General features: G+C 37.7%; 4 protein-coding genes and 1 long non-coding RNA gene across 6 annotated transcripts; 4 read left to right on the top strand and 1 right to left on the bottom strand.

The window, feature by feature from the left end:
• Positions 1-228: 228 nt before the first annotated feature.
• On the top strand, positions 229-5,336 carry LOC126614758 (1-acyl-sn-glycerol-3-phosphate acyltransferase 3-like). The gene is made up of 11 exons (XM_050282413.1): positions 229-523; positions 1,473-1,595; positions 2,126-2,165; positions 2,323-2,396; positions 2,775-2,834; positions 3,171-3,248; positions 3,331-3,489; positions 3,639-3,764; positions 4,305-4,397; positions 4,608-4,694; positions 4,852-5,336. Exons 1-11 carry the CDS (start codon positions 341-343, stop codon positions 5,071-5,073), a joined length of 1,245 nt encoding a protein of 414 aa, XP_050138370.1. The 5' UTR covers positions 229-340; the 3' UTR covers positions 5,074-5,336.
• A 6,562-nt stretch (positions 5,337-11,898) lies between these two features.
• LOC126614759 (1-acyl-sn-glycerol-3-phosphate acyltransferase PLS1-like) lies at positions 11,899-18,711 on the top strand. Its single transcript, XM_050282414.1, has 11 exons — positions 11,899-12,186; positions 12,283-12,405; positions 12,594-12,633; positions 13,136-13,209; positions 13,356-13,415; positions 13,654-13,731; positions 15,686-15,844; positions 15,957-16,082; positions 16,941-17,033; positions 17,930-18,016; positions 18,121-18,711. The coding sequence occupies exons 1-11, from the start codon at positions 12,106-12,108 to the stop codon at positions 18,334-18,336; spliced, it is 1,137 nt and encodes a 378-aa protein (XP_050138371.1). The 5' UTR covers positions 11,899-12,105; the 3' UTR covers positions 18,337-18,711.
• An 11,785-nt stretch (positions 18,712-30,496) lies between these two features.
• On the top strand, positions 30,497-36,319 carry LOC126614765 (uncharacterized). The gene is made up of 2 exons (XR_007620516.1): positions 30,497-30,557; positions 36,256-36,319. It is a non-coding gene; the product is annotated as an uncharacterized LOC126614765 (long non-coding RNA).
• A 6,073-nt stretch (positions 36,320-42,392) lies between these two features.
• Positions 42,393-42,845, bottom strand: LOC126617080 (uncharacterized). The gene has a single exon (XM_050285148.1). It carries the CDS (start codon positions 42,843-42,845, stop codon positions 42,393-42,395), a length of 453 nt encoding a protein of 150 aa, XP_050141105.1.
• A 9,663-nt stretch (positions 42,846-52,508) lies between these two features.
• LOC126614755 (xanthine dehydrogenase 1-like) lies at positions 52,509-66,099 on the top strand. Of its 2 annotated transcripts, none has more exons than XM_050282411.1 (14): positions 52,509-52,814; positions 56,030-56,129; positions 56,224-56,278; positions 57,427-58,929; positions 59,189-59,431; positions 59,577-59,891; positions 61,321-61,560; positions 61,758-62,042; positions 62,152-62,373; positions 62,562-62,723; positions 63,391-63,525; positions 64,028-64,264; positions 65,171-65,344; positions 65,624-66,099. In XM_050282411.1, exons 1-14 carry the CDS (start codon positions 52,676-52,678, stop codon positions 65,864-65,866), a joined length of 4,053 nt encoding a protein of 1,350 aa, XP_050138368.1. In that variant the 5' UTR covers positions 52,509-52,675; the 3' UTR covers positions 65,867-66,099. The 2 variants fall into 2 exon arrangements, with proteins under 2 accessions (XP_050138368.1, XP_050138367.1); XM_050282410.1 differs by having other exon boundaries at positions 52,510-52,814; positions 56,224-56,332.
• The last annotated feature ends 4,806 nt before the right edge of the window (positions 66,100-70,905 follow it).

Below are 70,905 nucleotides of genomic sequence, written 5' to 3' on the forward strand. Positions count from 1 at the left end.
ACTTTTAACCCAATTTTTCAATCACTTTTCTTGATTAAATGTCTCCTCCTTTTAATTATCCAGCCCTTAAAATAGCACGAATTTTATCCTACATGACAGATGTATTGTTTTATTGAATCAGGACATCATGCAGTGGTGAATGTTTCATGTAAGTCATTCTCCCTTTAGAAACGTGATTAGATTTGTATTTTATTTTTGCTGGAAAAAGAAAAGTGACTAGATTAGAAAATGCCAAAATGCATGCGCTTCATATAATAATGGTTCCTTTGTAATTGTGTAACGACATGGAGCGTTTGAAGCGGCTTCCAGTTCTCGTCTCACGCCGTGTTCTTGTTTCGTTATGACCCCAAAAAGGTCTCCTCTCTGTCTCCCGTTGAATCTGTGTCTCTTTGTCTCCAAATTCAAAGCCAAAACCGCCGCTGCCGGCGCCGCCTCACATTCCATGGCCATCCCAGCTGTAGTTGCCATCTTACCTGTCGGCGTTCTCTTCATTCTCTCTGGCCTCATTGTTAATCTCATGCAGGTACATACGCAGACCCGTCTGATGACATTAACTACATAAAACTTGCTTCACTTTTAAGGAAAACAAAAGTTGTCCTCCATTTTGATCGTTGCATGGAAATTGAATGATCCAATTGCATGTTATGGAGAATGTTGAGATTTTTGAAACCTAATTTATGCCAGAACGCATGATGTGAATGATGAGAATTTGTGGTAATTCAATGACTCTATTTCATGCAAAGGAATTCGAGGTTCCAACCCATCACGTAATTTTGATAGATCGGATAATCGTAAAATATTGATATCAAGGAGTGTTTGCTAACTAAGAATCGGAGTAAGCATGAATTAAAGCCAGGGTCTCAAGAATCAACTTTAATTTGCATTCATTATACAGCCGTGGGGTTTCTATAATGTCTCCGTTACTTCGAGTAATTTGATCGTAATTGTAAGTATGAAACACAATGGTACAAGTTTGGAACACAATGGTACAAAATTATGAGTTGCTGAATGTGTTTTAACGTGAAAAAATTGCAAAGATGAATTATCAGGACACTAATTTATATCTCAATGAGAATTAATTGAACAGAAGTAACTATCATAAGGCTTAAACCTTCTACCTATTTATCACCATCAGAAAATAATGCCTTCAATAGGTGCTTACTTCCAATATGTTTTGGCTCAACGTATGGCATCCTTGCTGCATATAAGGCCCTGCACTTCCATGCCACATGCACACGCACACATAGGCACATACAAGAATGTTCAAATATCTCGCGTTAAATAATTGTTAAAGAAGCGCACCCTGTTCTAAGTTGTTGGATGAAAATCCGACCAACATATCGTTTACTTACATGCTCTATGCTTTTACGTCCTATAGATCGTTCCATTTCATCCAGTGGCTTCGAACATGGGTTTACCTCACTAAACTAATTAATGGTATTTTCCTTTGATTATTCAATATGTTCTTGCAGATGGTGTGCTTCCTCCTTGTTCGTCCTGTATCAAAGAGTATGTATAGAAAGATCAACAAACTAGTAGCAGAATTGCTGTGGTTGGAGCTCATATGGCTCATTGATTGGTGGGCAGGAATCAAGGCATGCTTCTTTCTTAAAGTTGTTCATGTTTATGCCTTTACGTCTCATTTGCTCAACAATATTATCGCAGACCTATCTTTTAGCAGTCGTAGCTTTTTCGAGATAAATGCACCGTGGTAGGATCTATATGATTGATCAACCAATACATACACATCTTGGAACAAATTGATAATCTCAAATTTTTAGTATGCTCATTGCTTACAATATGTAGGGGTTGTTGAGTTATTGGAAGAGTGTGATTGTATGAACAGACAAATTAAATGATTGTATGAAAATCCAAATCTTTGTGGTTCTGCAAAAGCTAAATATTTATTGAAGCTTCAAAATGAGCAGCGAAGGAGGAAACTAACGAACACCATGATGCAAAATCTACTTTGAAAACCATGTTTTTAGAATGGTTTTTCTTTTTACATACTCCAAGTTGCCTTGGATTGGCATATATGCAGAAGAAACATACTCGTTGCTACATTTCTCCGTGCTGACCTTGCAATCTTAAATCATGGTCTAACTAGTTGGAACTTCTTCTGCAGGTTGAGTTGTATGTAGATTCAAAAACTTTTCAATTAATGGGTGAGGTGACAATTATTAATTGGTTGTATGCCAGAATTCTTTCAGTCGAAGAGAGGGAATTAAGATTTTGATGGCAAAAGAAAGAAAAGTTGAACTTTGTTTACATTTACAAATCTCTCAAGTCGACTGACTGTTTCCTTGTTTGAGGAATTTTCAGGTAAAGAACATGCACTTGTCATTTCCAATCACAAAAGTGACATTGATTGGCTTGTCGGATGGCTTGTAGCTCAGGTGCTTATCTTTCCAAATATATCTCTAGCAGTCATTTGTATGATGTTAAACAAGCATATTAACTGTTGACGGTATTTTAAAAGCATATAATTTTCTGACTTCATGAAAAACAAGTTACCATCATGGGGTCCGCGACCTTCCCTCCCCCACTTTGTTGTTTTTCAACTGTTAACCTCAACAAAAAATTTCAGAAAACAATATCTCACGTTGTATCTTGTGTCTTTGTGTTTCCTTTATTCAGAACACCTCAGACCGCACCCTTATAGTGAAAATGAGATTTGAAGTAAAGTTGGCAGAGTTAGAAATTTATTAACCTCCTATATCTTTTCGATTGTGTTATTTCTAGTTCACTGATCGGTATCAATGTGTTGCTAACAGCGCTCAGGTTGCCTTGGTAGCGCACTAGCCATCATAAAGAAAGAAATAATGTTCCTCCCAGTGAGTTTTCACTCAACATGTATCTTTCTGTTCCTATTGAAGTTAGTGATGGATTTATGTTGTATGTATTTAGTTACGCTTTCCGTAATTAGCAGGATTAAGAAAACCAGAATCTCTGCTGAAGTACTAATTATGCCAGCTTAAGTTATTTGCTTCACCAACTAAGATTTATCAACTTTCTTAATTTTTTTATTCGATTATTTAGTTGAATTCTTGTCACTCTCCTCATTCCAACTGTTACCAACTCATTCAGATTGCCCTTTTTCTACTCAATCATCTAATTTGTATTGTGATAAATCTTTCGGTAAGGGTTGATAACATGGCAAATGCACACAGGTCATCGGTTGGTCAATGTGGTTTTCTGAATATGTCTTCTTGCAAAGAAGATGGACAAAAGATGAAAGCACATTGAAGGTATCCTTAAATTTGTTTACATGTATATGTTGACACAGTCTTCTTCTTTGTCATGGTATAACTCATGGGTTCTCCACTACAGTCAGGTTTTCGAAGACTAGAGGACTTCCCCATGCCTTTTTGGTTGGCTCTCTTTGTAGAAGGAACACGATTTACGCAGGCAAAGTTAATGGCAGCTCAAGAGTTTGCAGCTTCTAGAGGGTTGCCTATTCCTAGGAACGTCTTGCTTCCACGGACGAAGGTAAATATACTGTATTTAGAAGTGAAGTCTGACCGGATCCTTAATATGCGACCTACTTAAATTAAAAGAAAGAGCAATGCATCCTTGCCACATTATACGTTTTTAGCTGCACTATTTTTTTCTTTTCTGAAATTTTTCTGTACTTGCAGGGGTTTGTTTCATCGGTAATCCATATGCGCTCTTTCATTCCAGCAATTTATGACTGTACACTGGCCGTCCCCAACAATCAGCCACCACCTACATTGTTGAGAATATTCAGAGGGCAATCTTCTGTGGTAGGACCACATAACTCTTTCTTCATATGCTAATAAAGTTATATTAACCTTATTTTGTTCCTAACTGCATCATTAGTCTCTCATAGGGAACATCACACTTTCTGTAATCCTTCTTACCTGCAGACGTCATTTAGGACGTACGTGAGAGTTGTAAACATGACATGTAATTGGATGTATGAACCGTATGCATAACACGTGAAATGAATTTTTAGCATATAACCACAATAAACATTAAGGATGCTACCAGAACTGGGGAACAAAAAAGGAAGATACAAAGTACTCATGAGTGTGCAGAAACAGGACAGACATTCTGTAGAAGGCGGCATTTCGTGCTGGCCTGGTGTGCCGTTGCATCCTTATGCATGATCTTGTTTACGGGACTTATGCTTCTGTTAAAATTCTAGGCCATAACTTCTGGAAAAATGAAATGGGGCTGATATATTATCAACTGTACTGTTTCCATGTAGAGCTGAGGCCAACAGTTGTGGGAATAGGTTAGGAAATAATGTTACTAACTATAAGGAATTCCGATTGTTGCAGTTAAAATTACAAATCAGGAGACACTCAATGCAGGAGTTGCCAGAAACGGCTGATGGAATTGGACAATGGTGTAAAGATGTGTTTGTTACCAAGGTATAGTAATCGATGCAACCTTTCTTTTCTTTTTCTCTTCTTATCTGGAATCTTCCCGTGCGTGAAACTTTTCATACAAGCAATATTTGGTGCGAGCGGAACCGAACATAGGACCTAGAGCCCAGGGGTGAATGATTGAGCTACAATGCCCTTCGTCGTGACTATATATTTGATGTTATGTTCTTCTTTTTTAAAATCTCCAACTACCAGGATGCCTTATTGGAGAAGTACTTTGCCAAAGGTTCATTCAGTGACCAACAACTTCAAAACATTGGCAGACCTACCAAGTCCTTAATTGTAAGATCTTTTAACTGACCAAATTACCATTTCCCTCTTTCTATCTTTTAATCTATGGAGGAAGAGGCTTCGAACTCAGTTGCAATTAAGGAGCCGAATGGGATACATTCTCTTGACCAACTGACTTAACTCACATTTTCTTGTTACTATTATATAGGTTGTCATACTTTGGTCGATCCTCCTTGCCTATGGAATTTACAAATTTGTGCAATGCTCTGCCCTCCTAGCCTCATGGGAAGGCATTGCATTTTCAGCAACATTCTTGGTCCTTATTGTAATTGTCATGCAAATTCTCATCCAGTCATCTGAGTCAGAGCGTTCTACTGCTCTCACGGTACCCCAAAAAGACCCATCACAGCAGCGACTCATTCAGAAATGATCTTCATGTGTATATATATTTAGGACTAACAACAGCCAACCCACATGTATGATCATGTATTTTCTTTCTTTTTTGGAAATATATAAATATAAAATATACAGATTGTTGTAAAACTAACTTTGAGAGGTGGTGAGAGAGAGAGGTGATCGGGTATGTGAGAATTGTATATTCATCACTGGCCTTGTACTTTTTGTTTATACTAATCATGATGGACTTTTTTACCTTACAAGTAATACAAAGCCAATAAGGATTTGATCTTCAAATTCTATTTCCACAATCACATTTCTAATTGATAATAGTATTTACAACACTCCCTCTTTGAGTGTGAACAACTTAAGAAGTAGTCGCATCAAGTCTTCTTGATTCGGAGATGGCGGTTGTTGTCGTCAGTTCTTAGTGTTAAGCAATATGCAGAAGGAGAATAGAGAGGTCGCAGAGGAAGAAGAAGAAGAAAACAGAGAAGGTTGAGAGAGAGAGAGAGAGAGAGAGAGAGAGAAAGTGTGTGAATTGCATTTATATTTTCTTGATTGATTCAATGGTTACAATGATACAGTTATATAGAAGATTACTTGAATCTAACACTTAGCAACAATCCTAACTGCCATATCTATTTGGCTATATACTCTAACATCCCCCCGCAAGCTCATGTTGGTTCAAGCATGAGATTGTTGCAATTGGAGAGTAGAGTATCTCTTCACTGCTGATAGTTGTGGCTGATCCCATTGTCTCACAAGCGGCCAAATGCCTGACTAGTGCCGTATCTATTTGGCTATATACTCAATGACAAAAGCAAGACTGAATGTCACAGCCAAAAGCAAACCTCCTGGAACAGCAATAACGACAATTGTAATAGCTATAGCAAAATATTCCAAGTTTTCCCATGTGTCATCTCCAGACCTGATCAAGTGGGATCCTTCTTGAAGCTTGTGGCTGAACAATCCTTGTATTTTACCATTGTACCGTGTATACCATAGTAACCAAATCAGTGTAAACTTGGTGCCCCCACCCTTATCAGAAATTCTCATATGGTAGCCTAATTGAATATCAAATATTCTTCCACCTTTGCATAACCGAAGTACATAAAATCCGCAGAACTCATGTACAACAGTTTGAGTATGAATTTCAACATTAAAATGGCTCTGTAAAGGAGTTTCATGATGTTTGTGTCGTTTATGGGGCGCATGAGGTGTTCTGACAGTGAGTTTCTTCGTGGTAGCCAGCTCATTAGCTAAGTCAAACGAATTGAGGTCTTCGAGGACACGATCAAACTCTAGCTCGTCTTCACCGTCATCATCTACAGAGTGTTCATTCTCAGATAAGTCTGATTTATGCTGCTCAGATACGCTGTTTCCCACATTTGGATATCCAACAAATCCCATAACTACATTACTAGAAGCTGAGAGACAATCAGCATCAACATGATCTTTCTGTGAACAAATTTGATGTGTGGTAATTTCAGATGGCAGAGAACTAGGATATAGAGATGGAGGTGAGCCAAGAACTCCAGGTGAAAATTGAGGAAAATACTTATATGTATTAAACCTTGGACCATTATTGTAATGGAACTGACCTTTACCACATCGCACAACCTTAGACAATTGAGATGGCATAGAAGATGGCATAGCATATGATTGGTTTTGTCCAGTGAAACTGGTATGCATAGTAGTCATTGGAGGTGTAGATGAATAAGTCATATTTCTGTACAAGCAAGTGACAGCACTATGGTTCCTTCTATTACAGATTTGACATGGCTCAGGTGAAGCAGTTATTCTGTAAATACAATTAGCTGCACTATGACCTTGTTGAGCACACAATTGGCAAGTGATTGTAGAATAAGAAGCTCCGTTGTTAAACTGTGAAGTGAAATCATGTACAACATGTTTAGGATTAGAATACCTTTGGCCTTGATTATACTGAAACTTGCATGTGTCCTTTGATTTTGAGTAAAAGAATTGATTGTGTCCAGTGCCTCCATTGCCTCCAGAACTGGCATATAAACTAGAATGATCATTGCTTTGAAAACCCAGATTTTGCGTAGAGCCAATTGACGCAGATGATCCATGACCATAATTGGCAATTATTGAGACTTTGGAACCCTGTCCTTGATCCTGTGCCACCATAGCAGAGAGGAATGGTATTGAGGAATTGTTTTGAACAAAAACTTCCTCTACAAGCAATTGGAATCGAAAATCTTTGAGAGAAATAACATTTTCTCTACCACGAATCACACATCTAAAGGTGTTGTACTCAGATGGCAAGCCATTAAGAGCAAGAATAACAATGTCCTCATCTGCAAATGTGACTCCAGCAGCAGCAAGAAAATCTCTTGCTTCCTTGATTCGTTGCAGGTACTGAGTCATAGAATCAGTGCCTTTCTTGATGGTATAAAGATTTGATTTCATTTGAAAGATTGCAGTCCTACTGACGACAGAGAATTGGTCTTGAAGCCTAACCCATAAATCTCTTGCACTTGTGCTACCAATAGCACAAGAAATTGCAGAAGAGGATAGGGTTGCAGTAATGAGATGCATAAGTGCCCTATCATGCATCTTCCATACTTTGTAATCATCAGACTCAACTCTTGAATGAGATCCAGTAAATGAAATGTCAGAATCACTAGAAGAGGTAGACGAGAATTGAAGAGGACAGGAACTCGAACCATCCACAAAATTCATGATCCCATAACCTTCGAGTAGCAATTGCATCTGAAAATGCCATTGAAGATAATTGGAATCATCCAACTTAACTGACACAGAGGATGAGACAGAAGAAATCAACCCAGTAATCGGAGACTGCAAGATTTGCAGTTGAGAAGCAGTAACCATTGTGAAGAATTTTCACTGAGGAATAAAACCAAACACTTGGTGTGCAAGAACCGGCCAACCGAAGTGAAGGACTGAGGAAGGAAGAGAAACGCCCAGAAAATCACAGAGAGATGAGAGATGAAGCGGAAGCATAGAAAACCAGAATTGAAGAAGCTGTCGAAGCTATTCGGGCTCTGATACCATGTTAAGCAATATGCAGAAGGAGAATAGAGAGGTCGCAGAGGAAGAAGAAGAAGAAAACAGAGAAGGTTGAGAGAGAGAGAGAGAGAGAGAGAGAGAGAGAGAGAGAGAGAGAAAGTGTGTGAATTGCATTTATATTTTCTTGATTGATTCAATGGTTACAATGATACAGTTATATAGAAGATTACTTGAATCTAACACTTAGCAACAATCCTAACTGCCATATCTATTTGGCTATATATTCTAACACTTAGCAGGTACAATAATTGTTAACTCAAGTGTCATGCGATGGATCAACTTAAGAAGTTGTCACATCAAGTCTTCAAGAACACTATCATAATCTAGAATAATCTCGTGTGGTAGATCAAATGAGATAGCGATCGGATCCGAACTAGTTTGACTAGACTGTAGGTTGTTTTTTTTTTCTTTTTCCTCTTCCTAGGATACGTGTCACATCTCGATTCTGAGATACGTTAAGGATCGATACACGATGTCAAGACGTAATTATACGCCAAAGTAAGAATCAAGTTAGACTCGGTACTTCAGTAACATATATACGCAAGGCACCTACTCAAAAAGGCCAGTAGTCTCACTATGTGAAGTACCAAAAACAAATCATTAGTTCAAAGTAGCGTCCCTTCGTTTGTTTCATCTCATGGCTGCATCTAATCCTTAGATTAGATTGTCTACGTACCCTAAGACGAGATCAAGTCATTCATGATTCACCATGTTGTTAAGCTCAAAAATTTATCATGGCATTAATTGGCTAGAAATATAGAGTTCCAGACTACTCTAAATGTGAGTGATGTGCCAATATATCATTACATCTTAAATAGCATTTCAATAAAAGAGTTCCGGAGAGATATGATATGACTTAATGTTAATTATTCAATTTAGTATAGGGACAAGTTTAGCTTTATGTAATGTCCATAAAGAATTGGAACATCAAATTATGAAAATTATTTATTATGCGTTGTAGAAATTGTGGCTTGCTTGCTTTGAGACCACAGTTCATGAAATCTAGTTGCGAGTTTTATCTTAGGACTTGGTACTTATGTTTATTACCAAGCTGCCGGGAACTATGGTAATGTCGTGGTTACCACTTTCTCCAATATTGACAAGTATTGTAAGGATGCTAAACATAACAGAAAGGAAAATACCTTCTCATTATAAAGGAGATTCAGAAACAATGAGTGTCTATAATGACAAAACCTGTGTTTGCAAGGACACAAATGACATATGCTTCAAGAATTGTGGTCATAATCATGACAGTACTAGTGATAGGGGAGAAATTTTTTATTGTGATCGGAACACGAGTGATACACCACGTGTTTTTATATAAATAGTGAAATTTTTTATTTTTTTTAAGTTATTAACTTTTTAACACCCATATCCCACTATTTGTATAGTGACACATGGTGTATCATCCCGTGTTCCCGTCACACTGAAAAATCTCTCAGTGATTGGGTGTGTTGCATGGTGTTAATTCTTTAAGGGCGTGTTTGTTTGCACTCACTAAGCCTCACTGGACAAGACTGGCTTGGCTAAGAATATTAATCCGTATTTGGTGCAAGCCAGGACTGAGTTTAATGGGACTAACTCGGACTTGTTCCGACTAAACTCTTCGCTAGTTAGGTTTGGCGAGGCCGGGCAAAAAGGATGGGATTGCTAAGACCAGTGCTTCGCATCATCATTGTGTTGAGGCTTCGACTTCCTCAGTCATCTTCCAATAGATCTCCAACCCACCACCATTAAGCTTTTCTTCTTTGACTGTTGCATCCTTCTCGAGACCGTTAAGCATTCCGCCAGGAAGATGCGTCTGCAAGTTTGTCATCGATTTGTAGAGATCAATAGAAATCGATTTGCAAATCCGACAATCCGAGACTCTGCAAATTGAAAAAAAAACATTTAACTAATTAATTTTTTAGCATGGCCGCCCTCGCCGTTTTAGTTAGGTTATATTGCTCATTTCATTTTAGTTGTCATACAACTTAAACTCTATGTGCCTTGTGGACCAAAACCCGAAACTAACTTAAAAAGCCAATACAAACCTTTCGTATGATTAATTAACTAATTAATTAATCTTGACCAATCTCAATTAAACTATTCAATTCCTTATCCATCTCATTGATATTTCTTCACATTCATCGTTACTCGATGTACGATCCATTAGGTTCCAATTAGCGAATGAGTGGGGAGGGCTACCCCATCCTGGGTTAGGGCATACAACAAGCCTCTTTAAGGACTTAAAGATGGGATCTTAGTACCTTTCTGGATTTTTTACAAATCACCCATCAAGAGAGATTGCCGGCAGCAAGACTCAAATCTAAACTTTGGTATGATGAAGAGAATGATCTTTACCAACTCAATCAACCCTTGTTAACGGCAGATAACCATTGTCACTCTTATAATAATTACTAGGTTACTCTTTGATAAATTTGATAATTGAATCCGGGATGATTTATTGAGCGTGATTATATATAAAAGGATAGGAATATGTATTTACACACCAAGGGAAAATGGTCACCAAGTTACGAATTGACCGAAATTTACCGACCACAATACTTTAATTTTGACCAATTACCTAATGCACAGTAACTCCAGCACGCAAAATTACCAGAAAAATTAAATCTTTTGGTGCTGTTTAATACGATACAGCAGTGGGTATCATCATGGTATGCTATAACCTAGTTACCAAATTGCCTAACAATATTTTATGTCAAAGTCGGTGCAACTCATCAAAGTTCTAAAAGACGTTAGACACTAGTAGGATGGTGAACTGGGACTTAGCTCCTAGACAGTTAGGTGAGATCTAGGCAAATTTAAGTAAATTTATTATATATTGTAAAATAAGTGCCCATTTATATTTAAAAGACACATAATTGTATACATAAATTGTAAAATAAAATAACATATATATTATAAAGTATTAAAACATATTGAAAATATGGGGAATAAGTATATAATGAGTGTTCATCCAAGTATTCAACAAGTCTCTTACATTTTATTGAAAAATAGAATTCCAAAATAAAAGTTATCGATTTTTTGTTCAAGTGAGAATCCCGATCTATACAGGTGCCTAGGTGGATTTAGATGGACGCTTATGCAGGTTTAGGCAGGCTAGGTGGACACGTCAACGGGTTTAAGCATACTTTCTTAATTTTTAAATGTCTAAGAACTAATCAGAGCGGTGACCAACTTATAGCGCCGCCTATATTTTTAGAACAGTGCTCCTTGATGTAGGGATCGCAAACCCTAGTGCAAGCTAGATTTTTTGGTACGTCCAGCCCGATCGCACGACATTTTTATAGTTATAGGTACGTCCCAAAAAGTTTACAATTATATTGAGTTAATTACTGTACCTAAATTCATAAAAGAAATTGAACTGTACCAAGCCAATAGACTAGGTTACGTGAGGTCCTTGCCAACCCACCTTACAAAATAAGGAAAACTAATGAAAAATGTCCGAAAACTTTGAGTTTTAACGATAAGTACAAAATAAAAGGTAAAGTAAATAGTACTAGGATTGACTTTTTAGTGTAAAAATGTGATTTTAAATAGTTACTTTTGAATCAATAGCCACTTAGTACTATGGTTTAGTGATATTTTTTCCTTTACTTGTAAGTGAGGTTTTATGTTCAATTCTCGTTAAAGACGAATTTGAACAATTATTGCTAACTCATTAAAAGGTTTAGTCCACTCCCCGGCCTCTTTAGTATAAAACTCGCCCACTCCCTTAGTATAGAATATATTTTGTTCAAAAATAAATAAATAAATAATAGTTTTACAGGTGAAACCACTTTTTTTTTTTTTTTTTTTTTTTTTTTTTAAGAAAGAATAAGTAAAAAAAGATGAGTATATAAATTCTGAATGTGTCATATTTGCCGATAAACAAAAATAACAGCTTACATATTCATACCTACAAGTATCCTTTCTTTTCCTTTTATAGGACCCTCGATCTCTTCATTCCGCCTTCGCTCTCTGTCTCTTATCTGCCTGCAATTGTAGGAATTGTGCGTGTGTGGCCATGGAGGTTAGAGCTGTATTGTTCTCAATTCCTTTTGGACTGACCTTTCTTCTCTTTGGTCTAGCTATTAATCTTATCCAGGTCCTTATTCTACCCTAAAATAGTCGTTTAAATCCTTTCTACACTATAATAGTTGTGATGCGTAAGGTGGCATAACTAATCATACTTTACATTTAGGCGGTTTGCTTCCTCACCATTCGGCCTTTGTCGAAGAGTGCGTTTAGACAGATCAATGGAGCAGTTGCATCATTCTTATGGTTGGATCTCATTTGGCTCATGGAGTGGTGGGGAGGCCTTAAGGTATACGCAAATTTGCATCACTTGTTGTAGACCTATATATAACAAAGGTTAATTCTACATATGGTCAGTTTTTTTTCCTTCGTGCATTACAAGCACTTACAACCTCGCGTATCTAATACTTTGGAGCTACCATACGTTAGTACTACTACTCATTCTTTTGACTAATAAATACGGACTTTTGATTTCAGGTTAAGTTGTACACAGATTTGGAAACTTATCGACTAATGGGTAACGAGAATGTATTACTTTATGGATAATGCTTGCATTCCCCCCTTTGGGGGATGAGCCTATTTCTCCACTTGCAAATAACATATCATCACCGTAGAAACTTCATTATTGAAACTGTTCAATTTCTTAAGATTCATTTGAACATCATCCCTACGAAAATCATTCGAATAAGAGTTCGTTTAGTCATTCAAATGTATCCAATAAATCAACAGTGTAAGGACCAAGTAACATATTCATGATGAAACCTCCATTTATTTGGTGCATTTGAATAACTAAACGAATTCCGATTAGAATAATTTTGTAGGGATGATCTTCAAATGAACCTTAAGAAATTGAACGATTCCGATTATAAAATTTCTATGGTGAAAATACGTTATTTGCACGTAAGAAAATGAATCATCCCCCAAGAGGGAACACAAGTACTATCCATATTTCATTTCTGAGATATTCTTTGTTAATATATTTCAATTTCGAAAAATTATTAAGTTAGAGAAATTTACAGGTAAGGAGCATGCGTTGCTCATGCCAAACCACATCTGTGATGCTGATATACTGATGGGGTTGCTTTTAGCTAATGTACGATATTGTAGCTTTTTGCTTGTTAACTGGAAATAGCTAAAAATGTCAGCTAGCAACTTTCTTATAGTGTGTTACCTTATCAGTTGCAACCTGCTAAATTTTCTTATAGAACCCTAATTTAATGTGGATATTGCTTCCTACAGCGCTCGGGTTGCCTTCGTAGTGCGCTTATGGTTGTCAAGAAATCTTCAAAATACCTTCCTGTGAGTTTCTGAGGCAGACACTATATAATCATCTTAACTAGCTAGTGTGCTTGCTTTTTCTAGGGTTTAGTGTAGATGTACGTAATTAACATTTTGTTTATATATTTCAATATCACTTCCAAAATGGAGCAAAGTTTTCAATCCCTTCAACAAGTATAAAGCAGCATCAAATAGGAAAGGAAAATTCATCAAGGTTTTAAGAATTTAAATATATATTAATTGCAACTAGTTTGTGCAGGTTTTTGGGTGGACTTCTTGGTTCCTAGAGTTCGTTTTCCTCGATAGAAGCTGGGAAAAAGATGAAAGCAACCTAAAGGTACAATTTTTCGAAATGAAATTATTTATACCGCAATTTCTCGCAGCCTCATAGATGGGATCCTGTTCGTGGCGGGAATTTCCGTGGGAAATGCTTCCAGGCCGACGAGCACACAGCTCCCTGAGAGGTTGGCGCCAGTTGATGCTTTCTGTCGGGCTTCTGCTTTACTGGCGGGCTTGTCGGGCAAAGCCTGTAGGGCAAGGCTTGTCGAGTAAGGCTGAAAGAGAAGGATAGAGTTAACTTTGAAAGGTGCCTTTGTGGGGCCTTGAATGTAGGCCTTGAGGCTCACGATCAAGATTAACTTTGAATTGCTCAGGCGTGCCACTACCATCTTCAGCATGGTAGATGTAGAACGGATATTTGAGTTTTAATTATATATATTCGAGAGACTATGTTAGTTATTGACAGGTGCCTTTGTGGGGCCTTAGGTGTAGGCCTTGAGGCTTCCCATAAATAACTAACTTAGTACTCAAACACATAAGGTTCCTTTTGTGTGTTATATGGGTCTTATAACCATCATACTTCTGATTACTTGAGCTCAAAGAGCAGAATGAATCCAAATAGGTGCCTTTGTGGGGCCTTGAATAGGCATTGAGGCTTCCCATCAGAACCCCTTCTATACTCAATGTTCTTGCCCGAGAAATAGGATGAATCCAAATAGGTGCCTTTGTGGGGCCTTGAATAGGCCTTGAGGCTTACCATCATAATTTATCCCGTACTCGAACGTTCTTGCCCGAGAAATAGGATGAATCCAAATAGGTGCCTTTGTGGGGTCTTGAATAGGCCTTGAGGCTTCCCATCAGAATTCATCCTGTACTCGAACGTTATATGGTCATCATAATATAACAGAAATAAAACCAAGTGGCAGGTCGATTACTTGCGCCCCAAGTAACTTCGGACTTCTTGTTATCAAAGCTTGTAGTGGATGGGTTAAGTCCATATCAGGTTCTTTTTTATGCCTTGAGGCCAAGGACTTTTAGGGTGATCAAATCTTATATGCCCGAAGGCTTAGAACTTAGATCTGGCTTGAACTGTGAAGACATATTCGAATCGGATTCAAGTGCTGAGAGAGTCTTTTAATAGCCATATTACTAGAAATAACTTGGATACAACTTGAAGTATACAACATATTGCTAGGCTAATGAATGAAAAAGAAAAAACCAAAGCAGGTCGGGCAAGGTTTAACCTTGTCGGGCAAGGCTGATCGTCTTGCAACTTCCTATCTTTGTGGGTTAACAGAAGGTTTGAAGGCTTAGAAAAGGGGTTGGGAAATGAGTTTGCAGAAAGAAAATTGATACTACAGTAGGCTTTGAGCAGGGTAGCAGAGCTATTACAAAGGGTTTATCCCGAAAGGGATGAAGGCTTGGGCTGACTACAGCTTCGTTTTGAAGGCAAATATGGCTTTGAGCAGAGTTTGTGCTTTTGTTTGTTTGTTTGAGTGTCCTTGATTCTGACTTCTCTTTCTCCTTTTATAGACACCTTAGCTTGGCCTCCTGTAGCAATAATCTTGCCCGAATGCAGTTTGAAGGATAGTGACTCATCAGCTATTTACTTGTACTGTCATTTAAAAGTACTTTTTGGGCTGATTAGCTGGCTGATCTATACCACTTGGCCATTGGGTAGGTGAGCAAGTAGTCTACATGGCATGCACCTAGTCAGAAACGGGCTTCTCCTGTCTTCTGGACTTCGGCTGGGTTTTGACTGGCCTTGACTGGGCTTCTTCCTTTTAGGCTGCTCTTTGGGCCAACTTCCCCCGAGCCCAAAGTTTAAGTTTTGATCCAAACAGATCCATATAAGACTTATTAATTACCTTCGTTCTATAAGAGATGTGATCAACAATGCGGCCATTATTAAATATGGACGTGCTTGTAAAATTTCTCATAAACCTTTTGATAAAAAAAGTTTCACTATACGCACTCTTGCATGCAGTTGAGTAAATTTAGTGATGGTGCAGGCAAGTTTACAGAGGTTAAAGGATTTTACCATGCCTTTTTGGCTTACCATTTTTGCGGAAGGAACACGCATGAGTCCAGACAAGCTTTCTGCAGCTCGAGAGTTTGCTGCTTCTAGAAAATTGCCTATCCCTAGAAATGTCATGATTCCTCGGACTAAGGTACGTAAAATTCCATGCAAAAATGTCAACTAAAAAAAACACTTACACTAAAAGGAAAATATTCTAGCATTTCCCCTTTTGAATTTGATTAGCGATCATTTGTTACTCTCAGGGTTTTGTTACAGCAGTAAAAAATTTGCGCTCGTTTGTCCCTGCAATCTATGATGTTACTCTCGCTGTTCCAGAAGGACATTCTACTCCTTCACTATATATGCTAATGGAGAGGCAACATACAGTGGTAAACCATGGAGTTCCAATAAGTTTTAAATCCACTACAAATTATTTACGGTTTTTTTCTAATTGAAAAATTAGAAGTTTTATTTAGTGATATTAAATAAATAAACAATTTCTTATTCATACTGTTGCAGTCTTGCGTATCGGTAAATTTTGAGTGCAACTCTATCTTTAACACTGACTCGCTTGTTGTGAGAGATAAATACTTTGATAAATTACCGATTACATGAAAGAATGTCCTATGCACATGAGTGGAGAAATTTGTGTCGCGTGAATTTTAATTTTAATACAATGGGACTTGGGGACCACCTCCATGACCATCACCACAACTATGGACTTTTTGACGCCACCACTCAATTCGGGTAATATATAGTGTCTGTTTGGAATTGTGTTTAGATGACTAAAAGAATTTTCAAACATTTAAATAAAACACTTTTAATTGCCTTTGTTAAAATTCGTTTGAAAGTGTTTTTAAAATGACTGAAAGCATTTTTAGAGAAAATATTGTTAGATTCCAAAAGTGTTTGAAGTTGGAAGAAGCACCAGTTATGTGCTTCTTCTGGAAAGCACTTCAAGTGTTTTTGCAGAACTCACTTGCATTTTTACTAATTAAGAAGTGGTTCCAAAAATATTCTTACTAAAATTGCTTTTAGCTATTTTAAAAGTACTTTCAAACGAGCCCTTAGAAGTACTTGCGTGCACATTAGTTGATTAGTCACATAGTAATTTCTGGTGAAAACAAGTAATGTTGGATCGAGATAAATAAATAAATTTCAGCTGCCCATCCGTGTAATTTCTATTTTTCACTTATATTTATTGTTGGTTTTCTTTCCTTAGTACTAAGTCTTTACATAAAATTTAGGTCAAAGTACATGTAAAGCGATACTCAATGACTGAATTGCCAGAATCAGACGAGGGCATTGCCCAATGGTGCAGAGATAGATTTGTGGCCAAGGTACGCATGAACTTTGAGCATTATAACACACATATGTTCGTATATGTATAAACTTACTTCATACTTATACCCTACCTACTTTAGCATATATGTATATAAATATCTTCATTTTTAGTATGCAAGTTCCGAAAAACAAACCCTGTAACTATACACAAACACACTACTCGCGCGGTGTTTAGAATTTTAAGTGTCACTCTTAGGTAAAAGTATAATAAATATACATCACAACTAGAAAAATTCCAATGCACACCATGAAATATAAAGCAAAAGGCCTTGGGATTTAGATTTCCAAATAACCTAACAGTGGCCCTTATTAAGATTTTTTTTCTTTCACTACAACTAAGGGAAAGTAAGATAAAAATAATCTGTGCAAATATAAATAATTAAAGAATGAAAAATAAAAACTAAGAAAATAAATATTAAGTCTAAAGATGAGAATAAACTTACAACAAATAAACAAAAAGCAGTAGATTCGCGTTTAAAAGTCCGTAAGTAATTTCATTTATCAGCCTAAGTTAATCGACATTTCATTTTCTAATATAGGTTAACAGAATCATTTTTCCTAGGACAATGAAAACAATTGTTCTTTCCAACTATGATCATATATCGTGCTAAAATTTATCTTCATTGACCTCTCTTTGAAAGCAGAAAATGTTAATTGACCCAATTTTGGTATTGGAAATATTTTGCGACCTCAAAGAAATTAGTTGCTCCTAAAATTCTAAGAGAAAGAAAAGCATAAACGTTTTGTTTGTAATTTAATATGTTGAGGTTTTAAATCCCAAAGACCCTCAATTTGCTTTATATATATATATTTATCAAAGATACAAACAAATGATTAGTTTTCTTTGCTCTTTCTAAACATATAAGTTTTGTGGTTTTCTGTTTTATACAAGGATTCCTTGTTGGACAAGTTTAAAGCTGAGGGTACCTTTCCCGGCCAAGAAATTCATGACACTGGTCGATCTATTAAGGCATTGCTCGTAAGTTATTCTCTACTATTTCCCTTCCTTGTAATAAATTTGTATTATTTTTTCTGAAAAAGTTCTCTCTCTCTCTCTCTCTCTCTCTCTCTCTCTTGTAACAGGCGTATACGAGCAGTTTTTGTACACTCTGCCTTGCGATTTTCGAGCTGTTCCAAAAGTTCTCTCTTTTATACACATGGGGAGGGGTGGGCTTGTTAACAGCTTCTTTTCTTACCATTATGCTCATCATCCATATTTTCATCGAATACACAAAGTTGCCGAAACAAAACGGAGTTAAGACCACTCCATCACGAAAAGGTCAAGCTAAAGAGGAGTAGTACCATGCTGCAGCTTTTGTCAAATTGATGCAGACATAGAGTTGAAGTTTTTAATGATTTTTATTGTGAGAAATGATCAATTTACAATGTGACCCGAGTAATTCAATAAATGGGGTATGTTTCAGATGGGGGTCTTGTGAGTCTCTCTTCGTAGACTAATATATTCTCAAGTTTATAAAACTTTTGATAATATACGTATTGTTGCAGTCCTAATTATTGTAGTAATGCAATTGTGTAATCCTTATGGGATTTTGTCATATTTTTTAGATAGTATTCTGTTTAAGTTGTAATACCTAAAGGCAATAATTTACCTTTCCTACTACTATAAATAAAGGCACAATGGGGGTGAGAAAACACACCTCAGAATTCACTCCATTCTCTCTATGCTTGCCGCACACTTCTCTAAATCTCTCTATAATTCTTCAGTCAAAAGGCCCTACAATAAGTTATCAAGACGCTTTTGATGCTGCGAAAAATAGAGTTTGTTCATCTTTCATGAAATTATTACGTTCGAATCATTATAATTTTGATTAGCTTTTTATTTATTAGATTAATACACTTTTAGTTATTTAATTTACTTTTTCTATGTTGAATGTGATTCAATGCATTGGATAGCCAATCAATCGGTCTTAACCTGGAGCACGACAAATCACTCGGTTCGTAAGACTCATTTCCCCAGAAGAGAAAGAACACATCATAAAATGAATCCATACTGGATCGATGTCTCAACAATTTCTATCTCATGAGATGAATCCGGATTATGCCCAAGACTTGGAAGTTCTTGGTCCAGTATACTAGTTTGGATGAGATATGGAATTCAAATGAGATTATTGTCAATGTTGTCTTCACTTATATGGTAGCTACTGACATAAATGAAAAGCGAGGATATCGTATAGTGTTTCATTGATTAGTTACAATGTAAAACTAATTAGACCACTGAAATTACAATCCAAGTTTAATTCCTTACAAAAGTGTGTTTGGACATGCGTTCCAACACTAGCAAGGTAACCATGTTGTGTTACAAGTGGGAAATGAAGCGTAATGAGATTAATGAGATAGTGCAAGGTAATGCACACCTTATGGTGCAAGGCTTCTCTCAAACGCTCTGTGATTGAATGTAGCATTACGAATATTGTTAGTGTTTCTCCATGGGGATATTGATACGAAGATTTACATATGAGTTCCTGAAGAATTACATGGACTGGTTCAAGTAGTTCCAGACCACATAACACTCTTTCAACTTGTTTAAGGTGTTCATTTTACAGATTGAAACAATCCGAACGGATGTGGTATACCTGTCTAAGTGATTATTTGACCAGTCAGGGATATGAAATTATGCCTTTACGTGTTAAATTGAGAAGTTATATTTCGAATTGCTAAAGTTGCTGTTTATGTTGATGACATGAATCTCAATAAGACTCTTGAAGAGCTTGAGAAAACTACCTTGCACCTGAAGACGAAATTTGAGATGAAGGCTCTTGAAAGAACTAATTAATGCTTTGACCTAAAGTTCAAGGTTGTTCTGAAGGTATTTTCATCAACCTATCAAACTATACCCCAAAGGTTTTACCTATTCAAGTATACCTATGATCTTCCATACACTATATGCAAATGAGATTCATAAAGAGGTTATGGAATCCGAAGTTCCATACCTAAGTTCAACTTTGAGCTTTTTTGTACTTAGCTCATTGCATTAGACAAAACATTTCCTTCGTTGTTGATCTATTGGTAAATATGCAGCATTACACCTACAAGCAACCATTGAATTGGTATTAAAAATGTTTTTTCCGCTACCCTAAAGATACAACGAATTTAGGCTTATCCCTGGGCATCTTGAATGGATCCAACCCCCTGATCCTCAGAATGATGCTTGCCTTGTTTTTTATGTTGACACATGTTGCTTTATCAAATCCGCACAAGGCACCTTCTCAAAATGGTTATATCTTTACCGTTATGGATACTGCAATATCACGGAGGTCCACGATATAGACATTAGTTGCGAAATCTTCGAATCGTTCCAAAACTCACCTTTACTGCGCCATACATGGGATATAATTAAGAGTTCTTGTTTAGCATATTCAAAGTACTTGTTGTTTTCATCCATTGTTGAGTCCCGACGACAACCCGTGAAGACTATGCTAGATGTATCAATCAGACCAAAACATGATACGTCAACAAAGTTAATGTCAAGCTTATTGCATCTGTATCACATCAGCAGAGTATCAGGAGATTCTAGTCATGCAATCCGATCCCATCAAACATTACCGACTAGGGGTGGGCAAACGGGCCCTGGGCCAGGGGGTAGGGACGGGTACTAATGGTTCGGGGCGGGTCCATATTATTTATATACAGAATGGGGCAGGGCGGGTCAGTTCCAAGTAAATAGCGGGGCGGGAAGGATTCAAATTTCTAAAGACACAGGCCCCCGGCCCGGACCGTATCCATTGAACTTGTAAACAGACAGGTGTCACCAAGCCTAACCTAACCTCAATCAGTTTACTTTCTCAAATACTCTCCCAAACTCAGACCGAATCTTCTCTCTTTAGTCTTCTCTGTATCTCGATTTTCTCCCTCTCGATCTCTTTTTCCTAAAGTCCAAACTAACTCTCATCCCTCTTGATTCTTAATCTCTCTCTCTGTCAAACTCGAAGGGACGAACGATGAAGTCAGTCTCTCTCTGTGTCGAACTCGAAGGGATGAACGATGAAGTCGAACAACGAATCAATCATCTTCTCCGTCTGAGAAGACGAAGATTGCGAGGGTGTAACATCCCACATCGACCAACGGAGAGGGGGTGATGTGCCTTATATGTACATGCATGTCTCTATATAGCATAGGGCCTTTTAGGAACTCACTAGCTTTGGGTTCCATTGGAACTCCGAAGTTAAGTGAGTTCGGACGAGAATAATCCTAGGATGGGTGACCCACTGGGAAGTTCTCGTGTGAGTTCCCAAAAACAAAACTGTGAGGGCGTGGCCGGGGCTCAAAGCGGACAATATCGTGCTACGGCGCAGTCGAGACTAGGATGTGACAGTGGGGCCGTCCTTTTTTATTTCTTCAGTTTTGAATCGTTGTCCAAGAAGAAAAAGATTGAAACCTCCAATCTAGCCCGAAAATTAACTTTGATATTCATTGTCCAATATGGGAATACCCATATCCAGATTAAACTTATCCTTGCTATTCTTTCACCTATTCATCCTTGTTTAGTTCTCCCTCAGAATCTCAGCCATCAGATATTTTTAATTTTTTATATTGTCTCTTTAATTTTTCACCGTCACCCAATGGAATTGTGGTGCTTCACCAAACTGATATTGGAGAGTACTTGAGCATGAAGGATGAGCTTTGAATAATTAGACGGGTTTTGAGTGGTTATAGAACATAATGCTTTGAATAGTTATATATATTCTTCTCAATAAGAGGTTCTTATAGATGTACAACCCTAACATAAATGGAAAGAGAACTAATTACAAGTGATTACATGAGAATACACGGGATGACATATTAATTAGGGATCCTACCTAAAATACAAAAGTCAACATTCCCCCTTAAGTTGGTGCATATATGTCGCTCATGCCCAACTTGTGTAAGAAACTTGAAAACTTTTGACTTGAAACATCTTTTGTGAGGATATTTGCCAATTGATCTTCTGTTCTTATCGCTGGTACTTCAATTATTTTTCCTTCCAATTTTTCTTTGATGAAGAACCGGTCAACTTCAACATGCTTTGTTCTATCATGTTGTACCAGATTATGTGCAATGTCACATGCATCTTTATTATCACAAAATAATTTCACGGGCTGATCATGTTGTATACCCAAATAGCTTAACAGAAGCTGAAGCCACAAAATTTCACAAATCCCCAAAGCCATACCTCTGTATTTGGCTTCTGCACTGGAACGGGCAACCACATTTTGTTTCTTACTTCTCCATGTAACCAAGTTACCCCCAACAAACGTAAAGTAACCTGATGTTGAGCGCCTATAGTCAATAGAACCTACCCAGTTTGCATCAGTATAACCTTCAACACTAAAGTGATTATTCCTTTTAAACAAAATTCCTTTGCCCGGACTTCCCTTCAAATATTGCAATATTCTCATCACGGCATTCATATGTTGTTCTCCAGGATCATGCATGTATTGACTCACTACACTCAAGGCATAAGCAAGGTTCGGTCTTGTGTGTGCCAAATACATCAAATGGCCTACTAACCTTTGGTATCTTCCTTGGTCAACTAGTACTTGATTAGGATCAACACTAAGCTTCAATCATTCTTCTAATGGTGTAGCTATTGGCTGACAAGCTGACATGCAAGTTTGTGCAACAAATCAATAATATACTTTCTCTGAGACAAGAAAATTCCAGAACTGCTTCTTGACATCTCAATCCCTAAAAAATATTTCAGGGATCCAAGGTCCTTCATTTCAAATTATGTAGACAGGAATCTTTGCATGCCCGCACGTTCTTTCGAATCATTACCTGTTACTTTGTCTGTAACCAAATGCTCTCATAGATTTTGTGAATCTTCCAAACCATGCTTGAGAGGACTGCTTCAAGCCATACAAGGATTTCTTCAATCTGCACACCTTTCTTTTGTATTTATCTGGAGCATTACATCCAGATGGAAGATCCATATAAATCTCTTTTGTCAAATCTCCATGCAAGAAGACTTTCTTCACATCGAACTGCTGTAAAGGCTAATCAAGATTTACAGCCAAGGACAACAAAACACGAATTGTGTTGATCTTGGCTATAGGAGCAAATGTATTTGTATAGTCAATTCCATATTTTTTTTTAGTGTATCTTTTTGCTATCAATCTTGCCTTGAAGCAATCCACCATCCCATCAGCTTTATACTTCACAATATAAACCCATTTGCATCCCACAGGTTTCTTGCTGGCTGGCAAGTCTATGATCTCCCAGGTAGCATTCTTCTTCAAAGAGTTCAACTCTTCATTCATTGCTGCTTGCCAACGTGGATCAGCTAAAGCCTTCTGCACACAGTTAGGAATAGATACAGTAGATAATTTATGCACAAATGACTTATTTGATTCTGACAGGTGACTGGTAGACACATAATTACTTAATGGGTATAACACATTAGACTCGGGGTTGAGCTTACTCATTGGATACCTAGTTTTGCATTTAGGGTCGACTTCATAAGTAAGTTTAGCAATACCTCGATTGATGCAATCAGGGAGATGACGTGGTGGTGGTGCATCCGAGATTGAAGACGATTGATTATGGTTATTGGGACTCGAGATCGACTGTGAGATAGCTGGCGACATAGGATTGTCCAGTGGTGAGGAAACTGGCAGTGGGCTATCATGCAATGAGTTATCTGGCGATGTCGACTCGTCCCTTTCAAGGTTTTCAACATTGTTTCCATGTGAATGATCACCACTTGTCTCCAAGACATTACCACTTAGTTCCAATTCATTCACATCATTGTTTTCGTGTGAATGATCACCATTTATTTCCAAGACATCACCATTTAAATCCAAATCATTCACACTATCTATATCTGGAATAGTATAATCAAGAGTTTGAACTTCTGTCTGATTCTCCCCCTGAAGTGAAGACTCGGGATTGGTAAAGTACATATCATTATCATGAAATGCAACATCCACAGTGACAAACAATTTTTTCGTCAGAGGGTGATAACAACGATTCCTTTTTTTATTTGAGGCATACCCCACAAACACACACCGTAAGGCCCGAGGTTCAAGCTTACTTCTCTACTGTTTATGAAGATGAACAAAAGCCACACAGCCAAACACGTGAGGTGGAAGATTAGGAACTGTAGGAGCATCAACATATGAAGAGAGAGTCTAGAACAGTGTCTGAAAGTCAACTGATCGAGATGGAACACGATTCATGAGATACGCAACTGAGGTGAAAGCTTCTCCCTAAAAAGATAACAGGAGTCGCGCCTCGAGCAAAGAAGCATGAACAACCTTTAGAAATTGACAATTCTTGTGTTCTGCAACACCATTTTGTTGTGAAGTATATGGACATATAGTCTGATGAACAATACCATGATGATCAAGAAAGGCACGAAGTTCAGAGTTTACATATTCACAGCCATTGTCACTCCTAAGAACCTGTATTTGTGACTTATATTGTACTTGTACCATTTTGTAAAACCGCTGAAACAAAGAAGTAACTTCACTTTTGAACTTCGTCAAACAAACCCAAGTCATACGTGTGCAGTCATCAATAAAAGTAACAAACCAATGAGCACCAGCAAGTGTCGCAGTTTTAGATGGTCCCCAAACATCAGAATGAATGATCATAAATGGGATTGAACTTTTATTCAAACTAGGCAGAAACGAGGTACGATGACTTTTAGCCATTTCACAAACACCACATTTAAAGCTAGAAACGTCATGCTTAACAAATAGGCTAGGAAACAACCTTCATAAATAGCCGAAAGAAGCATGTCCAAGTCGATGATGCCACAACCAAACCTCCGAAACTTTATCCCTCTCCCTATGAGATCCTTCCATGGAAAGAACTTGAGTCAAATTTTGAGAACTGTTCAATGTCAGCTCCAAGTAGTAGAGCTTTCCCCCTCTGAATACCATAACCAATCGTCTTACGAGTCTGAATGTCCTTAAAAACACAAAAGGAAGGCCAAAAAATAACAAGGCAATGTAGGGCGATAGTTATTTGAGCAACAAATAATAAATGATAGTCAAGGGAATGAACAACAAGTATGGAGTCAAGATTCAGGGTATCAGAGAGGGAGACATCGCATTGGTGGATGGTTTTAGGGTTTGTACCTGTCTAGAATCACAAGTCATATGTTGAGTAGCACCATAATCAATTATCCATGTACTATTCATAACATATGCAGAAACTTTGAAAGCCTTACCATCATTACCTGTATGGTCATAATCTACCTAAGCTTCAACAATCAATGCACGCGACTTGAACCGGTCGCGATTGGTCATACTCTGCTGTTCGGTTTGATAAGATCGATGCACAGTGGTATGAGCCCAAAATGCCACGACTCCAAGTAATTTGAGTGAGAAAAGATATGGACCAAATTCCCACGCCAACAAAAAATATGTAACGTGGCCTAGAAAGAATAGTAGCCAAAAAACAACAAACGACCTTTTTATTTTTCTTTTCTTTTTTTCTTTTGTTTTCTTGTTTTCTTTTCTTTCCTTGACTTATACAAAGCATAGGCTGGTTTGCAAAACATCGGTCTGTGGGCAGAAGCACTTGCAGATTTTGTGCCTAATGGGGCAGCAGAGACAGTGGGTGTAGATTAGAGCGGCGATGAGGATGCGTGTACAGGGAGTGCAGCAGTGGATGACAATCTGGGAGATAGGCGAGTATGGTGGGCGTGGAGGTGATGTGGGTACGTTTCTGGGCTTCAGTCAACAGCAGTGGCTAGATTTCTGGGTTGGGTCTCAATTCGTGGGTACGTGAGTACGTGATGCAGCAGTGAGTCATGGCGAGTGGATGTAGGGATCGGTTCGGTGAACTCTGATTAGCAATGACGGCGTCGCTCGCTGGTCGGATGGGCACGCTACACAACTGGATGCACGGTGGTCTTTGGTGGACTCAGATCAGCAACGACGGTGTCGCTCGCTGGTTTCACGGTGTGCGGCATAACTGGTTGCACGGCGATTTCTGGTGCTAGGGCTCTCTGGACAAATTGCGATAATAATAATTTTTTAAAATTTTTCTTAACCTGACTTTAGTGCCAAGAAGAGAATGCTTTGAATAGTTATATATTCTTCTCAATAAGAGGTACTTATAGATATGTACAACCCTAACATAAATGGAAAGAGAACTAATTATAAGTGATTACATGAGAATACACGGGATTACCTATCAATTAGGGATCCTACCTAAAATACAAAAGTCAACAGTTATGACAGATGTATTGGTGTCTAATCGAAGATTTATGCAGGTCATGTAAGTCGATCTATCAACTTTTGATCAATTCGAGTTAAAAGTCTTGTCGAATATGGATGATTTTGTTGAACATTACCTTCATTAGTGATTCTGAGTTTTGATATAAATTCTATATGATCAGGTTTCTACAAGATGATTATTCTTACTTCAATGGTCATACTATTCATAAATTTGTTTTTGTCGTTTTGATTTTGATTTGATGATGCTGTTATCTAATTATTGTAAGACCAATAGCCTTGCCATCCCACCGAGAACAAAAAATGACCTAATCGCCCTGAACTGTGTGGCACTGGACGACGTTGGGGTTATCGACGTCGTGAAAGATTTCGATCTCAGTATGCCCAAAACCAAAAAAAAAGAAGTAATTGGACCAGTGGACCTGCCCCGAATCGGCCCGTTTCAAACAGGCCGGGTTAGGTCTGCTTCCCAAACTCAAAATCCCTCTACCCGCCCCGTTACATTTTAAAATAGGTAGGGTCAGGTTCCTCCAAATTTGGGCCCAGCTTGACCTGTGCCCAGCCCTATTGCCGACCTCTTCATGACGTCACTGTTGAAGTCTACCTTCCAGAATCTTGTTCGAGAAATTGGTATGCGTAACTATCTCATATACAATGCTTGTAGTTCGCATTTGGAAGTTTTGTCAAACTCAGGAGAAGTATCCATAGGTTTTAACGAGGCACCCATCATGGGCTAGTCATACCCTTGTGAGCGTTTTGCTTGCATCTTGAAGACTTTTAGTTTTGACTTAATGCTACTTCTCACGTTTCTCCTTTGTCTATGGATTTTTCTCTAGTACTGGGTTTTATAATAGCGAAGTTTTGTGAGTTTTACCTTCTTATGTATTCTTCCATTGATTTGAGACTCACATTCGCTCATTGTATCAATGGCTTCAGTTACTGAACTTACTTCATTGTTGAAGACCTACTGAGCCATTTACTTGAGTATTTATAAACTCAAGGGGGCATGTTGCAGTCTTAATTATTGTAGGAATGTGATCATGTAAATCCTAGGAAATCCTTACGGAATTTTGTCATATCTTTTAGATAGTATCCTATTTAAGTTGTAATACCTAAAGGGTAAGGAATTTACCTTACCCACTACTACAAATAAAGGCACAATCGGATGAGAAAACATACCTTAGAATTCACTCAATTCTATTAATGCTTGCCGCACCCTTCTCTCAATCTCTCTATAGTTCTTCAATCAAAAGGCCCTATAACTTATGTCAAAATACACAATTATTTTAGTACTGCAATTGTCAGTCAATATAGTGCAAGTGAAAAATGAGAACTTTGTGGAAAATGACGAAAGGGAAGAAAAATAATTTTAATCTTATAGTGTGACAATCTTATGTTCGATATTGGGTTATTGAAACAAAAGAAGAAAAAAAAATAGTGATATCACCAACTGCACGTTGAATCCTAACCAAAATGGTGCAAAAATATGTTGGGGGCTCTATTGATAGTTTTCCAGAACTTTGGACAAATCAAGCACCAATACAATCACAAGTTGTTTCTCATAATTGCAGTCACTAACACCTTGCTAGAAAAAAAAATTTGTCAGGTCAAAGAGGGTTTCGTCGCTCAAAAATTTAGACGACGAAAGTTCGTCGAGAGAGTTCAGTTGCCCACTAAGCCTATAATGATAATAACAAGTTAAATGGTCAAGTCTTTACACAAATGTCATTTAAATTAGGGAACTTTAACGAAAAGCACCCGGTACTGTTCACTTTAACGAAAAACCACATTTTTACACTAAAAAGTCAATCATGGTACTATTCACTTTACCCTTTATTTTGTTCTTATCATTAAAACTCAAAGTTTTCAAGCCCTTTTCATTAGTTTTCCTTTTAAATTAATGGTTTATATAACTAAATATAAAATATAGAGTAAATTGTAGCAATGGTCCCTCAACCTTAATCAAATTGGAGCAATGGTCCCTCAACTAAAAATTAAGGGAACATAACTACAATTTACTCTAAAATATAATGGGATGTCTTGCTCACCTTATGCAATAATATTTGCGTCTCTATGTTAGATTTATATGGCTTGTAGGCTATGGCTATGTCAAAAGTACATAGGATGAAAGATTATTTAAAGGGTAGTTCTATTCATACACCCATTTTTACTTCTCACACACATTTCTTAATTTTCAGCCGTTGGATCAAATAAATTGAAGAAGATTAATGGCCACAAATTAACAAAGCTATGTGAGAGGTAAAAATGAGTGTGAATATGACTTTCCTTCTTTAAAAGCATGTATGAAGTTCACTACGCTATCTTTTGGACTATTCGCTTCCACTATCATGTAAAACTTAGCCTTACACGTTGTTTGTCAATAATTGCCAATTTCGCAAGTGTATGAATCGAAAAAACAATTTAGTAATAAGTAGAGTATCATTTTCACAGAGATTGAATTGATTCTGGAATACCTACCAATTAAACCGAAACAAATTCTAAAGAGAAGATTTAACGAAAGAAAGTTGATTTGATTATCTGAATTAAAACATAAAAGTAAAAGAGTGAATTGTTAGAACATGGTTGAGAATAGGCCTGGCAATTCCTGACACGACCCGATAACCCGACACGACACAACCCGAAATTAACAGGTGTTCGAATCGACACGATAACGAATCGGGTATTATCGGGTAACCCGATAAGCACTTATTAAGATAACGGGTTGGTTCCGGTATACACATGAGTAACACGATACACGATAAGCAGAATATTAATTTAATAATTTTATAACCCTAAAAAGTTTAAAACTATAATAATTATATATATATATATATATATATATATTAAATTAACTATAATAATTATACCCTCAAAATATTAACTATAATAATTATATATATATATATATTAAATTTTATACCCCTAAAAACTATAATAATTATACGTACAAAATAAATAGATTTAAATCTACATAATATATATATATATATATACACACACCATTGAACTTGATGGGATACACGAAGCTAATTTCAACGATCAAACCGTCAAACTTGTTTGTATATGCTTCAAGATCGCATAAGCCAAAAATCACAAAAAACAAACATTCAGAGATCAAGTAATGAGACAAAACTTTTCGACGGTTATAAAACAAAAAAACACGATTTAACGGTTATTTTAACTCCGATTTTGATGCTTTTTTACAACTACACTTGTTGACCCTATACAAATACAATGAATGAATTTGATCGTCAATTTAAAATATTTACACAATTGGATGCCACAAAATCTTATGTTATACTTAATGAAAGTATAAATAAACTCTAAGTGTTAGTGAATCTATCGTTTTGATGGAATACGAATTCTATGAAACTAATTTCAACGATCCAATCGTCAATCTTGTTTGTATATGCTTCGAGATCGCATAAGCCAAAAATTACAAAAAACAACACATTCAGAGATCAAGTAATGAGACAAAACTTTTTGACGGTTATAAAACAAAAAATCACGATTTAACAGTTATTTTAACTTCGATTTTGATAATTTTTTACAACTACACTTGTTGACTCTATACGAATACAATGAATGAATTCGATCGTCAATTTAAAATATTTACACAAGTGGATACCACAAAATCTTATTTTATACTTAATGAAAGTATAAATAAACTTTAAGTGTTAGTGAATCTATCATTTTGATGGGATACAAATTCTATGAAACTAATTTCAACAATCAAACCGTCAAACTTGTTTGTATATGCTTCGAGATCGCATACGCCAAAAATCACAAAAAACAAACATTCAGGGATCAAGTAATGAGACAAAACTTTTTGACGGTTATAAAACAAAAAATCACGATTTAATGGTTATTTTAACTTCGATTTTGATGATTTTTTACAAGTGCACTTGTTGACCCTATACGAATACAATGAATGAATTCGATCGTCAATTTAAATTATTTACACAAGTGGATACCACAAAATCTTATGTTATACTTAATGAAAGTATAAATAAACTCTAAGTCTTAGTGAATCTATCGTTTTGATGAGATACGAATTATATGAAACCAATTTCAACGATCAAACCATCAAACTTGTTTGTATATGCTTCGAGATCGCATATGCCAAAAATCATAAAAAAAACAAACATTCAGATATCAAGTAATTAGACAAAACTTTTTGACGGTTATTAAACAAAAAATCACGATTTAACGGTTATTTTAACTTCGATTTTGATGATTTTTTATAAGTACACTTGTTGACCCTATATGAATATAATGAATGAATTCGATCGTCAATTTAAAATATTTACACAAGTGGATACCACAAAATCTTATGTTATATTTAATGAAAGTATAAATAAACTCTAAGTGTTAGTGAATCTATCGTTTTGATGGGATACAAATTCTATGAAACTAATTTCAACGATCCAACCGTCAAACTTGTTTGTATATGCTTTGAGATCACATACGCCAAAAATCACAAAAAACAAACATCCAGAGATCAAGTAATGAGACAAAACTTTTCGACGGTTATAAAACAAAAAATCACGATTTAATGGTTATTTTAACTCCGATTTTGATGATTTTTTGCAACTACACTTGTTGACCCTATACGAATACAATGAATGAATTCGATCGTTAATTTAAAATATTTACACAAGTGGATACCACAAAATCTTATGTTATACTTAATGAAAGTATAAATAAACTCTAAGTGTTAATGAATCTATCGTTTTGATGGAATACGAATTCTATGAAACTAATTTCAACGATCCAACCGTCAATCTTGTTTGTATATGCTTCGAGATCGCATACGCCAAAAATCATAAAAAACAAACATTCAGAGATCAAGTAATGAGACAAAACTTTTCGACGGTTATAAAACAAAAAATCACGATTTAACGGTTATTTTAACTTTGATTTTGATGATTTTTTACAAGTGCACTTGTTGACCCTATACGAATACAATGAATGAATTCGATCGTCAATTTAAAATATTTACACAATTGGATACCACAAAATCTTATGTTATATTTAATGAAAGTATAAATAAACTCTAAGTGCTAGTGAATATATCGTTTTGATGGGATACGAATTCTATGAAACCAATTTCAACGATCAAACCGTCAAACTTGTTTGTATATTCTTCGAGATCGCATACGCCAAAAATCACAAAAAAACAAACATTCAGAGATCAAGTAATGAGACAAAACTTTTCGACGGTTATAAAACAAAAAATCATGATTTAACGGTTATTTTAACTTCGATTTTGATGATTTTTTATAAGTACACTTGTTGACCCTATATGAATACAATGAATGAATTTGATCGTCAATTTAAAATATTTACACAAGTGGATACCACAAAATCTTATGTTATATTTAATGAAAGTATAAATAAACTCTAAGTGTTAGTGAATCTATCGTTTTGATGGGATACAAATTCTATGAAACTAATTTCAACGATCCAACCGTCAAACTTGTTTGTATATGCTTCGAGATCACATACGCCAAAAATCACAAAAAACAAACATCCAGAGATCAAGTAATGAGACAAAACGTTTCGACGGTTATAAAACAAAAAATCACGATTTAACGGTTATTTTAACTCCGATATTGATGATTTTTTGCAACTACACTTGTTGACCCTATACGAATACAATGAATGAATTCAATCGTCAATTTAAAATATTTACACAAGTGGATACCACAAAATCTTATGTTATACTTAATGAAAGTATACATAAACTCTAAGTGTTAGTGAATCTATCGTTTTGATGGGATACGAATTCTATGAAACCAATTTCAACGATCAAACCGTCAAACTTGTTTGTATATGCTTCGAGATCGCATACGCCAAAAATCACAAAAAAACAAACATTCAAAGATCAAGTAATGAGACAAAACTTTTCGACGGTTATAAAACAAAAAATCACGATTTAACGGTTATTTTAACTTCGATTTTGATGATTTTTTACAACTACACTTTTTGACCCTATACGAATACAATGAATGAATTCGATCGTCAATTTAAAATATTTACAAAAGTGGATACCACAAAATCTTATGTTATACTTAATGAAAATATAAAGAAACTCTAAGTGTTAGTGAATCTATCGTTTTGATGGGATACGAATTCTATGAAACTAATTTCAACGATCCAACCGTCAATGTTGTTTGTATATGCTTCGAGATCGCATATGCCAAAAATCACAAAAAACAAACATTCAAAGATCAAGTAATGAGACAAAACTTTTCGACGGTTATAAAACAAAAAATCACGATTTAACGGTTATTTTAACTTCGATTTTGATGATTTTTTACAACTACACTTGTTGACCCTATACAAATACAATGAATGAATTCCATCGTCAATTTAAAATATTTACACAAGTGGATACCACAAAATCTTATTAAACGTTAGGGAATCTATATATTAAATTAAATTTTAAAAATTGGTGGTCATTAGATTGGCTGAGATTTAATCTCAGCTGTCCATTATGCATTAGGTATTTAGGTTGGACTTTGGAGACTATCCTCTTCAGCTTTTCTCTTCTATGCCGCAGACCCGTGCTTCTCTTGGCCCTTTCCTGTGAAATTTCAATTTCAACTCTTCTCTTCTCTACCACAGAGTGCCGCTCCTGTGAACTTTCAGTTTCAGCTCTTCTCTTCTTTGCCGCAGAGTGCCAGTCCTGTGAACTTTCAGTTTCAATTCTGCATCTCCCGGTAGGTTCTCTTTCTGAACTTCATCCTCTTCCGTGTAGGTTCTCTCTCTGAACTTCTGATCTGCCCAATACTGTATTTTGTATGTTAGGGTATACATGTGTATAACTCTTGTAGTCATTGTTATAAAGATTAATATTTAATTGAACAAATATTGTGGTGAATTTATAAAGATTAATATTCAATCTGCCTAATACAATGACGCCTTAGAACCACACCGGAAAGATATAGGTGTGGTCATGGAATTGCTCGATTGACTCTTTCCTCCTCAAAGTCCCTCCTGTATACGATTGCACAGCCACCCTTAGGGCGCGCGCTCTCTCTCTCTCTAACTAATAACCAAAAATGAATATAAAAAATATAAAATAAAGCCATACCCCCATAAACTTGGTGCTATTTTAGATGCTGATAGTATATATAATATACCAAAAGTTTGAAGTAGATCTATCCAAGAGTAAATTAAACAATGTACTAGAGTATTGGGTTTCTGGCGTTTTTGAGTTCTTAGCATCTTCAGCTTCCTACTCAATATTTACATTCACTCAAGGTACTTTTCTTTTCGTGGGTTTTAGGGCTTCAGCTTAAATAGTTTTCTTATCCAGTAGTTTATATGAGTTAAACTAAATATGTTTCTTTTTTATATTTCTTGTTGCCTTGATCTGTGTTTGTATGCGTTTGTTGATTTTTATGTGTTTGCTCTGGGATCCCTTTTTTGAAGATGAATTTGTTATCTTATTGGTTGGTTAAGTAGGGGTTGGTTAGTGATTGTAATTTTCATGCAAACTGCTTAGTATTGTTCGGTAATTTGCAGTTTTGTTTATCTAGAATTGGTAATCTTAGTTTTGTTTTTCTTTCTTGAAGCAATGGATGCTGTAGACCAAGATTTTATGAACCTTAGTGATGGAGGGTCAGTGGAAGTTACAATGGGAATACAACCTGATCATGGAAGTGAAAATATAGAAGATACAAATACAAGTCCGGCAAAGAAAAAGGCTAGAGTGATCAAATTAGGTAAGCGAACACTCAGGTCTCCTGTTTGGAAAACTTTCAACAAATTGACTACTATTTTTGAAGATGGTAAAAGTCGTGCTCAATGTAAAGATTGTAAGAAATTGGTAATAGATGATAGTCATCATGGGACGGGTAATATGAATAGACATTTGAAAACATGCCCTGGACCGACTGGTGGATTATTGTCGATGTTTGAATTCTGTCCCCAAAACTTTGATCCTGTGGTATTCCGAAGCTTATTGGTAGAGGCCATCATCAAGCATAATCTTCCGTTTAGTTTTTCAGAATATGAGGGAATTAGGGCTTTGTTTGCATATATATATCTCCTGATATCAAGTTATCGTGTAGAAATACAATTAAAGCTTGTGTGTTGAGGATGTTCAAAAATGAAAAACAAAAGCTTCATAATTTGTTAGGCTCAGTTGAAGGTAGAATTTGTTTGACATCAGACTTATGGACCTCACAATGCACTGATGGGTATCTTGCTCTTACTGCTCATTTTGTAGACAAAGATTGGAAATTGCATAAAAGAATTTTAAGTTTTTGTCACATGCCTCATCCGCATACTGGTGTTGCATTATCTGAGAAAATTAATGCATTGGTGATTGAGTGGGGGATTGAGAAGAAGTTATTTTCTATTACTTTGGATAATGCTTCTTCAAATATTTCTTTTGTTAGCATTTTGAAGAATCAATTGAATCTTAGAAGTCTTCTTGTGATGAATGGTGAGTTCTTTCATGTGCGTTGTTGTGCTCATGTTTTGAATTTGATAGTCCAAGATGGACTTAAGGAAATTGATTCTTCGGTGATAAAGATTCGTGAATGCATCAAGTATATAAAGGGCTCTGAGGCTAGGAAACTAAAGTTTTATGAACGTGTTAGACAAGTGGGAATATTGGATAGTAGGAGAGGTTTGAGACAAGATGTCCCTACTAGATGGAACTCAACCTATATTATGCTAGATTGTGCAATTTTCTATCGATATGCTTTGATTCATTTAGGGTTGAGTGATTCCAATTTTAGTAGTTGTCCTTCTTCTGAAAAGTGGGATAAAATAATGAAGATTTCCAAGTTTTTGGGGTACTTTTATGAGGTTATGTGCTTATTCTCTGGGACAAAGTACCCCACATCAAATTTGTTCTTCCCTAAGGTGTTCGTAATCCAACTTCAAATTAAAGCAGCCATGAATGACTCTGAAAGTTTTATGAATAAGATGGGGACTTACATGTACATGAAGTTTGAGAAGTATTGGTCAGAGTACAGCTTGATTTTGGCAATTGCAATCATCTTAGACCCTCGTTATAAATTGCATTTTGTGGATTGGGCTTACACAAAGCTTCATGGTGTGAATTCGGTCGAATTTACAAAGGTTAATGACAAATTGAATGTTCTTTTTGGTGTGTACTTGGAAAAACTTTCGCATCTTGATAATTCAAATACTCCAGTGAATTCAATGCCTAATCGTCAAACAGAATATGGAGATGTTCTATTTGAGGTAACATAAGTTTGTTTTTATTTACTTTATATATTTGTAGTAGTAGTACTAAGATGCATGATTCTTATTACGTTTTTCGTTTTTGTTTTTTATGATGTAGGATTTTGATAATAATTACGATGGTTCAAGTTCGATTGAAAAAAATGAGTTGCAAAAGTATTTGGAGGATAAAAGAATAGATAGAAAAGTAGACATAGATGTCCTTTCTTGGTGGCAAATGGAGCGTTTTCATTATCCGATACTTTCTCAGTTAGCACGAGATGTGTTAACAATTCCCATTTCAACTGTTGCATCAGAATCTGCATTTAGTATTGGGGGTAGAGTACTAGATCAGTATCGTAGTTCATTGTTACCAAAAACAGTTCAAGCTTTGTTGTGCACACGAGATTGGCTATTTGGAAAAGGAGGTAATATATTTTTATATGGTATAATAGTATTGTTGTATTTCTTTTCATAATTATTTTGGTAAACTTCTCATAATTTGAATGGTTTTTAATGTTTGGTTTTTCTATACTTAGTTTATGCGGAAGAGAGTTCTGACGTGGAAAACCTTACCGAAAACATCATCAACATAACTCTTGAAGGCAATAGATCAAGCCAAAGTTCCAATACAATTTCCCCATGATGATCGATGAAAATTGAGGATTTTGTAAAAGAAATAACATGCAAACTTTGAGTTCCATTGGCAAAGTTTAAACTTTTGAGAAAGGCTTCACAACCTTGAAAACAAAAACTCTTTCATTTTGCATATCCTTGCACATTTAATATTTTGTAATAGACTAGTGTATGGATGTTTTTTTATTAGGCTCTTATTTTCGAGTGTAGATGTAGTACTTAAATGACAAATATGTTTTAATGTTTTGAAGTAATATTTATGTGGTAATGTGTGGTATGTGCAAATTTAAGAAAAAAAAATATTTTTCTTAACGGGTCATAACGGGTCGGGTCACTTTACCCAACGGGTAAAGTGACCCGACCTGTTAAGGACCCGTTAAGATAACAGGTGTGACACGACACGACCGGTTAAGATAATAGGTGTTACACGAAAACGACACGAACACGACAGACACGACCCGTTTGCCAGGCCTAGTTGAGAAGTTGATAGAAAAATTGACACACCCCGATCCTAGAATCAAGGCGTGCTGGCCGTCACGTGAGTGTGACGTAGCCAAAAGTGCGACACGGAAGCAAGATATAACAGAAATATGAAGGAACTTAAACCAACCACTAGCAGCCTAACCTACTAGCATACAAGAGAGAGTTATAAAGTAAAACACACGAATTCAAAGCGTAGGTGTAAGTGCAGTCAAGTAGGACCATAATTAAAGTACAACACCCGTAGGTGAGTCCTACATGCAGAACGTCTATCAGAATGCCGAAAAAGATCTCGTGAGTCACCAACTGCTAACTAGAACCTCGAGGGGCGCAAAACAAAGGTGAGTGGGTCAGTAAAACCAAAACTTTTCCCAAAACATTTCATTTAAAACATTTCTAACCCCTCACCGTAAAACCTGTATACTTTCCCAGAAAAATAGTATATAAACATATATATACATATATCATCAAAACTCCGCTCACCATCTATCAACATAACATCTCAGAAAGAATATGCCATGCCATGCCAAAATATAATATGAATGCATCAATATAATTAGGTGAAATAATAAATCAACCGGAGACCCTGCAGTGGTCCTGTACGGCTGATTCTATAGCTCACTATCCCATCCAACCGGAGTCACCAACTGTGACATGTACGGCCCTGCCGGAGTCACCAACTGTGACCTGTACGGCACTACACTGCACATAAGTCGGAACTACCTATAGTAGTCTGCACGACTAAGATGGTGAAATAATACGCTCTAATGCTTCTCTCATCAATCATCTGTGCACATAATCTAAGGTCACCCACCAGTCGGAACCCCTCTAATGGTCTGTACGATTGGCATGTCGGAACCACCTCTAGTGGTCTGTACGACTTCCACCTACTTGGATCCAAGGCGAGCATGCGGTGTGGTGAATAATATAAGCACTAACACCAGAGGTGCAGGTTATGAGCTCTCAACATAATTCACATAAAATAAATCGTCTGAATAATGTAAAGACTCACATGTGCGTCCATCATGTCAATTCACATATATATGCATCAATTATCAATGTAAATATCTCAACAATTGCATGCATGGCAATTTAAATCATATTTTCATATAAACGCATTTTCTGGGAAAACAGTAGTATATAGGTAATACGAAAACAAAACTGCCCACTCACTGATAAGTCAATGGGTCGTAACCCCCGTGACGTCCCTGGATGCGCTCGTCCTCGGGATAGGTGTTACCTATATGCGAAACAACTATAAAAACGTTAATTTAAACACATAACCAACAATTCGAAATAACTTCTCATACGATGCTCAATTTGGGTATATGAATATACCATATCGACCTACTCGATGTCACGGACGTCGAGGAATTTTTAGAAATTTTTTTTGAAGCTGCACGCGCCCCCACGCACCGGGACAGGCACGGGGACACGCGCCCCCACGCGCATCATCCCTAACCTCGGCTCACCGGACTGAACTTTCCGGCGGCCGGTTTCCGGCCAAATTTGAAACTCCTTGTTCTCCTTCGTTTCTCAACCATTTTCTTCGAATTTTATATCAATTTGAAGCCCCAAACATGTAGATTCACGATATACTACTTTAAAGCTCTAAAAACAACTAAATCTCACCGAAAAAATTCCAAGCAAAACCGGCCAAAATCGAACCTAGTGATCCCGACGTCCAAAACCTTCAAACGAAGCACTCCGAGCTTCCTTGGGACCTCACTAAGCTCACTATAAGCTTAGAATTCCCTGAAACACAACATTTCACGTGTGCATGAACAGTGACACAAATTGGGGGGTTCGGGTTTCCCGTTATATCGAAGGTTTCACTATCTAAAATTAGTACCATTCAACTCAGGACGACGAAAGGATAAAGAATCTTACCTCAATAGCTTCGATCCGCTGAGTTTTGGAAGGTTTTGGGTGAGGGCCGTACGATATGGGTGAGAGAGAGTGAGAGAATCGTGAGGGAGGAGAGAGAGAGTTACAAGAATGAGGGAGAGGACAGGGAGTGTGTGAGGTGTCCAACACCAATCCTCACCATCCATTTCATCTAATTCCCTAACCACAAAATTAACAAAAGCCAAAATTTTAATCCAAAACTTATAATAAGTGAAACCAAATAACATCACACACACACACCTTAATACCCGCTAAGGGTAAATCCGTCATTTCACGCTCCCGATATAAAATTGTCGGGACGGGCTGTGACAATCTCCCCTCCTTATAGAATTTCGTCCCCGAAATTCCCACAATCAAATAAACCGCTTAATACCTATAGAATAACCTTGGGTACATCTCTCTCATTCGATCTTCTGTCTCCCAGGTAGCTTCTTCTGCCAAATGGTTCCTCCATAACACCTTCACCAAACTCACCGTCTTGTTCCTTAGAACCTTATCTTTCCAATCCAAGATAGTGACTGGTTCCTCATCATATGTCAAATCCGGATTAATCTCTAGCGGTTGAGGAGGGATCACATGCGAAGGATCAGAAATGTAATGTCGAACCATAGAGACGTGGAACACATTATGAACCTTAGATAACTCCGAAGGCAACTCCAACCGGTAGGTAACTTCACCAATTCTTTCAGTGATCACATAAGGTCCTATGTACCTAGGACTCAGCTTGCCTCTTTTTCCAAATCGTACCACACCTCTCCAAGGTGACAATTTCAAAAATACCCAATCACCCACATCATACACTCGATCAGTAGCATGTCGATCTGCTAAACTCTTCTGTCGATCCTGGGCTACTTTCAGGTTGGACTTAATCACCTGAATATTTTGAGTAGTCTCATCCACAATCTCTGGGCCTTCTAACACTCTTTCACCAACCTCAGACCAACACAATGGCGTACGACACGCCCTACCATAAAGTGCCTCAAATGGTGACATACCAATGCTCGAGTGAAAACTATTATTGTAAGCAAATTCCATCAAGTCTAGACGATCATGCCAGGAATCACCAAATTGTAACACTGAAGATCTCAACATATCCTCTAACGTCTGAATCGTCCTCTCAGATTGCCCATCAGTTTGAGGATGATAAGCAGTGCTATAAAGCAAATTTGTACCAAGAGCTTCCTGAAAAGCTACCCAAAATTTAGAAGTAAATCTTGGGTCTCGATCAGAAATAATATTCACTGGAACTCCATGATACTTCACAATCTTCGTAATGAACAACTTAGCCAATTTATTCAGAGGATACTTTTCCCTCACTGGAATGAAGTGCGCTGACTTGGTAAGTCGATCTACAATCACCAAAACACCATCGAATCCATTTCGTGTACGAGGAAGCTTATACACGAAATCCATAGTTATATTTTCCCATTTCCACTGGGGAACGGGAAGTGGCTGCATTCGCCCAAAAGGCTTCTTTCTTTCTGCTTTAACTTGCTGGCAAATAATACATCTACTTACATACTCAGCAATTTCCCTCTTCATACCCGGCCAATAATAAAATGGTCGAATGGTATGGTACATTTTAGTTCCTCCTGGGTGCATCGCATAAGCTGAACAATGCGCTTCATCCAAAATTTCCTTCTTTAATTCCTCATTATTCGGTACATACATTCTGTTTTCCTGCATAAGCATACCATCTGATTCTCGAATCCTGAGATCTTTCTTTTTCCCTTCATTTCTTAATTGAACCATTTCTTGAATTTCTTCATCCACCATCTGAGCTTCGAGTATACGATCCACCAAAACTGGCCTGACTTGAAAACTAGCAAGAAAAGCTTCGCTTCGATCTTCCAACTCCAACTTTACTCCAGTTGCCCTCAGTTCAGCAAGAAGGGGAACACGACAAGCATATAAAGCATTGAGTCTACCTAGAGGTTTCCTACTCAGTGCATCAGCTACCACATTAGCACGACCCGGATGATACTCAATAGTGCAGTCATAATCACTTAATAATTCCATCCATCTTCACTGACGAAGATTAAGATCATGTTGAGTAAATAGATACTGGAGACTCTTGTGATCAGTGAAGATCCTACACTTCTCACCATATAAATAATGCCTCCAAATCTTCAAGGCAAAGACAATGGCTGCCAATTCAAGATCGTGAGTAGGATAATTCCTTTCATGATTCTTCAACTGTCGAGAAGCATAAGCAATCACTCTATTATGCTGCATCAAAACACATCCCAAACCATTCAAGGAAGCATCACTGTAAATCTCAAAATTACCGCTATCATCAGGAAGTACCAATACTGGAGCATGAGTGAGGCAATATTTCAATTTCTGGAAACTCCGCTCACAATTCTCATCCCACTTTAATTTAACATCCTTCCTGGTCAACTTCGTTAACGGCAAAGCAATCATAGAAAAATCCTGAACAAACCGTCGATAATAGCCTGCCAAACCAAGAAAACTTCATACCTCAGTGATGGTTCGAGGTTGCTCCCAATTATCCACTGCTGCTATCTTTTGAGGATCTACTTGAATTCCTTGAGCCGATACCACATGCCCCAAAAATGCCACTTCAGTCAACCAAAACTGACATTTACTGAACTTGGCATACAACTGATGTTCCCTCAACTTCTTTAATACCAAATTAAGATGTCGGATATGATCTGCTTTAGATTTAGAGTATACCAGAATATCATCAATAAAAACAATAACAAATTTATCAAGATATTGCTGGAATACTTCGTTCATTAGCCTCATGAAAGCTGCAGGTGCATTGGTCAACCCAAATGGCATAACCAGAAATTCATAATGTCCGTAACGGGTTCTGAAAGCCGTCTTAGGTACATCTTCATCTTTAATCTTCAACTGATAATAACCAAATCTCAAGTTAATCGTAGAGAATACACATGCACCTTTCAGCTGGTCAAACAAATCATCGATGCGAGGCAATGGATAACGGTTTTTAATCGTTACCCGGTTCAATTGCCTATAATCAATGCATAATCTCAGAGTTCCATCTTTCTTCCTCACAAATAATACTGGAGCTCCCCAAGGTGACGAACTAGGTTGAATGAAACCTTTATCAAGTAATTCTTGTAACTGAATTTTTAATTCTCTCAACTCAGCAGGAGCCATTCTATAAGGAGTTAGAGATATAGGGTCAGTACCTGGAAGCAATTCGATAGAGAATTCCACATCTCTGTCTGGCGGAAACCCCGGCAAATCATCAGGAAATACATCAGGATAATGCCTAACCACACCAACTTCTTCTACACTGCTAGGAACAACATCATTTAACACCACATGTGCTAAATATCCTTGGCAACCTTTCGATAATAACTTCCTTGCTCTTATGGCAGAAATAACACCATGTCTCACTCCACTTCTTTCACCCACAAAAGTAACCTCGGGTAGTCCAGGACGATAAAAAGTAACTGATTTCCCATAACAATCAATATGGGCACGATTATAATGCAACCAATCTACTCCAAAAATCACATCAAAATCCACAATATCTAATGGAATAAGATCAGCTAGCATAACTACGCCCTCTACCATCACTGGACACCCAAGATACACACTATCAACATAACACTTATCTCCTCTAAGCATGGCAAACTCTAAATCAAATCCTAGAGGTGAAGGGTAGGCTTGAGTCATTTGAGCAAACGTATGAGAAATCACAGAATGCGTAGCACCACAATCAATCAAAACTCTAGCAAAATGACCAAGAACATTTAACGTACCCATGATCAAATCGGGATGGTTCTGAGCATCTTGAAGTGAGATGTGATTAACATGCCCCTGAGCTTGCTATCGTCCACCACGACCTCTGATGCCTTGATTACCTCGCCCCTGAAAAGTACGTCCTTGGCCTGACTGACTAGGCTGCCTAGATGATCCTGCACCACCAGTAGCAACTTCCCCCTAACGGGGCTGACCTCCCTGATGCCACTGAGATCCACCAGCTGGCATGGAAGAATAAGAAGAATAGCCCCCAAAGTCCTGGGAATACCCCGTCTGAGAATAAGGCTCATGGGGATACTGATAAGGTCCATAAGCATAAGGAGCAGCATCTTCCTGGTAGTGGTAAGCACCACCACGACCCGACTGGCCATAACTGCCTGGTCCAAAACTCTGCTGAATCGGCGCTGGAGGTGGCATAATGGTCTGCTGAGGTCTCCGCTGACCCTGGGGACAGTGAGAAGCCCGATGTCCCATTTGCCCACAAGTATAACAAGCACCACCACCTCTTCTGCACTCACCATGATGACGAAAATTACAACGGTGACACCACGGAGCACTAGAACCACCAGCACCACCGGAATCCCTCTGCCTCTGGAATCTGGGTCCACCAGAAAATCTTCCACCACCTCTCATCGGGCCAGTAATACTATATCCTCCACTAGAAGAACTCGAACTCGCTCTACTATTCTAAAAATTCTGCGTCTTGCGAGGTCCCGGAATGGAGATACCCTTACCTTTATCATCCTTCTTCTGACCATCATTCTTGTCATCGTCATCCTCACTGTCACTGGGAAGATTATCGGAGTCCTCCATCCTAACCAAAATCTTGAAAAACTCATGATAATCAGCGCAGGGAAGTGCACTGGCAAAAGTCCGCCATTTTCTCTTAGTTCCCAACTTGAAACGTCGAAGCATCTCCACCTGATTACCAGCTGTATCAGGTCATAACGAGACAAATCAGTAAACTTTCTGTAGTACTCATGTGCTGACATATTCCTTTGTTTCAATCGAGTAAATTCTTGTTTCTTGCGATCAATATACTTTAGAGGGACAAATCTTTTCTTGAAATTCTCTTTAAATACCTCTCAATCAGATGCCATTGCTGGAGACATAAACTGAGTTTGATTCCTCCACCAACCTGCCGGCTCTCGACCCAAAAACCAGGTAGTGGTCTCAACCCACCTATCAGCCGGAAAGTTCCCCTGACTTTGCATCACCTGAAACGTCTTTTCAATATGGTCTAGCCATTTCTCTGCCCCCTCATGACCCTCATGACCCATAAAACGATCCAACTTCAAATTGTACATAGTCTCCAGGGGTGTCCTCTGAGGAGGGGGAGGAGGACGAATTGCATTCTGTAAAGCCTGGGCCATTGCTTCCCCTAACTGAGTAATATCAGGGAAATTAGGTTCAGAAGTACGGCGGGATTCCCTACGTTCCCTACGAGGCGGCATAATTCTGACAGAAAACATCAAAAGATCATTAGAGCATTAACAATTATACAGGACTGCTACCTAGGCTCTGATACCAAACTGACACACCCCGATCCTAGAATCAAGGCGTGCTGGCCGTCACGTGAGTGTGACGTAGCCAAAAGTGCGACACGGAAGCAAGATATAACAGAAATATGAAGGAACTTAAACCAACCACTAGCAGCCTAACCTACTAGCATACAAGAGAGAGTTATAAAGTAAAACACACGAATTCAGAGCGTAGGTGTAAGTGCAGTCAAGTAGGACCATAATTAAAGTACAACACCTGCAGGTGGGTCCTACATGCAGAACGTCTGTCAGAATGCCGAAAAAGACCTCGTGAGCTACCAACTACTAACTAGAACCTGGTGGGGCGCAAAACAAAGGTGAGTGGGTCAGTAAAACCAAAAATTTTCCCAAAACATTTCATTTAAAACATTTCTAACCCCTCACCGTAAAACCTGTATACTTTCCCAGAAAAATAGTATATAAACATATATATACATATATCATCAAAAATCCGCTCACCATCTATCAACATAACATTTCAAAAAGAATATGCCATGCCATGCCAAAATATAATATGAATGCATCAATATAATTAGGTGAAATAATAAATCAACCGGAGACCCTGCAGTGGTCCTGTACGGCTGATTCTATAGCTCACTATCCCATCCAGCCGGAGTCACCAACTGTGACGTGTACGGCCTTGCCGGAGTCACAAACTGTGACCTGTACGGCACTACACTGCACATAAGTCGGAACTACCTATAGTAGTCTGCACGACTAAGATGGTGAAATAATACGCTCTAATGCTTCTCTCATCAATCATCTGTGCACATAATCTAAGGTCTCCCACCAGTCAGAACCCCTCTAATGGTCTGTACGATTGGCATGTCGGAACCACCTCTAGTGGTCTGTACGACATCCACCTACTTGGATCCAAGGCGAGCATGCGGTGTGGTGAATAATATAAGCACTAACACCAGAGGTGCAGGTTATGAGCTCTCAACATAATTCACATAAAATAAATCGTCTGAATAATGTAAAGACTCACATGTGCGTCCATCGCGTCAATTCACATATATATGCATCAATTATCAATTTAAATATCTCAACAATTGCATGCATGGCAATTTAAATCATATTTTCATATAAACGCATTTTCTGGGAAAACAGTAGTATATAGGTAATACGAAAACAAAACTGCCCACTCACTGATAAGTCGATGGGTCGTAACCCCCGTGACGTCCCTGGATGCGCTCGTCCTCGGGATAGGTGTCACCTATATGTGAAACAACTATAAAAACGTTAATTTAAACACATAACCAACAATTCGAAATAACTTCTCATACGATGCTCAATTTGGGTATATGAATATACCACATCGACCTACTCGACGTCACGGACGTCGGGGAATTTTTAGAAAAATTTTTGGAAGCTGCATGCGCCCCCACGCGCCGGGACAGGCACGGGGACACGCGCCCCCACGCGCATCATCCTTAACCTCGGCTCGCCGGACTGAACTTTCCGGCGGCCGGTTTCCGGCCAAATTTGAAACTCCTTGTTACCATTTTCTTCGAATTTTATATCAATTTGAAGCCCCAAACATGTAGATTCACGATATACTACTTTAAAGCTCTAAAAACAACTAAATCTCACCGGAAAAATTCCAAGCAAAACCAGCCAAAATCGAACCTAGTGATCCCGACGTCCAAAACCTTCAAACGAAGCACTCCGAGCTTCCTTGGGACCTCACTAAGCTCACTATAAGCTTAGAATTCCCTGAAACACAACATTTCACGTGTGCATGAACAGTGACACAAATTGGGGGGTTCGGGTTTCCCGTTATATCGAAGGTTTCACTATCTAAAATTAGTACCATTCAACTCAGGACGACGAAAGGATAAAGAATCTTACCTCAATAGCTTCGATCCGCTGAGTTTTGGAGGGTTTTGGGTGAGGTCCGTACGATATGGGTGAGAGAGAGTGAGAGAATCGTGAGGGAGGAGAGAGAGAGTTACGAGAAAGAGGGAGAGGACAGGGAGTGTGTGAGGTGTCCAACCCCAATCCTCACCATCCATTTCATCTAATTCCCTAACCACAAAATTAACAAAAGCCAAAATTTTAATCCAAAACTTATAATAAGTTAAACCAAATAACGTCACACACATACCTTAATACTCGCTAAGGGTAAATCCGTCGTTTCACGCTCCCGATATAAAATTGTCGGGACAGGCTGTGACAAAAATGACTTTGAAGCACATTAATACGTTTTCCTTAAAGTGATATTTTTCCCCATTCTAATTTGAGTTTGCTAACGGGTGCAAAGCAAGCAAATAACTTTTAGAATAAAACAAAGTCTGAAATTTTAGTTTAGCTAGTTTGATATTTTATTTTAGTAAGAACTGATCTTCAAAAAGGAAACCATATGATGTTGTAGGCTGAGGGAAAGAGAAATCAGAGACTGAAGTGGATGTTGATAATATGTCGTAATTGATATGGATGATGGGTATTTATAGAAAATAATGACACGCATTGAGAAGGTTGAAATCCATTCAATTTGGGTGAAAGTGTGCATCTCAAAGCCATAATTGTTCATTAGATAGAAACTTATGTAGTTTATCAAACGACATCTTTCTTTTAGCAGCTATTAAAGAAATCACTTCTTTCTTCTAGCCGCTGTTAAGCGAGGAGTCATATCTCTTCCTTTTTCCGCATGAAGAGATATACCTATTCATTCTAGCACAAAGAGTTGTACATTTTCCTTCCAGTAAGAAGAGTTGTACCTTTCCAGCGGTTGGCATATACAATGTTTTTACAACCAAATATATTATTCGATACCCATTCGACGAACACAATTTTCTATCATAATATTTCCAAAAAATACACTTATATTTTCACATATAATTTGAAATATCCAACAATTTTCCCCTATTTCAAACTTTATAAAACTAGAAATATTACAATCAATCAATCTTTCTCCCGTTAACTTCAATCATACACATATTTCATGCATACAAGAAGATATCTTTAGGGGTCTCCTTCGTGTCATTCTTACCCAGAAGATGCAATTCTCCAAAGTCATTTTCAGATCTACGTGGAGTTTGGGATTTAGGAACATGGTTGTCCGTCTGTTGATTGCTTGTTTGTTGTTCATCAGGAATTTCCTTTAATTCTATCGTTCTTACGCTAGTTCCATTGAGAATGAATTCGTCCTCAAGGAACATAGCAGTTTTGGCGACAAATACTTTTTGGTCATCAGGATGATAGAATTTGTATTCAAAAGTCTGTTTGGAACACCCCACAAAATAGCACTTAACTGACCTTACTTCAAGCTTGTCAGCTTCAAACTTCTTAACCTAAGATGGATAACCTTAAATCTTAATATGATTAAGATTTGTTCTTTTGCCATGCCATATCTCATATGGTGCATGTGGAACTGACTTGGAATGCACTATATTAAGCAAATAAATTGTTATTTGTAATGCATATCCCAAGAACGAAACGGGTAGGTCAGCAAAACTCATCATAGAATGAACAATGTTTATCAAGGTTCAATTTCTCCTTTCAGAAACTCTATTATGCTGAAGAGTTCTTGGTGGAGCCCACTGTGATACTATTCCAAACGTATTAAGATAATCGAGGAATTTATTACTCAGATACATACCATCTCAATCCAATCTTAGGTCTTTATCTATTTCTCAGTTTGGCTATCTACTTCATTCTTGAATTCTTTGAACTTGTGAAAGGATTCTGACTTGTACTTCATAAGATACACATACCCAAAATAAGAGCAATCATCGATGAATGTAATATAGTAGGAAAAACCTCTTTGTATTGCAGTGGACATAGGTCCACATACGTTTGTGTGGATTAACCCTAGTATTTCTTTAGCTCGCTCTCATTTCCCAGTGATTGAAGATTTAGACATCTTCCCTTGTAAACAAGACTGACAAGTGCTCATTTGGCCTTTACCTAATGAGCTGAAATATCCACCTTTACCTAATGGCCTTTACATATCCAAGTTTATGATGCCAAAGCTTAACTCAGTTAACTTCTTATCTATCCCTTTAGGGTTTTGAGGTATTCCCGCTGTCAATATAGTGCAAACTGCTATTATTCTCTAGGTGAAAATGTTCATCGATCATATTACCATGAGAAATAATACGACCGTTCAAGTATAAAGTATAACTCATTTTGTCTAACAAAACTGAGTGTCCACTCTTAAAATCATATAGATAGATATTAAGTTCTTTATAAAGAACAAAAATATAAACAATTTGGCTAAATAGCCAAAATGGTCCATGAGATTTGCATAACTCATTACTTTGGTCCCTGAGATTCCAAATCAATAAAAGTGGTCCATGAGATTGTCCACCATCCATCATTTTGGTCATTCCGTTAAAAACTCAAATAAGTGTCCTGGAGCTCTTGGCCGGAAGTTTGGGCAATTTTCAAAGCTTCGTAACTCAATCGTTTCTTAACAAAATTCGACCAATAATATATCAAAATGAAGATAGGAAAGTGTAGAATAAGATTATACCTATTTGGAAGCCTAATGGTTGCCGGAGACGGCCATAAAATAGCCTCAAAGTTGACTGGTCCGAGGAAAAACTTGAAAACTTGCCGGAAACTGAGTAAACTTTAAACGTTCATAACTTCTTCAATACTCAACGAAACCAAGTGATTTAAAAACGAAAATCATACTTCTGGATGAAACGAAGAGAATTATACCTTTTTTGATGGCTAACTATCCATGGTTTGGCCGGAAAACGGCTCGAAACGTATTTTACACTTTCGTATCTTCATTTTGATATATTATGAGTCGAATTTGGTTAAGAAACGATTGAATTATGAAGCTTTGAAAATTGCCCAAACTTCCGGCCAAGAGCTCCGGGACACTTAACGGAAAGACCAAAACGATGGATGGTGGACAATCTTAGGGACCACTTTTATTGATTTGAAATCTCAGGGACCAAAGTGATGAGTTATACAAATCTCAGGGACCATTTTGGCTATTTAGCCAAACAATTTTTAAGTTCTAAGATTTCTCAATAGGGTAGTTAAGCATATAGGTGCCTATTGCTTTTGCAAATATCTTAGTGTCGTTCCTAACTCGCACTATTATTTCCCTATTGCGTAGTGTCCTACTCCTTGTTAGTCCCGGAAACTAATTGCAGATATGTTGACTAGCACTTGAATAAAATATCCAGAAATTGGAGCTCACTGTAAAAGCACTCTCTATGACAAAAATAATCCATTCAAAAGTTCTTTTCATAAGGTTCATAATGCACACCCTGTATATCTTCTTCCAACCCTCATCCTTTCCACAAAGCAAGCATGTTCCTTTTGCCTTCTTCTTATGCAACCTTTTCTTTATGATTACATCATCCTTCCCACTGTTTCTTTTGACACTTTGTTCAAACTCACATCACATGTCAATCATTTTTGAAAAGGTGTGATCAAATCTATTCACTTTATAGTTTACTATAAACTTAGTGAAATTATTTGAGAGAGATGCAAGGAAAAAGCGTTAGGACATTTTCCCATCAAGGGGAGTTCATAAACTCCCAAGATCTTGGAAGATCTTTTTCCATATTTTGTCTGTTTTTGGACCGATGTCCCCTTTTCCATTGGGGCATTCAGCAGACTAAAGACATTTGAGAAATGTACATTACTAGTTTCTATGTCATGCATCTTATGCAGATTATCAACCATGGCATAAGAAGTGTCCATGTGCTTATGTAGCTTTTTAAGCTCCTCACCAAGTAAAGTGAAGTTTAAGCATTAGGCATGTAAATCATCCTCATAGTATCTAGTGTAACCTTGACACTCTTCCTTTGAAGTCATCCTCATGAGGAGGGGATTGCTTGAGCACATACACTATGCCATTCACCTTTGAGACTTCTCAATGTGACAGTACAAAGCAGGGAAACGTTGGGCTCTAAGGCCCTTTTTGTAAGTATAATGGTAGGTGTAATTCTAAGCATGTCGTCAACTACATAACATAATAGAAATCAAATTCATTGTTGATTTTAAAACTACTTGATTGGGTCTTAAACCAAATAGTACCACCCACTATTTTTGGCAAATTCCACATTCCTCTAAATGGAATCTGAGAGTTATGTTGAACTCTTAGTGGGGTATGGGAGGCTCACTATTACTAAACCTACCTCATAAGAATATTATATTGGCTAGCAACATAATGATGAGGGGATAACTCTTTTAGGCATTTTTGTTCAGAAAAAAAAGAGCCTCTTAGCCATTTACAACCTTTAGAGAATGATACTTAAGATGAATATCATATTGTCACCACTGCACTTAGTTAAGTCATTCCCACCATGCTAGTTTGAGTAGGAGTTCAAGAATCAGAAGAATATGATATTGACCACACTCGTTGCCTACCTTCACTACATCATATGTGTATTTACAGACTCCTATTGAATGTAAGCACATACTTTGTATACCCAAGAACTGGACAAATATGGTGTATGAGTCACAAACAATTGGAGCCTACCCAGGTGGAAAGCCCACAAAAAGATGTTCAAAGCATCTCTCACTTATCAACTTAATACATATTTTGTTGAGGGAGTAGTGTTAGGCTACATCAATTTCATTTTAATCTTATTGAAAAGGAATTGGGCTTATCAGAACTATTGGTCTAAGTTTAAGATGAATTGGTAGTATATGATACTTCCACTGTTTTGATAAAATGAGCGAGACTATATGGAAATTCTAACAAATGCTTAACATCCTTATGTGGACTATATAGTCATCTTGGGTCTTAGGATGATCATGAATAGTTTTGAATTGATCCGACACGAGCCTTGTGTTGTGTTTGATTGATTTTAATCACGCGTTTAATCTAATTAAACTGTTATTTTTCCATTGAGAATTGGACCAAACTATTCCAATTTGCATGCAAACAAACTAAAATGAATACTTGAAATAAAACGAAGTTCTAATACCCTTTTACATCACATTTGAATTATACATTTAAATCTAAACTACTTATTCTCATTCATTCAAAATGAAAAACGACCAATCACTTAGCTCAATTATCATAGGCATTGGGTTCATAATCACCCTTTTCATAATTAATCACATTAACTAAAAAAACAACTTAAACAATTGGTTCTTGAAAATCGAGGAGGTCAAATCGTGGCGGCTCTTGAGCTCCATTGTCGCTAGAAGCCCCTGGCAGCACCTTTGCCCACTTGCGTAGAACTTGAACACGTCATACTTATTCCTTCAACAGCAAGGGCAAGTCGTCGCCGTCATCGCCGTCTCTGACGCCCAAAAGACTGCAATTTTTCTCGAAAATCAAATCTTTGGTGGAGAATTTCGCCACCCAAGCTAGGGCGATGTTCTCGTTCACCCGCTTCCTAATAAAGTAGTTGATGATGAAGATGATTAGGAACCCTCCGCACACGATATCCACAACAAAGGGTCTCGGAGCAGCGGTGGGCTTGGGATCAGAGGGTTTGGAATCATAATCAAATAAGGAAGTTGCATTTTTCGGTAATTGTAGGGTCGTCGAGGGGCTGTTTTTTGTTGTGGTTGCTGGGGTTGGACGGGGAAGCCTTTGAACTCGCCTTCGTCCCAATAATCGAAGTTGGTAGATGAAGGTTTATGAATATTGGTGGATGGAGAGTCCGAATCTGGAATCAGGTTGGGTATGGATGGATTAGAGGAGGGATGTGGTGGTGAGGGAAGGGCTGGTGTAAGAGGGTAGATGGAGTGAGAGGTGGGACCCGGGCCAGGTGAGGAAGAATGGCTTAGATTTGGATGGGTTGAAATTGAGGGTCTGGATTTGGAGGTTTAGGGTTTTGGTGAGGCGGTGAGGAAGGCGACGGGGCTAGTGTAGTATTGGTTGGGGTGGGTGCAGGTTGTTCCCGAGATAGAGAAGGGAGGGAAGGTGAAGAGGGTGGAGGAAAAGGAGGAGGTGGGCTGAGGAGGTGAAGAGGGAGGAGTAGGAGGGATCAAGGATCCGAGGGAGTCAAAGAGGGAGGGGAAGAGAAGATTTTTTTTTCTTTTTAATTTTTATTATTTTTAATTTTTAATTTTTAATTTTTTTTAGGGAACTTTAACGAAAAGCACCCGGTACTGTTCACTTTAACGAAAAACCATATTTTTACACTAAAAAGTCAATTCTGGTACTATTCACTTTACCCTTTATTTTGTCCTTATCATTAAAACTCAAAGTTTTCAAGCCATTTTCATTAGTTTTTTTTTTTTTTTAATGTTTTAATATTCACATGGACCCATATTGAGTCCTTGTTTACGTGGACATCAAGTTATCAGTTAACGGAAATTTTGATGAAAAACTTAATAGTATCTAAAAGTGTCAAAGAATTATAACTTTAAGTACCAAACTGAAACGAAAAATATTTTATGCATGAAATATTAAAAACAAAAAAAAATTTAAGAATAACCCAAAAAAAAATATATATATATGGACTAGTAATCGCACCACGTCATCAATGAGCTCAATTTTGTTTAGTTGAACTATCTTTCGACTCTTCCCAGCACTGACCTCAGTCTTTTATAAGATATTCTTTCCTATTTTTTGATAATATTATCCCACCAATGTTTCCAAAAATAAAAGTCAAAAGCATGATTATATAATAAACAAGTAAAGAGTAGAATCTAAAAGAAAAGTACAAAAAGCAGTAAAAGTACCAATCAGAAAGTTACGTAATATTTTCCTTTTTTCCAAAAAAACAAAATGGGAGCGAAGAAAATTGCAGAAAATGAAGCAAAACGGCATGGTGCTTGTAAACCTTGTAAAACTATCTTTTTACTTTTTTATATATCTTTTCCTACAAGAATCCGAACACGGAACTTTCGATTCCTCCGTCCCTACTGTTTCATTTCATCTTCTTCTCCCCCGGTTCTCTCTCTGCCTCTATCTCTCACATACAAAGAAACTACAGAGATTGAAGTTTTTGGGTCCTCAGGAATTAAAGAAAGACAGAAAATAAAATTATGGGATCGTTGAAGAAGGAAGAGGAGGAGCTGGAACAATCGGGGGAGGAGTCAAAAGAGACCATACTATATGTCAATGGAGTTCGTAGAGTTTTGCCTGATGGGTTGGCCCACTTGACCCTTCTCGAGTACCTCAGAGGTTTGATTTTTGATCATTTGTTTTTGTCATTTTAATTGTAATTGCAACTGGGTTTTCCTAGTTTTGTTTGTTTGGTTGCCAGGAAAAGTGGGAAGAGAAATTTTTTAGCTCAGATTAGTTCGGTCTTGTAATCTGTCAAGTTTGTTGTGGTTACAAGATGTCATAGTTCTTGTATTCCTTGTTTGTATTCATAGTTCAAATTACTCCAATCACTATGTGTTCGTCGCAGGAATCTCCTGGCGGACGAGCACACAGCTCCCCTGGGAGAATGGCGTCGGTTGAGGGTATCTGTCGTACTTCTGCTTTCTTCTCGGGCTCGCTCGGGCAAGCCTTTGTCGGGCAGATCTTGGTCGGGCAAGACACACTTCGGGCAAGGCTCGTCGGGCAGTTCTGAAAGAGAAGGACAGAGTTAATTTGAAAGGGTGCCTTTGTGGGGCCTTAGGTGTAGGCCTTAAGGCTCACAATCAAGATTAACTTTGTCGTGCTCAGGCGTGCCACTGCCATCTTCAGTATGGCAGATGTTGAATGGGTGTTAAGCTTTGATTGAATATGTATACGCCCGAGAAACCAAGTTAGATATAACAGGTGCCTTTGTGGGGCCTTAGGTATAGGCCTTGAGGCTTCCTGTCAAACTAAACCAGCGCTTGGATGTATCATATTTGGTCTTTTATGGTTGCCAGAGTTTTATCACTATTATACCTTTGATTATCTGAATCCAAGAGGTAGGACGAACCCAAATGAGTGCCTTTGTAGGGCCTTAGGTATAGGCCTTGAGGCTTCCCATCAGAGTTAATCCTTATACTCGGACCAACTAGACCGCAACATGAAATGAAGCTAAATAGATGCCTTCGTGGGGCCTTAGGTGTAGGCCTTGAGGCTTTCTATCAGAATTCACTCCATGCTTAAGCCTTTTCTACGAATCAAGATATAATAGCAACAAAACGGAGAAATAGATTGATTACTTGCGCCCCAAGTAACTTCGGACTTCTCGCTTATCAAGGATTGTCGTGGATGGGTTGAGTCCACATAGAGTTCTTTTTTATGCCTTGAGGCCAAGGACTTTTAAACTGATCTTTAAATTACATGCCCGCCGGGCTTAAGACTTAGATCTGATTTGAACTCTGACGCGATTCAGATCGGATTCAAGTGCTGAAGACTCATTTTCATTATGACTTTGCTAGAAATAACTTGTATATAACTGGGAATATATAACATGTTATTGTGCTTTTAAAAGAAAGAAAAGACAAAGACAGAGCAAAGATAGTCGGGTAAGTTTGAACCTTATCGGCCAAGGCTGAACTTCTTACAAAATCTATCTTTGTGGCTCTGTCAGAGGTCTGAAAGCTTTTAAAGGGGTTGACGGGGGAGAAGAGGATACAAAATGAATCGATACCACCATGAACAAGGTAGCAGAGCTATTACAGGGGTTTGGGAAGGTTTATCCCGAATGGGATGAAGGCTTGTGCTGACTACAGCTTCGTTGAAGGCAAATCTGGCTTGAGCAGAGTTTTGGCTTTTGTTTGTTTGTTTGAGTGTCCCTAATTCTGTCTTCTCTTCCTCCTTTTATAGACGACTTCAGCTTGGGTTCCTGTAGCAATAGCGGTGCCCGAATGCGGTTTGGTGATGACTCATTAGCTTTTTTACATGAATGCCACCAATAAAGTACTTTATTGGGCTGTGTAGTGACTGAATAGCCTACCCCCTGTGGTCTTTGAGCAGGTAAGCAGGTGGCCTTTGTAACTTGTGCCCAGCCGAAAGCCTCTTTCCTGCCTCCTAAGTTTTCCTTTGGGCCTTGGGTTTGGGCCGACTTTCTCTCTAGCCCAAAGTTCAGATTTTATCCCAAACACTATGGAGTTGAGAGAATTCAATGATGGATGATCCCATGGATGGTACTAGTTCTCTTCTCTTTTTGCCCATTTCGGTGCAATTTGGAAGGTCAGAAGTACCACCTAAGATGCACATAGAGCCGTCTCAGACATTTTGAAGTCTTTTGCGAACTTAATAAAGAGGCCCTCCTTATTTATAAAAAAAAAAAAAAAAAAAAAAAAAAAAAAGTTTTTGGTCAATATATTCATCAGAATTCAACAATAAATACTTAAACTTAATTGAAATCAACATCTCATTCTTACTAATTAAATAATCTCCAATTGTCATGAAATTATGATTTATGGTTCATCTATGAAAAAATGGAGCACGAATGAAATAGATACGGAAATACACTTGTATTTCTGGAATAAAGTAATACGCAAGTTTGTTTTTTATTGCTTAAGAAAGTGAAAGAAGATAATACACAAGTTTTTTTTATTGCTAAAGAAATGTTTTAAGTATAAGCTTCATAATATAGATAATATCAAATGATGATGATTTTTCTTTCTAATAAAAAAAAAATTTAGTATAAAATTTATACATTTGTGATATATACTAGGATCAAAATTTTGGGGTCCCTGAGAAATTCGGGGCCCTGTACCACTACACCTTTTGCACACTCCCAACACCCCCTCATGGTGCGGAAGAGGAAATCTTGTTGGTATTTTACTCCTCAATGGATGCTGAATGAAATATCATTTAATGTTTTGTTGGTCCCGTTGCGTTGTCTTTGTGGATGAGGCTGTTTAGGGAGTCGAGTTTGAGTTTGTGCAACCCCGGAATCTTGTAATGCATTATTTCGTTAGAAGCCTAAATTTTTTGGAGGCAGGAAAGGGGGAATGATGTTGAGAAGATGTACTGTCCTGAAGATATTTGGGTTGTTTGGATAAAGAGAGTAATAGGAAATTTTTAGGTGCATTCAGACCGTTGGAGATACATACCTTATTTTTGGACATTCTTATGGACTTCATTTTAATCATGTTTTAAGGTTCTGTATTAGTTTGTTCTTTTGTTTTGTTTTCATTGGTGTCTTAACTCAGGCGTGGTTTAGGGATTGCCTTGTCCCCTGTGTTGTAGTTTCATTGCACTTGAATGAGAATCTCGATTTCTTATATAAGAAAGAAGAGTATTATTGAGCTACGGAGCTGATTGTTGTGAATAAATGTCAGAATGGTTAATTATTTTTTGTGCTGCATATCATCTCTTATACATTCTTAACTGCTGTGTTCTTCCAGATTTTGTTGTCCATCTTCGTGTACAGTCGCTTTAATGTAAGTGATGCGCGCTTTGGGTTCATATGTTGTATTAAAATCTTAATTAGAATTTCTATTTCCTTTGTGGCAAAAAAGATTTAGGTTTGACAGGGACAAAGCTTGGATGTGGTGAAGGTGGTTGCGGTGCTTGCACTGTTATGGTTTCTCATTACAACAAAGAACTGAAGAAAAGTTTGTGAGTCTATCGTACTCTTGAATATAAATGCACACGCATAAATTTGTTTCAAACTGAAATTATTTTGTTTTTCTATGTAAAATTTTATATGCAGCCACTATGCTGTCAATGCATGCTTGGCTCCTTTGTACTCTGTAGAAGGGATGCAGGTAATTACAGTGGAAGGACTAGGGAGCCACAAAAAGGGCTTGCACCCAATTCAAGTAATATATGCTGCCTTTTTTTTCCCTTCCCTGTATCCGTCATTACTTAATATTACCACGGTAGCTGGTAGGATCTCTTGTTTAGGTAGAGAAAGGCTTTCTCTGTGTACCAATGATCTGCAACGTGAAATCAAGGGGCGCCTTGAGGAGCACCCAAGGTTTTCCTCTATTTAGTTAAATTGCGAAGAGGATTAAGCATCTCGGGCACCTGATTTGTTTCACCTAGGTCAACATTTAAGCTGGGGTTCCGATTTCAGTTCTTTATTATTTTTCTTGGGATTATTTCTTTAATCAACCATGAATTGGAAGGATTTTGATAGAGCATGAGAAGGAAATTGGAGGGAGAAAAAGGAAACTTCAGTTACATAATTTGTAATCCTGAATTAGCTGAGGGTTTTTGTTGGCTTACACCACTGTAGCATATTCTGTAATCAGCAATTCAGTAGAGGTGTTTGTAGACTTAAAAATCACTTAGGTTGCACTCACGATTGTATGCAACTGTGTACAGAGTCAAAAGTTGTAAAGTTGGAGTCTCATACACTTAGGAAAATTTGATAGAACCGAAAAAAAAAAAACCCTAGAAACCACCTCAACGTTAAAAGTATCAATACGTGCTTACCACTGCATCGACTGATGCGGGCGCGGTTTCTGTAAAGGTATTGAATAAAAGCAGAAAGTTAAAACCAATGCCAGACCCTATGGATAATTACGACTAATGCAACTCCAACTGAGCTCAATTAGTTGTTATGGAAGAACTGCGGCTCTACGGGAAAGCCTTCTCTATACTAGTTCTCGGAAGAGGTTTTAGGAAAGATAAGTTGATTGGCCATTTCATGCACCAGATTTTTTCTGATTTAATCACTCTTTCTTGGGTGAAAGAGAGGATATCACAATCGGAGAAATACCATATGTTTTATCGGACAACTTGTATTATACTGAATTGCTTTTTTGAGATTGGGGAGGGTCCTGAACGGGGGAGTCTGGAGTATGGAATCTCCGTTAACGGAATGTTTAGTCATATTACGTGCTTCTTAAGTTCGTAACCTGCCTTATTGAGATGCTAACCTATGCCTATTTTGTTTCATGTTAACTAGGAATCGTTGGCACGATCTCATGGTTCACAATGTGGATTTTGCACCCCCGGTTTTATTATGTCCATCTACGCCTTGTTAAGATCAAGTCAGAAACCCCCTAGTGAGGGGGAGATTGAAGAAAGTCTTGCAGGAAATTTGTGTAGATGCACAGGTTACAGACCAATTGTTGATGCTTTTCGTGTCTTTGCCAAAACGAATGATGCACCATACGTTAATACATCTCCACTAAGCTCTGAAGGAGGTGAGTTTGTGTGCCCTTCGACTGGAAAGCCCTGTTCATGTGGATTGAAAAGTGAAAGTTCATGCACCACTCATGAAAGTGGTACTCATGATGAGAGGTATGCACCTGTCTCGTACAGTGAAATTGATGGAAGCACGTACACAGACAAGGAGTTTATTTTTCCTCCTGAGCTATTATTGAGAAAATGGACTTATTTAAGTTTGACTGGTTTTAGTGGATTAAAGTGGTTCCGACCCTTGAGGCTTAAACAAGTGCTAGAATTGAAGGAAAAATATCCAGATGCAAAATTATTGGTAGGCAATACTGAGGTGGGAATTGAAACGAGGTTGAAGAAACTTCAATATCAGGTTTTGATTTCCGTTACGCATGTACCTGAACTCAGTAAATTGACTGTGAAGGATGATGGCATAGAGATAGGTTCAGCAGTAAGACTTTCTGAACTACTTAAAGTTTTAAGAATGGTCATAAAAGAACGCGCAGCTCATGAAACTTCTGCTTGTAAGGCCTTCGTTGAACAATTAAAATGGTTTGCTGGGGTGCAAATAAGAAATGTTGCGTGTGTTGGTGGAAATATCTGTACAGCCAGTCCAATATCAGACTTAAACCCTCTTTGGATGGCCTCTAGAGCGAAATTTCAGATCATTGATTCCAAAGGGAATATTAGAACGATGCAGGCAGAAAACTTTTTCCTGGGTTACCGAAAGGTGGATCTGGCAAGTGGTGAAATTTTACTCTCTGTATTTTTACCTTGGACTAGATCTTTCGAGTATGTGAAAGAGTATAAGCAAGCTCACAGAAGGGATGATGATATTGCAATTGTGAATGCTGGGATTCGTGTTCATCTTGAGGACAGAGGTGGCTGGGTTGTGTCTGATGCATCCATTGTTTATGGTGGAGTTGCTCCAGTCTCTCTTGCTGCAACAAGAACGAAAGATTTTCTCATTGGAAAGAGATGGAACCAGGACATGTTGCAGGGTGCCTTGAAAGTCCTGCAAAAAGATGTATTGCTCAAGGATGACGCTCCTGGTGGGATGGTGGAGTTTCGTAAATCTTTGACTGTAAGCTTTTTCTTCAAATTTTTTCTTTGGGTTTCTCATCAAATGGAAGGGAAGCAATGCATTAAAGTGAGTGTACCGTTATCTCATCTTTCTGCTGTACAATCATTTCACCGGCCACCTGTTATAGGAGCTCAAGACTACGAAGTTATAAAACGTGGGACAGCAGTTGGGTCTCCCGAAGTTCATTTATCAGCAAGACTTCAGGTATATTCATGGATATATTGGCAAACTGTTTTTTATGTTTTCTGATATACCAATTGTTCAAATTTGTAATGTTTGGAGCCTATTCTACCAAAATTTGTAGTTGGACGGCATAATTATTTAATGTATTGCTATTGTGATATTAAATGGCGTGAAGGTCCTTTTCTTTTGGAAATCGGTACAATTTTTTGTACAGTACATGAATTTTTGCTTGTAGAGAGTAGCAGTATGGTGTTTGTATTGATATGATAATTTCTACCAGGTTACAGGAGAGGCGGAATATGCCGATGACACACCACTGCCTCCTAATGGTTTACACGCTGCTTTAATACTCAGCAGAAAGCCTCATGCTCGTATACTTTCAATCGATGATTCTGGAGCCAAGTTATCATCTGGGTTTGCAGGCATATATTTAGCAAAGGACGTTCCAGCTGATAATAATGTTGGACCAATTATTGAAGACGAGGAACTATTTGCTTCGGAATTTGTCACTTGTGTAGGTCAGGTATGATGGTTAAAAGATTAATCTCTCTCTCTGCATGAATCGAAGGCTGTGTGGGATTTTTTTCTTGCGTGGTACATTTGGTGCTATGTTACCCTGTTATCCTCTTTTATGACTTGTCTATGGTGTTTTTCAACATTTTATGCAGGTTATAGGAGTGGTAGTTGCTGATACACATGAAAATGCAAAACTAGCAGCAACGAAGGTTCATGTTGAGTATGAAGAGCTCCCAGCCATCGTATCAATACAGGATGCCATCGAAGCCAAAAGTTTCCATCCTGATACGAAGAGGTGTTTAAGGAAAGGGGATGTGGACCTCTGCTTTCAATCAAGTCAATGTGACAACGTCATAGAGGGGGAAGTTCGAGTAGGCGGACAGGAGCACTTCTATTTGGAGCCAAATAGCAGTGTGGTATGGACAATGGATGGTGGCAATGAAGTTCATATGGTCTCATCCACTCAGGTATGTTAGAAACCTTGAAAGAATTGCTTCTTCAACCAGTTCAGATATGGCAGGAGTGCCAGTCTTAAGTTGTACCGTTTTCCTTTTTTGATAACTTTTTGTTTCTTAAGAAAACTCTCCCGTTTTACTCAAGGGCGCTTAAAAAATCACTTGATCTTCATAGTTGCAAAGCATTGATTTATAATCCTCGTCTTCCATTGAATACTACAAAGCATCAAGTGAGTGGATCAATTGAGTCAGCTACATGCTGGACATCCTCTTCCCTTTGTGATAGCAACTGACCCGACCTATGTAATTTGCATAACCATGGGTTATCCCTCACCCTTATGAGTGTCCCATAACATGAAGCCCCGCCTGTAGGACTCTTCCTTCATTCTAATAAACTATGGTACCTCATGGGGCCTTGTTCAGAAGCCAGCCATTAAGAGGTACCACTTGGGGAAGTATTTTCTTTTAAGCAGCCTATGTAGTGGGAGTATGGGTTTTTTGTGATGCTCCGTCCAGGCTGGGCAATTAATACAGAATTAAAGCAGGATAGCTCCCTGAAACCCAGCTCCCTATCTGCTGTCACCTCACCCTCGCGTCTCTAGTTGGCCCATGCTACTTTTTCTTGGTAAACTTGAACCCCCACCAATATGGAGCCATCACCTTGCCTATATCTTCACCCAGCCCAATCTTGAAACTCTACGATATTCACCCTAGCATTGATGGAGTCATCTGAAAAAAGACATACAATACGGTTCATCCACTTCTAGACATTTAAGAACCCTTCCTCCCTTTCATCACATGTAGAAGCTCATGGACTATCGTCAAATCATCTGCTATTTTCCAAACTGGCACGCATGTGCATTGAGGTTAACCTACAACCAATACCCCTTTCAACCTATTGGTCAATACCTTGAAGATGACTTGATTTGTCACATTGCAGAGACTATTGCTGAAATTGCTTCATGTTCATCGGGGCTAAGACTGATGCTAGTGTGATTCAGCTTTTAGTTGCCTACCCTGGTGGAAGAACCTTGCACTTAGCCACCTTAACCACCTCCCCACTCTTGAAAGATTTACTTAACATTTCTTTTGGCCACTTGCTTTGGTAGGGTTTGAACAGCACCATACTTGGCTTTCCAATCGCTTCACGTATAACGTCTCTCTCCCTCTTCCTCTCCCCTCCCCTCTGTCTTCATGTTACTATTGTGCATAAGTACCAGTTGTATGCATTGCAAGTATTTATGTAATAATTGGAAACAAGGATTCAAGAACCAGTGTCAATCAAATGTCTATGTTCTTTATTATTGTACTTAGTTTTCAAATGCAATGTAACAATAATTGGAAACAAAGATTCAAGAACCAGTGTCAATCAAATGTCTATGATCTTTATTATTGTACTTGGTTTTCAAATGCAATGTAACATGAAATTATCAAAGTGCAGGCCCCTCAGAAGCACCAGAAATACGTTGCTCATGTTCTTGGTCTTCCAATGTCGAAAGTTGTTTGTAAAACTAAGCGCATTGGCGGGGGTTTTGGCGGCAAGGAGACTAGGTCAGCTGTCGTTGCTGCTGCAGCCGCTGTTCCATCATATCTGTTAAATCGTCCAGTTAAAATTACACTAGACCGTGATACAGACATGATGATAACTGGCCAACGCCATAGCTTTCTTGGAAAGTACAAGGTTACTTCTGTTACTATAATTGTATGACCAAATTTATGTCCTGCTCATAGGTTCTACAATCTGATGTTAGCAACACCTCTTTTTGTTTTTACACATTGTGCTATTGTCGTTTAGTTAGATTTCGGTTTTTTCTTTGTTAAGTTACATCCCATGTAGTAGAAATAAAAACTATTGATGTTATATATACTTTTGCACAGGTTGGATTTACAAATGAGGGTAAGGTGTTGGCACTGGATCTTGAAATCTACAATAATGCTGGAAATTCACTAGATTTGTCTCTTCCCATACTTGAACGTGCTATGTTTCAGTCAGATAACGTCTATGAGATTCCAAATGTGAGGATTGTGGGAAGGGTTTGCTTCACTAACATTACAAGTAACACTGCTTTTCGAGGATTTGGTGGTCCTCAAGGTATGATTATTGTGGAAAATTGGATTCAGAGGATTGCTGCAGAACTCAAAAAAAGCCCAGAGGAGATAAAAGTATGTAAAGAAATTTTAATATGTTGTAGTCCTTATGTTGCACTTTCACCTTCAGTTCATAAGCGCCTCGTTCCTTTTAGTTTGAGCTTGTTATATACATTTGTTTCAGGAAATTAATTTTCAAGGTGAAGGATCAATATTGCATTATGGTCAACAACTTAAACACTGCACATTGGGTCCTGTGTGGAATCAACTGAAGTTATCTTGCGACTTTTCGAAGGCTCGCTACGAAGTTGACCAATTTAATATTCAAAATCGGTGGCGGAAGCGTGGTATTGCCATGGTTCCAACAAAATTTGGCATAGCCTTTACGTTAAAGCTTATGAACCAGGTAATTTTTCATAAAACGTGATTTGGTTCCAGATTTAAGTGATTTTTCTTGCTATAAACTTGTTAGAAAAATAGAGGTTTGACAAAAGGATTTTTTACCATCTTTTGTCTATAATTGATTTTCATTTTTATAATGCTATGCAATCATGCTATTGGATTCCTGATTAGGTATTGTTAAATGACTCTTAGGCAGGTGCTCTCGTTCATGTCTACACAGATGGAACTGTTTTAGTCACACATGGAGGTGTTGAGATGGGGCAAGGTTTACACACTAAAGTTGCTCAGGTCGCTGCTTCCGCCTTCAGTATCCCTCTCAGTTCTGTCTTTATTTCAGAGACAAGTACCGACAAGGTAATTGACAGTGTTTTAATTCCTTATGGGGGAACTTTGGTTCGGTGGTTAGACTTTGCACCTTGTTTATTTATCCAAGCTAAAGATAATGTAATAGATGTATCAATGTATCAGTTTTTTATATGTATCATATGGGATAGAAACCTTGTGCACACTTTAAATCTCTTATTGTCGCCTAAAGGGCAAGGGGTTGTTCCTATTTCTGCTGTTTTAAGGTTCTTTAGGAAACCTGTGATTGTCATTTTTAAGGGATTCTCAAGCTATGTTAGAATTAGACCATTCAATTCAAAACCAATTGCAACGGACGGAGAGGCCCAGGACCAATAGATTAATATGTAGTAAGGCTCAGAACTCCGTATGTAGGATTCTACATTCTCCACAAGTTTATTGCATTGTTATATTAGGGAAGTTGCTGGAGTGTTATTTCTGCAGTTACTGGTGCAATGCGTTTGATAATAGCAAATTTTACGAGAATGTGTCTACGAATTAGAGCCTGTAATTCTCTGTAGCACTTATGATAGGATAGCTTTTGAAATAAATATTTTAACAAATTATCAGGTGTGATTAACTGATTTAGACTCCCATTCTTTATCTGTTGTTTTATTATTTCTAGATGCCTACAAAGCTGATGATTCCATGATCGTATTTTGTTGGATTAATAAACTAGGTTCCTAATGCATCGGCAACAGCAGCTTCTGCGAGTTCTGACATGTATGGAGCTGCAGTTCTGGATGCATGTGAGAAAATTAAGGCACGTATGAAGCCTATTGCTTCACAGCAAAATTTCAGTTCTTTTGCCGAGGTACTCTTCCTGTCATAGTTTCTAATTACTGTGCTATAATTTGGTTATCGTGTCTTTCATAGAAGTTCATTGCCTTCTTTCTCTCAAGGAGTAAATGACTAGCATATAGGATGCTTTGGCAGTTACTCACCAGGAGCGTTCCAAAACAAAGAAGTTAATCATAATTCCAACGGAAACAAGAGGAGAAAAACATTGTGTATGGTTTTGAAGTAAATCGATAAAACTGATAGGCCATTAATTGTATACTCCAAAATAAACTGAAAATGACGGTCAGAAAGATTTAAATGATCCAAGATAAAGTTTCTGTTGCATGGGCGTATTAATAGCTAATACCTTAGGATGATCTATAGTATTTAATCAGTCACAAACTTCTTGGAACATATAACTCCCCTGAACCCTAAACCCTAAACCATATGTGGACCCTTTTGTGCTAGCATTTTGCACTGAGAATTTCTAATGGTATGAAACTTATGTTAGCTTCATGTTTCATATTTATTGTCAGCTGGCAAGTGCATGCTATGTTGAACGGATAGATCTTTCTGCTCACGGGTTTTACATTACACCGGACATTGACTTTGATTGGACAACTGGTAAAGGGAACCCATTCAGCTACTTCACCTATGGGGCTGCTTTTGCTGAGGTTGAAATTGATACATTGACTGGAGATTTTCACACTAGGGCGGCTAACATATTCTTGGATCTTGGTTACTCTCTCAACCCCGCAATTGATGTCGGGCAGGTGTTTATCGTTCCTCCATTTTTCTTGTTAGTATCGTTAAATTGTCAAGTTATTTAATTTAGGAAAAATTAGTATCCGGTCCCTAGTTTTTACTGTTCATTGACTATGACCTTATTAGTTCTCAAATTTTGATTCAAGTCCCTAGCATTAATGTGATAATGAATTTACATGTTTATTATATAATTTTTTAATATAACGTTTGAAGCCCATTTTTGAGGATCTTATGTTGAAACTTGCAACGGGCTTTACGTTAACAGAGCTGCATTTGGCATTCTGAAATTACATCTGGTAATCCCATGTTGGGGTATGTTTGTTTGTTTTTTTTTATTTTTTTTTGTCAATAGGAATAAATATTTTTAGAAAGAAACATTATACTACAGAAATGGCCTCAAGAATTGATGTAAATAGGGCTAGAACGGGTGCTAATTGTTGCAAAAATATAGATATACATAGATACATACCATCATGCATATATACGAATATGTTACACTGAAAGAGAGATTGTTTCTTGTCAGACTGTGTAGTCCAGATTCACAGTATGGCAGCATAACCATATATCTGGCAACGTAAGTCTGGCAAGAGATGCTAAGTTACTAAACTAGGAACGGAGACAAGTTGAGGAAACAATCAGTCTGATATCTGGCCTACGTTTCATACAGTATAAGCACTTGCCTAGAAAGAGAACATTTCCATATTATGTGGTAAACTATTCATTATATTCGTGATCTCCTGTTACTTTAATCATGTAAATTAATGCAGATGCTAACAAACTCCTGGATCCTGATCTAGTTTCAGACTGTCAAACTTGCTGTTTCTTTAGTCTCGTTTACGAAATAGGGGATGGGGTGGTTGAAATTGGAGATTTATTTAAATTAAACTGCAATAGATATTATATTTCTTATGCAGATTGAAGGAGCATTTGTACAAGGTTTGGGATGGGTAGCTCTAGAAGAACTAAAGCGGGGCGATCCTGCTCATAAATGGATCTCGCCTGGTTGCCTCTACACATCTGGGCCTGGAAGTTACAAGATTCCTTCCATAAATGATGTCCCCTTCAAATTCAGCGTTTCACTTCTGAAGGTATGCTGATTACTTTAGAAAAGCATGTTATCCAATTAAAGGTTACTTTGAAAGGTAATTTGTCTACAAGTGTTATGGGTGGGGATTAAGATGTCGATGAATGCCCTTGGGTTAATTTGTCTATCATTAGCAAGTAGCTTTGGTTTTGTAGTAGGTGAATGTCCTTTGAACTACTTGAGGCTTCAATTGAATTTATGGAGATCGAATTTACTTGGCCGCCCAGCGTAAGTTAAGATTCATTCTGTTGACCATTTTGTTGTTTCCTTTACGAATTGATAGGGCCATCCAAATGTGAAGGCCATCCACTCATCTAAAGCTGTTGGTGAGCCACCATTTTTCTTGGCATCAGCCGTCTTTTTTGCCATCAAGGACGCCATTATAGCTGCAAGAGCAGAAGTAGGGTCTAATGACTGGTTTCCACTTGATAATCCCGCGACACCTGAACGGATACGTATGGCTTGCTTAGACGAAATTATAGAACCATTTGTAAGCACAGATTTCCGCGCCAAGCTTAGCGTTTGATTGCTAACTTCTGGTTTCCTGTATTTCGTCTATACCACTATGCCAGACTTGTACAGTCTCTATCCTACTTCCAACCAAGTGCAAGAGATGCATGTAATTGTTTTTGGTTTACATGAGATAGATTACATTACAGAAATGCCATACATGACGATAATAATCATTAGATACATTGTTATTGTGATTACCATCTCTTTAATACACACTAGGTCAATTTCATTGTCTTTAATTTCCAAGGGGACGGTATTCAAACGGGTAATGATTTCCACTCCTCTCATCTTATTGTTTATGCCCATTGATTCTCCTTTGATTGGTTTACCCCGATGGTTATAACAAAAGGAGGGAGTGCGGAAATTCACTCCCTGGTTCAAATATCTGTTGAGCGTTTTGTTGGGCTAACTTCAATGAGACTGCATGTAAGGAAATGTCTTTTAAATCTGCGTTTCTTGTAGTTAAATGCAAAAAGAGTTGTTTTTATCATGCAAATCCAAGTAAAAATATAAAGGAGAAATAGCACTTCGGCTCTGGTGCAATGACTTCTTTGGCAGCTATTATTATCATGCACTCCTCGTAAAGATATAGGCGGAGATTGAGCTTCAAAAAGTGCAATGATTTTTATGGTGTGGCAATAGTAATTTTCGTGCAAAAAAACTTTGACTTGTTTCTCTGTGGACAACTATATGTTATAATTGTAAGTTAGAGGAATTCGAATTTGGGTGCAAGATGGGGCACATTCCTACGTATGCGGTACACTTATGATTTAGAAGGCCAAGAAGTAGCGCAGGTAGCAGCTGGGAGATCAATAGAAGTAACAACCATAAACGAATGATCAACTCTCACGTCATATCATGCATGAAATTTTTTAAAGAACGTGTAGGCATTGAACTTAATTGCTTTGTTTCTTTAATATATAAACAAACAATATGATATTATACCTACCTTATCTTCTTCACCAACAAATACAAAACTAGCTTATCTTGGTACGTTACTAATTTAGTTTAGAAGACCCGTTCATCTAGAGTCCATAATTCAAGAAAATTATGATCACCCAAGTTCAATCTGAACCTAATGGTAGATGGTTGTTTAATTTTTGTTATTGTACTTTCCTTTCCACCGTTGTATTAAGATCTAACAGTGAGTGGCGTCATTTTCTTGAACCAAAACGGGAATCTTTATTTTAAGGGTCCCTTTGAATTTGGTAGCTGGGATGCAAGTTTGGTAGAATATTGTTACACGAAAATTAGTTATTCCGCTTAACTTCTCAGAATTAGGGTTCAAATGAATATTCGAAAACCCTTGAGACGGTACGTGGCATTGCAGTTAGAAGGTTGAACGTTGAATGTTGACATTCAATATGAAAAATTGCCACTTACTTGTTTCTTGTGTGGCATGATGGATCATGTGGAGGATCAGTGTGAAAAATATCATGGACGGCAGAATGATGACTATGTTAAGCCATATGGGAGGTGGTTTCAAGATGATGTCTTAGGAAAGGATTATAGGAAGCCTGTGGGTAAACGATTTGGTTTAGGCCCCGAGGGAGGTTGGTCGATGTCTGTACCAGTTGTGGAGGATATGGATGAGAGTATGCAGGAAGGTGAGGGACCTGAAGAGGCGTTGGGTGGATAAAAATAGATTGGTGCAGGCTCTGAAATACAGGATCCAAGGCAGGGACTTACGGAGGAGGGTAGTCTGGAATTATGTTTGCAACCTATGGTCGAGGGGAGGCAGTTACGTCAGGATATTCCTGATCTGAATGCCAATCTTATGGAAGAGATGGATGGTATGGCAATATTGCCATACATGGCACCAGTTAGTGAGAATGTGTTGAGCCCAAGTCAACCTTTGATGTTGTTTGGTACTGAGATAATGGCGTCGAGTTCTGGGCCACGGAATGACGAGGGTAAGGTTATTGAACAAACAAGTTATGAGAACCTGAGTGAAACTACACTTTCGTTGGGTTCTGATCCTTTCAACCTGGACGCATTCATCTTTGGAACTGGGAGTAGTGATGGGAGAAAGATACATAAGAGATTGGGCCGTATTAAAGGGAAAATGAGGATGCAGTGTGGTAGGCTGGTTTTTCCCGAGCTGGGGAAACAGGTGCATCGAGATAAGGATGATGGTGTACGATCCAATGTTATAAAGAAACGTGCTTATTCGAACTCAATGATTGATGCAGCGATGGAGGTTGACGAGGTTCAGCCCTGCCGAGTGTAATAAGTTGCATCAGTTTGAATTGCCAGGGGCTTGGGAACCTGTGCAATTCAAGCACTTAAGAGACTAGTTCTCTTTAAAGATCCCGATGTGATTTTTCCAAGGTATTAAATATCGATAATATCGATGAAATATCGCCGATATTATCGTTTTTCAGAGAAACCGATATTTTCACACGTATCCTCTAATTATCGTCAAAATATCACGATATTCTCGATAATATCGCGATATATTCGATATTATCAAAACAATCGGCGTGGCTCCGTCGTCGGAAAGGCAGCCGAGGCTGCGTCGTCGCAGCTGCCCAGATCTCTCTCTGCAATCCAGGCTCAGACCCAAGATCTGCGCCTCCGTCGTCAGAAATGAAAAGTCCAGTGTTCTAAAACTTGCTGCAAATCCCAAACTTGCTGCAATTTTCGCAATGGGCTGCAGAAATTCGCAGAGACGAGCTGCAAAAATTCGTACGAGATCGGAAGTTGTAGATTTGTGAAGATGAGGGAATTTTTGCAGAGACAATCTGCAACTCGTCTGTGAAGATCTGTGAAGTTGTAGAAATTCGCAGAGACGATATGTGAAGATGAGGGAATTTTTGCAGCTCGTCTATGAACTGTGAAGATGAGGGAAGAGAGTCTGAGAGAGTGCGAAGAGAACCATGAGATGTGATTAAAACGGGTGATGTGATGAAAACCACCTAAGGTGGTTTTAATTATGAAATTGAAAACCATGGGATGGTTTTAGTGAGGCAACCCAAGGTGGTTTTAATTATAAAATTGAAAACCATGAGATGGTTTTAAAAGTGGACAGGTGATGTTAAAGAGGTGAGGGGATGGTTGATGGTTTTAACTTTTTAATAATGAAAACCACCCACTATGTGGGTTTTTTATATTTTTAAAAGTTTGGTATATATTATATATATATATATGTTATATAAATTATAAATTATTTAGATAATATTAGGTTTTTTTTCATAGGCAAGCATATTATATATATACATAAAACATTCACATATGTATATTCTTCTATAAGAAATAACATATTAGTCAAGAATTATTTACATTTGATATAGTAAATTTAATTAATTCATAAAATATATAAGAAATTTCTTATATCCAACCCATGTGTGTGTTATCCGAGAGAAGAAAAAAAAAATCTAAACCTACTTTCAAAATATCCAGCCCACGTGTCAGTGATCGTGAGGTTTAGTCTTCAATATATTCACCCTGCTTTTTGAAGCTACTGGAAATGTCTTCAAATGATTTTGCTTATGGACAACATCAACCAATCTCGGATCCATATGGGTGGCATGTTAACAATTACATGCAAAACTATTTTGGGGATTTATCATTTGATGACTACTCTTCACAATACACTTACTCTACACATAGAAATGATGAAGATAGTCAAAATTTTGAACCTCATAGGAACTCTATGTGGTACTAAGTCACTCATGTATCTTATCATGCAATGTATAAAGTGTAAAATATTGTACTAATTAATTATATATAAATGATTATGGTGTATTTAAATTTCTTTCATTAATTACTACATATTTTCTACACTCACAATGTTTGCCAGCTTGCTATATAATCAACTTAAATAAGTTAATTCCATCATGCAATGCATTTCCTTCCAATTTTTTGTGATAAACTAATAGATAATTGACTAAATAAACATCCTGCAAAGTTTCAATAAAAATTTCCAAGTTTTTCTTACAATTTCCGTGGTTTCCGTATTATTTTTATCGATATCGATAATATCCCGATATTTCCATCGATATTTCCGTGTTTTTGGACTACCGATATTTCCGATATTATCGATATTTAATACCTTGGATTTTTCTATGCGAAACTAAAAGCTCCAGAGAATATATGGAGAAGTTAAAATCATAGTTACAATTTCAGTGTGTGTTTACAGTACTGAGTTCAGGTTGGTCTGGTGGTCTGCGTGTTATGTGGAAGGAGGAAGCGCATATTTCACTTCACTTATACTCTTCAAATCACATCGATCTTGAAGTGGGCAGTGTGGGAGATGCTCTTCACTGAAGGCTTATGTTCTTTTATGGCTTTCCAGTTGAAGCTGATAGCTACAAGTCAAGGGAGTTGCTTCGTCGACTAAAGGAGAACTCGTCTTTACCATGGTGTTGTTTAGGAGATTTTAATGAAGTTCTCCAAGCCATTAAACATGAGGGTGGTGATGTACATAACGACAGGCAAATGGAAGGTTTCTAGAATGCACTGAGGGATTGTGAATTGAAAGATATAGGCTTTGTAGGCAACGAGTTTACTTGGGTAACGATGAGGGGTGGTGGTATCAAGGTTCAGTTAGATCGAGCCTTTGCTACACATGATTGGTTAGACTTATTTCCGAGGTTTAGAGTTGTTTATTAAGAAAATTTTAATACTTTGCTTTATATTTTGATTGTAGAACATGCTAGTCTACTTTGTACAAAAAGCGATGAAACAAAGGATTTTTGGAGTAATTATAATTGGAGTAGATTCAAGAGTCTTTCAAAATGATTGTGTTCAAAATCTCAGATTTTATTTCTAAGCAGTTTGATCATGGCAATTAAATGGAGAAAGATGCACAGTATTGTCAGATTGACATTTTTCGTGTTTTTTGACCAATACGTTATTGAAGATGACCTTTTTTTTTTTATAGAAGTTTCATCTGCAAAGTTGTAGCCGACGTTTTTGTCAATGCAACGCCACCTCGCAAGCCTGATTTGGAGTAGATTTTGGTCATAAAACGTGTGAACTTTGTGGCCGATCAGATTACGCAATTTATTAGAGTATGTGTTTTCTAGTTATATTATTTTATTTTATTTT

The sequence above is a fragment of the Malus sylvestris genome, chromosome 3 (assembly GCF_916048215.2).
Source record: "Malus sylvestris chromosome 3, drMalSylv7.2, whole genome shotgun sequence".
NCBI lineage: Eukaryota > Viridiplantae > Streptophyta > Magnoliopsida > Rosales > Rosaceae > Malus > Malus sylvestris.

Excerpts from the sequence above, each read along its gene's own strand:
- LOC126614759 (XM_050282414.1), top strand. The coding sequence starts at position 12,106 with ATGGAGGTTAGAGCTGTATTGTTCTCAATTCCTTTTGGACTGACCTTT. Across the intron at positions 13,416-13,653 it reads AATCTTCAAAATACCTTCCT|GTTTTTGGGTGGACTTCTTG; the intron begins GTGAGTTTCTGA and ends TAGTTTGTGCAG. Across the intron at positions 13,732-15,685 it reads AAGATGAAAGCAACCTAAAG|GCAAGTTTACAGAGGTTAAA; the intron begins GTACAATTTTTC and ends GTGATGGTGCAG.
- LOC126614758 (XM_050282413.1), top strand. The coding sequence starts at position 341 with ATGACCCCAAAAAGGTCTCCTCTCTGTCTCCCGTTGAATCTGTGTCTC. Across the intron at positions 2,835-3,170 it reads AAGAAATAATGTTCCTCCCA|GTCATCGGTTGGTCAATGTG; the intron begins GTGAGTTTTCAC and ends AAATGCACACAG. Across the intron at positions 3,765-4,304 it reads TCAGAGGGCAATCTTCTGTG|TTAAAATTACAAATCAGGAG; the intron begins GTAGGACCACAT and ends CGATTGTTGCAG.
- LOC126617080 (XM_050285148.1), bottom strand. The coding sequence starts at position 42,845 with ATGAGAGGTGGTGGAAGATTTTCTGGTGGACCCAGATTCCAGAGGCAG.
- LOC126614755 (XM_050282410.1), top strand. The coding sequence starts at position 52,676 with ATGGGATCGTTGAAGAAGGAAGAGGAGGAGCTGGAACAATCGGGGGAG. Across the intron at positions 52,815-56,029 it reads CCTTCTCGAGTACCTCAGAG|ATTTAGGTTTGACAGGGACA; the intron begins GTTTGATTTTTG and ends GTGGCAAAAAAG. Across the intron at positions 63,526-64,027 it reads ATTTCAGTTCTTTTGCCGAG|CTGGCAAGTGCATGCTATGT; the intron begins GTACTCTTCCTG and ends ATTTATTGTCAG.